This window comes from Lactuca serriola, chromosome 5 (assembly GCF_051521515.1).
Source record: "Lactuca serriola cultivar US96UC23 chromosome 5, Lser_US96UC23_V15, whole genome shotgun sequence".
Lineage (NCBI taxonomy): Eukaryota > Viridiplantae > Streptophyta > Magnoliopsida > Asterales > Asteraceae > Lactuca > Lactuca serriola.
In genome coordinates, this window is record NC_136412.1 from 88,192,268 (window position 1) to 88,264,356 (window position 72,089).

At 36.9% G+C, this 72,089-nt stretch overlaps 1 protein-coding gene and 1 pseudogene across 1 annotated transcript; one reads left to right on the forward strand and one right to left on the reverse strand.

Moving 5' to 3' along the window:
- The first annotated feature begins 33,291 nt into the window (after positions 1 to 33,291).
- Positions 33,292 to 39,806, forward strand: ABO6 (DEA(D/H)-box RNA helicase family protein). The gene is made up of 18 exons (XM_079000620.1): positions 33,292 to 33,623; positions 33,988 to 34,142; positions 34,262 to 34,349; positions 34,437 to 34,664; positions 34,782 to 35,066; positions 35,164 to 35,323; positions 35,419 to 35,549; positions 35,612 to 35,782; positions 35,890 to 36,162; positions 36,248 to 36,442; positions 36,517 to 36,720; positions 36,805 to 36,874; positions 36,951 to 37,099; positions 37,172 to 37,480; positions 37,622 to 37,681; positions 38,633 to 38,785; positions 38,858 to 38,968; positions 39,086 to 39,806. The coding sequence occupies exons 1-18, from the start codon at positions 33,354 to 33,356 to the stop codon at positions 39,554 to 39,556; spliced, it is 3,483 nt and encodes a 1,160-aa protein (XP_078856746.1). The 5' UTR covers positions 33,292 to 33,353; the 3' UTR covers positions 39,557 to 39,806.
- An 11,994-nt stretch (positions 39,807 to 51,800) lies between these two features.
- Positions 51,801 to 56,080, reverse strand: LOC145049658 (uncharacterized; annotated as a pseudogene).
- Positions 56,081 to 72,089: the final 16,009 nt, after the last annotated feature.

Sequence of the window (72,089 nt, forward strand, 5' to 3'; positions counted from 1 at the left end):
GATAAACATTAAAGCATAAATCAAAATGAAAGATGAGTCTTGAACAAGCTCCATCTTCCTTTCTCCTTGCATCGGTACCTGTCTATGATGACCAGAGGATACAAGTAATTTTGAAAGCGAGTATCAACTTTGAAGCTGGTGAGATCATAAGTATTTAGTGTCTTAATTTGTATGTAAGAATTTGTATGTAAGAATTTGTATATGAACTGTAAGTATAAAATGTAGATGAACTGTAAGTATGAAAATGTTTGTAAAACAACTGTAAACGTTTGAAAAACCCTAGAAATCCCTATGATTCCTACTATTATAACAGGGAGTCTTCTACCAAGACTTAACTGATCTCTATGTAGTCTTCTACCAAGACTTAAATGTTCTATATGTTCGTTTCTTGTAAAAGTGTGTAATTTTCCCAAGTGTAACTATTATTAACAAAATATAGTTTTTATATCTATAGTTTAAGTGAAAGGATCACTAAATATATGTACAGGGAAAATTAATGTAGTACTAAAACGTAGCGCTATAAGAACTACTGCTCTACTAATTACCTTAAACCGGATTTATATTAAGGCATCATGTGATTAATTGCACCATACTATCGACTGGTAACAACGACATACGAATGGTCGTAATAACAGAATGATGTTTGGCACCCGCAGACCTGCAGGTCCGGCTGTAGCTAGCAGCAAGGTGTAGGATAGTCAATCCAGTATAGATCTATACGCAAACTCATGCTCTCCCTCCAAGAGAATTCTGGCTACAACTCGGGCCATGACATTTAAGGCATGCTCCGATACAGTGGATCACAATTTTTAACGTATTCATGTAAGTGTAATGTAATGAACTGTTCTAGCTGTAATGTATGTGCTCTCTACCTAACAAGTATAATTATGTAATCATTCTAGTATAGTTGTATATGTTCTCTTTCTAGTATAGTTGTATATGTAATGTACTGTAAATTTCTAGAAAGTATTGACTCATTGTATGATATCGCGTTCTAGTAATTGTTCTAGTATCTTCCTAAACTACCCATATGGTAGTTTACTAGTAATCTAACTGGTACCTATGGACATGAATGTATACCCTTGCTACCCAAGGGCATGGGATGAAGTGGAAGGACCTTTTATGACTATATATGTACATATGTTATATAACTAATATTTAAACGACATTCGGACGAGTACCCGATATCCCACCAGACCACATCTCAAGCGCGAAAAGGAAATAGGGTGGATAGCCTTCCTAAGTCTTTTAAACATTTCTTATATAACTATACATATAGAGGCATGCAATTTATAATTTAAAAACATAAAATAAGATTTGTAAAACCTTTGAACATAAATATTTTCTAAGAAAAGACCGACTTGCTGTCAATCTATAAAACAATTTGAAGGCATGGGTTTGATAAAACAGTTTAGTATAAAGAAACATTTGTTTGAAACACAATTGTAAATAAGTTTGAAATGTAGTATATAGAGTAAAATGTACAGTGTAATAAGGAGTTTAAAACATATAAAATGTTTATAAAAATCATTTGAAGGAAACTGTTTGGTAAAACGGCTAATGTGTAGTAAATCATTTGAATGCTGCATATTAATCACATGTGATTGATATAATAACTAGCGTAATTCTACTTCTTAGTCACATGTGATTGATATAATAACTAGCATAATTCTACTTGTATCCCCCCTATAAAACATTTAAAAATAGTTTAAAACATTATTTAAGGGGTATGAACTCACCTGCAGTAAGTGATTGGAATTGAACGGACTGTTATTGTAAGGAAGGATCGGGCAAGTGCTTGGTGTCAAGTGAAGACTTTAGACACACACAATGATCCTAATTACATATGAAGACATATGTATATAAATAATTAGTGATTAAAACACTAATTATACAAGTATAAACATTTAAACGCGAGGAAAACACTTTTGGTCAAGTGCTAGGAGGCTAATGGGTTGCAACAAAGGAGTGAAATGCCTCTAATGGAAGTTTTTGGTCAAATGACCGTATGTCTTGGAGTTTACGGCCCAGGGGAGTAAACTCCTGGCCGTAAACTCTCAACAAAGCCCTTAAATGAAGTCTAACAATTATACAACTCATGTGGTGAATTATTTCAAGGCTAAATCAAGTGTTTGGGTGTCATATTAACTCCTTTAAGGAGTTTACGGCCCTGGGACCATATTCCCTTGGAGTTTACGGTCGTAAACTCCCTTGGGAGGGTGTTTATGATGCTTTCAAGTCTCTAAATTAACTAGGAACTAAACTAGGTTTTTGTACTTGGCTTTAGAAGAGTTTATGGCACCATTTGGCACCATTTAATGGAGTTCACGGCCCTAGAACATTTTGGGCCGTAAACTCCCTTACTCTTGGTGTTCTAAGTGTGTTAGCTAGTCCAAAACTCATTTAGGTACATGCCCAAATTAGTCTCTTGGCTTAAGGAAGATTTTAAGGGCATTTTGGCACTTAAACATGGAGTTCACGGGCCAAGAACACCCTTGGCCGTGAACTCACTTTTCATCATTGATTTTAATTGTTTTTGGTGTCCTAAACATGCAATGGTGGGTTCTAGTTCGAGTTCTACAGCTTTGAGGGTCATTGGAACCCTTTAGGACCTTAAAATGGAGTTTACTCCCCAAGTGTTCTTGGGCGGTAAACTCCCAAATCTTAGGGTTTTAATCTTATTTTGATGTTTTCTAGTCATATACACACTAGCATAGAAGTCTAAGGTAGTTACAATTCACGGGGAAAGGACTAAGTAGCATTTAAGCCACTTATTGGAGTTTACTCCCCAAGAACGTTCTTGGGCGGTAAACTCCTGAATCTAATTGTTTTGTTATGAAATTGATGTTTCTAAACACAATCTAAGCTATATAACATAACTAGATTGAAGTACTCACAATTTGGGATAAAAACCCGAAGATCCGTGAGAGAGAATTTTGACTTTTCTCTAAATGGAATTCAACAAATGAACCAATTTGGTTCAGAATTCTATTTATAGTCCTGAGATATTTTTGGCAGAAAATATTTTTATTCCTAGAACGAACTCTAATGTCCTAGAGTATTGGAATAACAGTGTTGCACAAAACCCTAGTGCATCCACTCTCCTAATATCTCCTTAAGTGTAAAATCCTGAAAACTGCCAAACTTATACTCGAAATCTGAGTTTTCACTGTAACTGTTCTACTTCTATTGGCTTCAATTGGTTTGTTCAGAATGGAAATTTCGGGTTGTCACATCATCCCCCTGTTGAAGGGAATTTCGTCCTGAAATTAGAATTTAGGCAAGGAAGTATGTACGAATGATCGAGTCGTGAGGAGGAAACTTCCTAATCGATTGGTTCTAGCGCACCTAAGTGAAATCGGGTTCTCGGTTGGCATTCCAACGAACCTTCACTAACTGGCGACGGCTTTGCTTTGTCCGCTTGACCTCTCGGTCGAGGTTCACTACGGTTCTAATACGAAGGCGAGGATCTCGACGAGTGGACTTACAAGAGTCCTAACGGAAAGGTATGGTTTCACGATCGAGACGCGAAGAGTAGAAAGTACGTTACTGAGTTCGCATAGTAGGTCTAGTTTGTGCGAGGCACAGGACTGATTCTGATAAGAATCTCGGAGGTCCTGTCTATCTTAGATTTAGCTTTCCACACTTACGAAGCGTATTAATCCGTTCCCGAGTGAGACTTCCTAAAGAATTTGGTCACTCACTTGGAATCTCCAAGGTTTCTTTTTCTTGTTTAACTTCCCAGACAAAGGCCACCCCTTGCTGGGTCAAAGTTGTACGGGTTTCTGTAGTTTGCGAGGAGTTCTGAATGAACTATGATAGTAGGTCGGTAAGACCTAGAATTTGGTGAAAGACTGTCGGCGTCTCTGGTGTCGATAAATGCTCAACGGTTTTGACAAATTGAAAGAGTACTCATAATTTCCCACATTACTAATAGTGTGTCATAGAAATTTGACTTTTCAATTTCAAAACTCGTGCCTAGAGGACTTCGCTAAAAGTTCCTCTGTAGGAAATGTTTCAATGGGTTTTCTTCTTACTACGAGGGTAGATAGGTGAGTCATTACATGGAGAAATGACGAACTGATCCAAGTAAGAAAGACGTACCCTACTCGTTTAGCTCATGAAAGCTATGGGCGTATTGGTCCTATCTGAAGGGTATCACTACGGACTCGAAGTGTCCGCATCGAATTCGGAAGATAGTCTTCCGGACATCCTCCCCTAACACTCAAACTGGTGATATTCGGATCTCAGATCCATTTCTGAAAGTAATTCTTTCCTTGTGTTTGCTCAACCATTTCATCTATGTGTGGCAGAGATAACGATTTCTAATGAAAAATCTTGACGGAGTCCTCGAAATCTGAGGCACATACGATGTAATCCCTCGATCTCTGGGAGAATAAGACTGGGGTTTCTCCAGGGTGAGAAGCCTAGTCTTCTTATTCTATCGTTGTGCAGTTCGTTAAGTTGTTTGTACCGTTCCGGTATCTCCGTGGGTGTTTAGACTATAGGGTGATCTGTTTACGAGAGTCGTACTGGGTTCTAAGTTTGTTCACATGACGATGCGATTACTCGTAGGCTTAGGCAGTTCTCCGTCCTGAAGTTCATATTAGAATTCATACCTGGTTTCATCATCACAATTTCGTGTATACGAGTCGTATATAACTAAGATTGAAAAGGTAGTCGAATAACTGATTCTTCTTTAAGCTCACATCCCATCGGGGAAAAAGAAGTTAAAGTGGAATCATCAATTCTAAACCTGTAGAACCTTGATTATATATCACTCTTATGCATACATTCCTCAGTGATAGATCAATCGTATAAATCCTTGGATTGAACTTGACGTATTGCACGAGTGGTACTTCGGGGATTTCTTCGAAAAGAAAATAACTAAGAGGTACTCCTGGCATGAGTACTTCGGTGTTATGATATGACGGCTTCGCTGGAAAGGTGATCTAGAAGAAAGAGATGTACGTATGAAGCTGTTTTTGTGAGGATCAAATTGAATCGAGTCGTATGATAATGTAGAAATCATACTGAAACTTAAAGACATTAGATTTGAACATAATATGTTTATAGACAAATCACAACCGTGCAACCATGAACAGAGTTGCAGTACTTTAGATTTACCACAAGACTATTGTTGCGAATAAGATATACTACAAAAGACAAGTATACGCAGCACGAGAATCCCTATACAGATAGGATCTCGCAAAAGGTAAGACTCTAGTTGCACTAGTTCTGGATAGTTTATAAGTCTGTTACAACAACACACCTAAGTTACATTAACGAGGGTTCCAGAGTAGGCTCTCCTACAGCTGTGATCCTGAGAATCTTCCCATCTGCGCCAAAGTTCTTTGCTATAGGGCAATCCTTCTTGACGTGCCCTATCTCACCGCATTGGTGGCATGACTGGCTAGTACTAGCTTTGGTGACGGGATTGCGGTGTTTAGCCAATGTTATGTGGACACGAGTGCCTTCCTCGTTAATCCACTTTGAAAATTTCTTCCTAAAGTGTTCGGCGTTATAACTACTCCCATGTGTAGGATTAGTCCCGATGAAAGGGACTTGAGTGATGGGTCATGCCGGTGCTCCACAGCTACTAGCATGGTGCCCTATTTTTAGGCAATTGCAACATTGCATATCATGACAAGCCCATGATGATGGAAACTACACTTATCACACTTCAGGAGTTTTCCCTCGTATGGCCTGCTCGGTACTGGGATGGCAGGGGTTTCCACTTGTTGATGTTGCATAGCAAGTTTTTGGGATTTCTTGCGTTCTTTCTGGGCTTGACGCTTTCGTTTCTTGTTCTCTGTCTTTCGGCTTTGCGAGCCAATGACTGTTACTGTTTGTTGGTTTCCCGGTTTGGTACTACCATCTAAACTCTCAACTCCGTTTTCAGTCTTGTTTGTGTTGCCTGAGTTGATGTGTGTAAGGAAAGTTGTCACAACAGCTGCTACTGCAGCTTGTAATGTAGCGGTGTCGATATGGAGGATGGGGGTTTCGTTGCTCGGTTGATTGTTTCCTGATGACGACATGATTCTGTAACACGAAAGATAAGGATTTGTGAGCGTTTCAGGTTGACCCTAGATGTACTTAGATTGCTCAAGAAAAGAGTAAGAGTATGTTCTCGAAAGTTTGACCTACATCCCTATGATGCAGTCCTAGTACGGATTGGAGGTATGATTGCGAAGGTTTGACCTACATCCCTATGATGCAGTCCTAGTAATGAGTACAAGTAAGTTCGTAGGATGGTCTCAAGACGTTTGTCATTCAAGCCGGGGTATCGTGGGTTGGTGAATAACAGGATCCAACCACTGAAAAAGACTTGGAAATGTCTCCGGAGCTAAATTACTATAGTCCAATGACTTGACTAAAGCATGATTCAGATAGACTCCAATGAAAGTATGATAAAAGTACTTGAATGAAGAATGACACAGAAGTTAGCCGGCTATCAATATCTTGGATATTCACGATGTAAAGATTCGGGAAAATGACCTTGTAAAGGTCTTACATCATATCCACAGAAGATAGTTCCTGACAGCATAAGGACCTAACTAAAAGTACTTACAGTACAAGATAATTTCATAGAAAATGCCACATCAGGCAAAGACAGAAAACGATTACTTTCTAACAAGGGAAGCAAAGTAAAGAGTCTACTACTGACGACGGTCAACCCTCTGGTGAACTCTCAGTTCAGCCAGTTGATGTTACATGTCAAGTAGGTGTCTTTCGTACAGCCTTTGGCGTACTCGGAGCTCTATTACTTCCGCTCGAGTTTCAGCTAGTGTTTGCAGCAGGGTTTCATGGTTTCTCTTTGATCTCTCGTGAGCATCTTCTAGACGAACGGTGCGGAGGGTATGCATTCTCGCATCGGAGACAACTTCGTTAATCTGATGTAGGGCTGTCCTGCCTTGAATCTCATTTCGGCCACTCTGCGGACCAAGATTGGCAAGACTCTATCTGTTGAGCCCCCATTGTTCAAGTCGTAAAAGCTTCGGTCGCCATTAAATGGCATGGGCTGATCTTGTCCTTGGCTCCATGTTTCCAAGCATTCCACTCACTCAGGGCCGGGCCATGAAAAGCCGGACGAGGGTTAGGAATTGGAAAGGGATCTGCTTAGGGTAGGTTCTCAACCTCTGGTTCGGAGTTAGCATCATACGAAAGGTCTTCATCATGGTTATCATTCAAGGGGATAGGATGATCTTTCTCTGGTTCTTCTCCAAACCAACCAGCTATGACTTCGTTCGGAAGATACTGGTTGTCGTGGGGATGGAGTCCAGCTATATTTTCTATGCGAGAATTTAGGGTAAGAGAATTATTAGACGAACTATCTAGATAATTATTTAGAAAACCTTCATTAGTTACATCACTATTTGTGAAGTGCATACCAACTATGTGTAATCTAAACAGGATAGACCTTCGAATAAGTGACCTTAACTCCATATTCACAGAGAATAGGGGTGAAGTAAAATTTTCACAGATTCTAAGTCTATAACATCCTAATTACATATAGCTTCAATGTATCCACTTAGCAACTATCAACTTAGTAATGAAGATCCCGTTTTAGTTCTCACGTATAAAGTACTTATAGTAACACCAAATACTCCTATAGTATTTTAAATTTTTTATGTTATGTTCTATTGTTCTCATTGTGGTAGGGTTGGTAAGATTTTAGCATTGTTGCAACCACACAATTAAACTTAGGCACATGCTAGTCAACCCTCGGATAATATAGGTGATCAAGCTATATCTTCCCAGTTTTGACCATATGCCTCTAAGCCCACTTGTGTTGCCCAACAATCGTAATTCTTTTGTACTGTCCTAGTGACACTGATTTTAGTATGAATACAGGCACGTATACTTACTTAAATATTTTATTATTTAAAGTATAAACTCTTAGTAAGAGTATTTTTAATCCCTTATGTATTTATAGTTAGTATATCTTTTATGGGTTGATATACTTAATTCACTATAAACAATGCTCTGATACCAATCTGTCACACCCCAAAACCAAGAATGGCGGAAACGTTCTGGGGCGGAGGACGTCATGTACAGTATCACAACAATGAAAAGTAGTAAACAAGCAACAACATCATCCATTGCATTAATAATAGAATTATTATACAAGTATGTTCTATCAAATTTTGATAAACACTAAAGCATAAATCAAAATGAAAGATGAGTCTTGAACAAGCTCCATCTTCCTTTCTCCTTGCATCGGTACCTGTCTATGATGACCTGAGGATACAAGTAATTTTGAAAGCGAGTATCAGCTTTGAAGCTGGTGAGATCATAAGTACTTAGTGTCTTAATTTGTATGTAAGAATTTGTATATGAACTGTAAGTATAAAATGTAGATGAACTGTAAGTATGAAAATGTTTGTAAAACAACTGTAAACGTTTGAAAAACCCTAGAAATCCCTATGATTCCGACTATTATAACAGGGAGTCTTCTACCAAGACTTAACTGATCTCTATGTAGTCTTCTACCAAGACTTAACTGTTCTATATCTTCGTTTCTTGTAAAAGTGTGTAATTTTCCCAAGTGTAACTATTATTAACAAAATATAGTTTTTACATCTATAGTTTAAGTGAAAGGATCACTAAATATATGTACAGGGAAAATTAATGTAGTACTAAAACGTAGCGCTATAAGAACTACTGCTCTACTAATTACCTTAAACCAGATTTATATTAAGGCATCATGTGATTAATTGCACCATACTATCGACTGGTAACAACGACATACGAATGGTCGTAATAACAGAATGACGTTTGGCACCCGCAGACCTGCAGGTCCGGCTGTAGCTAGCAGCAAGGTGTAGGATAGTCAATCCAGTATAGATCTATACGCAAACTCATGCTCTCCCTCCAAGAGAATTCTGGCTACAACTTGGGCCATGACATTTAAGGCATGCTCCGATACAGTGGATCACAATTTTTAACGTATTCATGTAAGTGTAATGTAATGAACTGTTCTAGCTGTAATGTACGTCCTCTCTACCTAGCAAGTATAATTATGTAATCATTCTAGTATAGTTGTATATGTTCTCTTTCTAGTATAGTTGTATATGTAATGTACTGTAAAGTTCTAGAAAGTATTGACTCATGAAGGAACTGACTCATTGTATGATATCGCGTTCTAGTAATTGTTCTAGTATCTTCCTAAACTACCCATATGGTAGTTTACTAGTAATCTAACTGGTACGTATGCACATGAATGTATACCCTTGCTACCCAAGGGCATGGGATGAACTGGAAGGACCTTTTATGACTATATATGTACATATGTTATATAACTAATATTTAAACGACATTCGGACGAGTACCCGATATCCCACCAGACCACATCTCAAGTGCGAAAAGGAAATAGGGTGGATAGCCTTCCTAAGTCTTTTAAACATTTCTTATATAACTATACATATAGAGGCATGCAATTTATAATTTAAAAGCATAAAATAAGATTTGTAAAACCTTTGAACATAAATATTTTCTAAGAAAAGACCGACTTGCTGTCAATCTATAAAACAATTTGAAGGCATGGGTTTGATAAAACAATTTAGTATAAAGAAACATTTGTTTGAAACACAATTGTAAATAAGTTTGAAATGTAATATACAGAGTAAAATGTACAGTGTAATAAAGAGTTTAAAACATATAAAATGTTTATAAAAATTATTTGAAGGAAACTGTTTGGTAAAACGGCAAATGTGTAGTAAATCATTTGAATGCTGCATATTAATCACATGTGATTGATATAATAACTAGCGTAATTCTACTTATTAGTCACATGTGATTGATATAATAACTAGCATAATTCTACTTGTATCCCCCCTATAAAACATTTAAAAATAGTTTAAAACATTATTTAAGGGGTATGAACTCACCTGCAGTAAGTGACTGGAATTGAACGGACTGTTATCGTAAGGAAGGATCAGGCAAGTGCTTGGTGTCAAGTGAAGACTTTAGACACACACAATGATCCTAATTACATATGAAGACATATGTATATAAATAATTAGTGATTAAAACACTAATTATACAAGTATAAACATTTAAACGCGAGGAAAACACTTTTGGTCAAATGCTAGGAGGCTAATGGGTTGCAACAAAGGAGTGCAATGCCTCTAATGGAAGTTTATGGTCAAATGACCATATGTCTTGGAGTTTACGGCCCAGGGGAGTAAACTCCTCGCCGTAAACTCTCAACAAAGCCCCTAAATGAAGTCTAACAATTATACAACTCATGTGGTGAATTGTTTCAAGGCTAAATCAAGTGTTTGCGTGTCATATTAACTCCTTTAAGGAGTTTACGGCCCTGGGACCATATTCCCTTGGAGTTTACGGCCGTAAACTCCCTTGGGAGGGTGTTTATGATGCTTTCAAGTCTCTAAATTAACTAGGAACTAAACTAGGCTTTTGTACTTGGCTTTAGAAGAGTTTATGGCACCATTTAATGGAGTTCACGGCCCTAGAACCTTTTGGGCCATAAACTCCCTTACTCTTGGTGTTCTAAGTGTGTTAGCTAGTCCAAAACTCATTTAGGTACATGCCCAAATTAGTCTCTTGGCTTAAGGAAGGTTTTAAGGGAATTTTGGCACTTAAACATGGAGTTCACGGCCCAAGAACACCCTTGGCCGTGAACTCACTTTTCATCATTGATTTTAATTGTTTTTGGTGTCCTAAACATGCAATGGTGGGTTCTAGTTCGAGTTCTACAGCTTTGAGGGTCATTGGAACCCTTTAGGACCTTAAAATGGAGTTTACTCCCCAAGTATTCTTGGGCGGTAAACTCCCAAATCTTGGGGTTTTAATCCTATTTTGATGTTTTCTAGTCATATACACACTAGCATACAAGTCTAAGGTAGTTACAATTCACGGGGAAAGGACTAAGTAGCATTTAAGCCACTTATTGGAGTTTACTCCCCAAGAACGTTCTTGGGCGGTAAACTCCTGAATCTAATTGTTTTGTTATGAAATTGATGTTTCTAAACACAATCTAAGCTATATAACATAACTAGATCGAAGTACTCACAATTTGGGATAAAAACCCAAAGATCCGTGAGAGAGAATTTTGACTTTTCTCTAAATGGAATTCAACAAATGAACCAATTTGGTTCAGAATTCTATTTATAGTCCTGAGATATTTTTGGCAGAAAATATTTTTATTCCTGGAACGAACTCTAATGTCCTAGAGTATTGGAATAACAGTGCTTCACAAAACCCTAGTGCATCCACTCTCCTAATATCTCGTTAAGTGTAAAATCCTGAAAACTGCCAAACTTATACTCGAAATCTGAGTTTTCACTGTAACTGTTCTACTTCTATTGGCTTCAACTGGTTTGTTCAGAATGGAAATTTCGGGTTGTCACACTGCGAGGGACGTCGATGCAATTTGGATTATTGTAGACAGATTGACAAAGAGCGCTCATTTCCTTGCTATCAGTGAGAGCTCTTCCGCAGAGAAGTTGGCAGAGATATACATGAGGGAGGTGGTATCGCGGCATGGACTGCCGATCTCGATTGTCTCAGATCGAGATGTGCGTTTCACTTCCAGATTCTGGAAGAAATTTCATGAGGAGTTGGGTACGGGGCTGCATTTTAGTACCGCATACCACCCACAGACTGACAAGCAGAGCGAGCGGACGATTCAGACGCTCAAGGACATGCTCCGAGCATGTGTGTTGGATTTCGGCGAGAGTTGGGACACGTATTTGCCCTTGGCAGAGTTTTCCTACAACAACATCCATCATTCAAGAATTGGTATGCCACCCTTTAAGTTGTTGTATGGGAGGAGGTGTCAGACCCCCATTTGCTGGGGAGAGGTGGGGCAACGTGTAATGGGTAGTACAAAGATCGTGCTTCAGACGTTAGAGCAGATACAGCAGGTCAGGCAAAGGTTGTTGACCGCTCAAAGTCGCCAGAAGAGTTACGCGGACAGGCGCCAGTCCGAGCTCGAGTTTCAGGTCGACGACTTCGTGCTCCTGAAGTTCTCTCCTTGGAAAGGAGTGATTCGATTCAGGAAGAGGGGCAAGCTGGGGCCCCGATATATTGGTCCTTTCAGGGTGATCGCACGGGTAGGCAAGGTAGCCTACTGCTTAGAGCTGCCTGCAGAGTTGAGTCAGATTCAAGATACCTTCCACGTGTCCCAGTTGAGGAAGTGTATCGCTGATGAGTCGGCAGTGGTTCCGTTAGAAGATATCCAGGTGGATACGGGTCTGAATTATATTGAGAAGCCGATTGCGGTTCGAGATCGAAGGGTAAATATTTTGAGGAACAAGGAAGTGCCTCTGGTGCAGGTCCAGTGGCAGCATCGGAAAGGGTCAGAGCTGACTTTGGAGCCGGAGCGTGAGATGCGTGAGCAGCACCCAGATTTGTTTGTCGAGTAAGACTTCGAGGACGAAGTATGATTCTAGTAGGGGAGAATTGTAACATCCGGATTCCCAGGTATATTATTCTAATATTTTATTTTTGGACTTTGTGAAGGAAGTCAGCGAGTTGGTGCTTAGACTCGCTGAGTAGGGTCGCGGATTATCATCCGTGTTCGCGACTGGACTCAGCAAGTCCTTTAGTGGACTCGGCGAGTCCACATTGTTTAATGAAACCCTAATCCCCCGGGTTTGGAGTCTATTTAAGGGCACTTATAGCCTCCCATTGCGGCTACCAGTCCCTTGAGAGAACCCTAAGTGAGCTAAATCGTTTGTGAGGAAGGAGAAGTGATATTTGATCTCTCTATCTTTGGTTTAGCAAGAAGAAGGTGATCAAGAGCAAGAGGAGACTGAAGGAGGTGCGATTCTAGTGGTTTTAGAGTTCAAAGATTTCATCTTGAGGTATTTATTCGGACCTTCTTCAGTTTTGGTGTTGATTCTTAGAGTTAGGGTTTTCTAGCCCCTTTTGAGGATGGTTATGTGGAGAAATTGGTCCCTTCTTGAGTTTATGTTTTGGATCTGGACTCAAAGAGGTCCAGAGACCTTAACCCTTAGAGCTTTATGAGTTATTTTGTGAATCATGAACCTAGAATGTCATTTTTGGGGCTAAATCACCAAATGATACCATCTAGATGATAAATGAATGTAAAGGTTTGGACTTTACATGATTATTATGCTTGGGAAGGTCAGATCTATGGATTAGAGGAACATATCTGACCTCAAGAGGTCAATGGAGTTTGTGCATGGCATGTACTCGCCGAGTTGTTCTCGAGACTCGGCGAGTTGAGTCGGGGTGGCTCCGCGATTCATGCCTGGGGACTCGTCGAGTAAAGGCGGGGACTCGACGCGCCAAACGGGACTAAAGAGTTAGTGGACACGTGTAGACTCGCCGATTCGCCAATGTGCACTCGACGAGTCGGGTCAAAGTTGACCGTTGACTTTCATTGACTTTTAGGGTTTGGTCAACAATTGTACTTTTGGATCAGAAAGGGGTAAAATGGTCTTTTACCCTTCTGTGGATTTTAGGAAGGAGTGTAGTCTATCCTTGAGAGTCGTTAATGACTAAAATAATTACCTTATATGATTAGGCGGGGCTAGGTAGTTGTTTCGAGGTTCAGAGATACCGAGTTGTGACTTTCTAAGACATTCCCGAGGTGAGTCTTCTCACTATACATTACCTAGTGTGGAAACCCTGAGCAGACTAGAGGGTCTTATATGTTATGTGTTATGTGCTATTTGTGTATATGTGTTTGTGATATATGTATACTATGTGATATAGACCGGACCGGAGGGTCCAATGATATAGACCGGGCCGGAGGGTCCAACGAGATAGACCGGGTCGGAGGACCCAACGATACGGAACTCGAGGGTTCCGCTGAGACACACCGACCAGAGGGTCATATTGTAGCCTTGAGTGGCGTATGTGCTGTATGTGATATTTTGGGGAACTCACTAAGCATTTATGCTTACCGTGTTGTGTGAAATGTGTTTCAGGTACCAACGAGGATCGCGGGAAGGCGCCAGCTTGATTGTACACATTGTTGGAGTATTTTGATGAGATTCTGGGGAGATGTTTTTGATTACTTATATTTTGAGATGGATGTTTATGATTTGATATACATTTTGATTTTTGTTAGAACAAAGTTCTTTTAGGATCGTATGATTCTAAGCAGGATATTAAATAAGAACGTAACAAAGAACACAAGTATGGCACTGAATATGTCGTATGATTAATGTGATAACACCTCAGAAGAGCTCGATAAAGAACTTCAATCTGTAGAGGTGTTTAGGGTTACAAGAATCAACGTAATTAACAACTCCTAGTATACGCATACATGCATGCATATATATACTATAACCCTAACAGCTAATCTAGATAACAATGAAACTAATCTAGATAGACACGGATGGACAGGCCCAATCCGGATACAAAATATATGGCCCAATACGCAACACAAATGGACTCAACAATCTCCCCCTTTGCGTCTTTGGAGCCGAAACCTCATTCCTTTTTAACAGTTGAAGACTTCTTCACAGTTTTGAACACCTTTGGTATAATGGCTACCATATGATGGCGAAAAGTAATATACCACCGAAGCATGTCAGTAAAGTTCTTCTTATCAGCCGTTGAGTTCTACTTACATCGGTGTATGATACTAATGATATGCTCCAAACAGTCTGTTGAAAACAGATGCTTATCAACCAGAGCAAACAGAAACTTGTGTCCTCCACCTTTCGTGAACATGACAGTTAGATTTGCTAAATCTATCTGTCCCAATTTCATCTTGTTTACATCACCAGGTTTAGGCATTGTCTTCACAGTTGGCTTTTTATTCATTACCTTTGCTATCTCCTGATCCATAGTTGCAAGCTCATGGATATAGGAGGCCAACATTCTCTTAAGATGTTCTAAAATCGGCTCATACTCCTTAGGATCAGAGAGCAGAATGTTGTATAGCAGAATCTAGTCATGAGGATTGAGGTTAGGAAGATCTGGTAGAGAAATTATAGACACCGTGTTTGCTGAACCACGGGTGATTTTGAAATTGACATTTACGAATCTCCCAGCAGGTGAAGGTTCCAGTACCTTGACTTTCATAATCTTCTGTGCACTCCAAGTCAAGTACTGTGGTTGACCATACTTCAAGTAAAAATCGATCAATTCCCTGTCAACCTTCGGGTGTGGATGCGGAACCTCAACAGTCGCCTCAAAGCAGTGAAATGTAAAAGCTTTTATGGTAATAGGCATATCAAACTGCGAGTCTTTAGAGTTATCACAATCAAACGAAGCAACTGGTTCCAACCAATAAACAGAAGGAAACTCAATCGCCTGATTGATAAGTGTGTCTCTGTTCCACTCAGGAAACAAAGCCTTCTTGCATTGCAAGGCATCCTCTTCTTCCTTATTTTTCTTTTCCTGCTCCTCTGCTTCCCTAGCCACTTTCATCGTTTCATCAAGCTCTCTGTCTCTTTTCTTTCGTTTTAGAGCATCGGCTATAGTTTCTTCAACATCACTCTCACTGTCATCATTAATCTCTTTTTGCTTTGATTGAGAACCAGAACCCGAAGCTAAATTAACCTTCGGTCCTGTTGTGACTTTGGGTGTGCACCTTCTGTCTTCACAATCGGTCTCGTTTGAACAAAATGACGAGCACTACTCTCTCCCCCTTGTTTGGAGGTACAACTCCCTCCGAAACACCTTTCATTTCACTTAAAATAGCAATAGCAGGAAGGAGTTTGGATTGAAGATGATTCCGAATAGTCAGAGTTAAGATCGGATCATGCGCTTCAAGCAAATTTGTCAGCAAATCTTTCACATCTCCTGCACAACTTTTATAAACAGTCCTCTGAGTTTTCAACAAGGAAATTTCTTTCTCCGCTTGGGCCAGCTGCACTTTCTGAACATCAATTGTTGCTTGTTGTTTAGCCAAATCCTCCTTCAAGTCACTCTATGTTGCAAGATTAGCAGCAAGAGCATCAAAACGAGAATCCACTGATTTTAAGAAAGAAGTGGTTTCTGTTTTGAGCTCAGAGCGTACAGCCTCAAACTTAGTGGTTTCATCGTGAAGGGACTTAGAAAAGGAGTCCACAGAGGATTGATAGTTTGCTGCATGGGTGTCAGCATGAGACTTCAACGACTCAAGAAAAATCTGAGTTGTATGAACAACCTTAGAAACTTCTTTGGTAGCCTGCTTACAGGTGGAGGTACACTCATTAACTGTCATCGTAGATTTGTCAATTGCTTGAGTATACTGCTCAATGGCTGTCTCCAGAAATTCTTTAAGAACAACACCACCATAGGCTTTGTTGTCGTCAAGAAATCGATCCAACTTCTCATGAATGCCCTGTATTTGTTGACCTGTGACAGGAGCATCAGCCTCATCATCGGTTGGAAGTCTGTAAGGACTGTAGTAGATCGAGTCAAATTCCTCATCGTCTCCCCCAAGAGTAGCACCAGAATCAGATGATGGGGTTGGTGAAGGTGGTTTGGTAATGATTGGAGTTTCAGTCACAGTAGTAGCCCCTGTATCAAATACATTGACTTCCACTGTGGATTTAGGAATGGTAGTGGTTGTTGATTCGGTTATAAGTGGAGAAGATAAGGGTATAGTAGAAATAGGAACTGAAGTAATTGGTGGTGGGGTTGGCAAAGTTGCTAGAGTGGTAAGGGGTGTAGTAACAGTGGGAACAGAAAGTGGAACAGTCTGTTTCGACGATTGGGATGGAGTTGGAACTCTGTTGTGATTTGGAGATTTTGGTGGAGTAGGAGAACGTGGAGGAGTGGGCTCTCGGGGTGAGACATGATGAACCTCTTCTTCCTCACTTTGCTCATCTGCATGATCTGTGCTTGGAGGAGTGTTCTCTCTAGGTCTGCGAGCCATCTTCTTTATTTTCTTCTGTTTCGGTTGAGAAGTATCTCCTTCACCAGACTTGCGTTTAGAGGACTTGGACTTACGTTCCTCAGGATCCTCTTTCTTTGAAACCCTCTTTCCTCTGTTGGTAGGCTTCTCCAGTGCATCCAAAGCTGCTTGCTACTCAGGAGACAGAACTCTCGGTCCAATAGGAGGAAGTTTCCTATAGTCAGCCAAGACATTGCTCTTTTCCGTAACACCACGATACATGGTTTCAGGAATCGTTCCATAATGAGGAAACTTGAGCGGATCAGAGAGAATTATCTTCTTTGTATGGAATGTGGCAATAGAAGCAAGTAGAGCATCCTACATGATCGGAATCTCTAAAGAATTAATTGCCTTCCTTGTAATCAGGGTCCAAAAATGCCCACATGAAACTTCAGAATGTCGTGTCGATGTATTGAGACTCTGCACCACCTGAGACCAGATTATAGAGCCATAATCAAGATTGATCCTGTTGTAGAGGCCATAAATAATAGCGAGAAAACCCTTGCTAGTTGTATCGGCACCACCACTTCGTTCTGCTAAACCCTTAATCAGTAGAGTGAGCAAGCCATTCCACTGAGAGGGTAAACAAGATTTCTTCACTTTAGTAATAGTCGTTAGCACATCGGTATACCCCATCTCATACATCATTGAAAATAACTGAGATGTGGTGATAAAGTCTGGCGAGATGATAGAAGAATCTACTACAAGATTCAAAATCGAACAGAACGTCACCTTTGAAATCGAAGTCTTCTTGTCGTGGATGGTAAAATAGATACGATCTTTGTTTTTGTCATAAGTCGCCGTGGAATAAACCTGTGATAACAGCGACATTGGGAATGCTTCAACCTGGGTTAGGGCTAAAACCAGGGGGAATATTTTAAACATTCCACAACCTGCAGCATATATGAGTCATACAAGAACGGATTAAGTTCGATGATCATATTTTGGTTAGGTTTAATGGTGAGCAAGGATGATGATGCCGTCTGATCATGTACTGAAGAGGAAGTCGCCATTGATGAATGAAGAAGAAGATTAACAGTGTTTACTTGTCTTTTAAGTTTGAGAGAATTGAGTGCTGGTAAAAGACAAATAAAACATTCAACCCTTTATATACCATTGCCTGGAGAGAGAAAACCGTGATGATAATGATGAGATCACTAAAACGCCGCCTGAAAAAGTGCGATGTGACAGTGTGGTTACTCCCAGGTATACGTCAGCACGCATGGGTTTAGAAACCGTTCAAATTCACGCGCCTAAATCTTATCTTCAATCGACATTTGAAATTCCACTATAGCCCCTTTTTTGGTTGCAATAGATAACCCAAAACTAAAACCAAAAAGTAACCAGAATGTTGGAAAATAAAAATTTTCGTGCATAAGTGTGACAAAGATAAAGAAACAAATCAAATGTGTATGGGATGTGAGTGATATCTTATTATTAGACAGAAAGCAGAGGATTCCGGGCAAGAATTACTTCCTTCAAAGTCAAGAGAGACTTAAAGTGCTTGTGTGGTTTCCCGAAAAATACGATCAACTGTTTGTTAATAAACATTGAAAGGCTTCTTTTAATCATAGGCTTAGGTAACTTATCTTCAACCGAACTACGAGTTTTAACATAAAACCGAACGTTGGAAGAAGTACCTGTGAGACCGATGTGGTCTGTAGAACAGGTAGGTGGGATATATTGTTTTAGTGACTATAGAGAAATCAGAAATCTCAAAAAAATAAAAAAATAAACTGGATCTCTTTGGGAAGAAATGCCTTGGTAGTAGACAATTTCATAAAAGATCACACAAAAATAAAAAGAGAGATTTCCTTAGGTAACCAGTAAGTTCTTGAATATATAATTCACCGTCAATTCATTTTTGGTGTTGGATATTGGGTTTCACTCAGCACGTGGTAAACGTATCTAAGATCACAAACACAGATGTTGTGTAACCATAAACCTCAGTGGTAAAGACCGAGAGTCTCAAGGGTTACATTGGTGAACCGAAAGTAGATGGAGAATATAAGGAGGTGGCTAAAGAACCAAATGTACCTTCTGCTAGATAATCCAGACAGAGCAGAGAAACTCTTAACTCATATGAGAAGAGTAAGGTAGCTCTAGACCGAGTAGTATAAATTAGCCTGATTTGGAAGAGACGATAGGTGTAGATCAAATCATTAAGGCCTGCTCAAGATCGTAGAGGCTTAAGACAACATGCAGCAGCATGCTTCTAGGGACCCTTAACTAGTTCATTTTGATATTGAATCATACCTTCCTTAGATCCACAGTCGGTTATACAGGTATTCATATCACCTAAGAAGAACAAAGAAACACACCAAACAAACCAAACAGACAAACAAACGAGACAAATAAAACTTAGTGAAAGTTTTGAATTTTTCTGAAAAAAATAATAAAAACAGAAACATAAAATATTTTTGGAGTTTTGAAATTTTCTGAAAAAGAATAAAAACAGATAGATAAAATATTTTTAGATTTTTGAAATTTTTTGAAAAAGAATAAAAACAGATAGATAAAATATTTTTGGATTTTTGAATTTTTCTGAAAAAGAATAAAAACAGAAAGATAGAATAATTAAGTTCAAATCAAAAGAAAGATATGCACAAAATATACAACTGAAACCTTATCTTTAAATGAGTGAAGCGAAATAGACCGAGCATTCGGTTCATTTCGGTTCCAGAAATTTACGGAGCCGAGATAGACTGAGTGCTCTGTCCATTTCGGTTCCCTAAAAGTCTAGAGCCGAAATAGACCGAGCGGTCTGTCCATTTCGGTTGTCTAATTTTTAATGAGAGATTTGAGGATTCGGTACCGACTCTCCTTCCATCATGGCCAAGCCTTGTAAGATTTTGTTAAAGGTTGCTTCTGGTAAGGCTTTAGTAAAGATGTCAGCTAGTTGATCAGCAGATCGAACAAAGTGTACTTCCACGTTCCCATCTTCTACATGATCCTTGATGAAATGATACCTAAGTGTAATGTGCTTGTTTTTTGAGTGTTGCACTGGATTATGACAAATCCTAATTGCACTTTCAGAGTCGCAATAGAGAGGAATCTTCTTCATACTTAGCCCATAATCTCTTAGTTGACTTTGAATCCAAACCTCTTGAGAGGTGCAAGATGCTGCAGCAATATATTCAGCTTCGGCTGTGGATAACGAAACACAGGTTTGTTTCTTGGACTGCCAACTAACAAGTTTCCCGTCAAGAAATTGGCATCCACCTGTAGTAATCTTTCTGTCCAGTCCAAATCCTCCTAGATCAGCATCAGAAAAGGCTTGGATGAAGAATCCAGATCTTGCAGGATACCAGAGACCGAGAGATGAAGTTTTCTTCAGATATCGAAAAATGTTCTTCACAACAAGCATGTGAGGTTCTCTTGGATTGGCTTGAAACCTGGCACAGTAACAAACAGAAAACATAATATCTGGTCTACTAGCTGTTAGATACATAAGGGACCCTATCATTTGACGATAAAGTGTTATATCCACAGCAGGTTTCTCCAGAGATGGGGTTAGCTTAGTGCCAAATACCATAGGGACCTTCACTTTTGAATCACCCTTCATTCCAAATTTTGTCAGTAAGTTCTTGGTGTATGCCTCCTGGTTTATAAAGATACCTTCTGGTCCCTGTCTAATATCCAAATCAAGGAAAAAGTTAATTGGACCCATTGTGCTCATTTCAAATTTAGTATCCATCAACTTCTTGAATTCAACTGTTAAGCTAGGATTCATGGAGCCGAAGATGATATCATCAACATAAATCTGAACAATCATCAAATGTTCGCCTTCCTTCTTACGAAAGAAGGTTGGGTCAACCGAACCTTGTTTAAATTTTGACATTTTCAAGAAGCGAGTTAACGTTTCATACCGGGCTCTCGATGCTTGTTTTAGCCCATTTTCAAGAAGCGAGTTAGGTTGAAATTTTGACATTAGGGTATTTTTCATTCACAAAACCAGGCGGTTGCTCAACATAGACGGTTTCTTCTAATTCTCCATTCAAGAAAGCGCATTTAACATCCATTTGGAAAACTTCGAAGTTCTTGTGAGCAGCATATGCAAGGAAGATTCTGACAGATTCTAACCTTGCTACTGGAGCAAAGGTTTCTTCATAATCTATCCCTTCTTCTTGACAATAACCTTTTACCACCAACCGAGCCTTGTTACGAATGACATTCCCCTCTTTGTCCAGCTTATTTCTAAACACCCATTTCAGGCCGACAACAGAAGCATCTTTCGGTGTAGGAATCAACCTCCAAACTTTGTTGCGTTCGAACTCATGGAGCTCATTCTGCATTGCTTGAACCCAATCTGAATGATCAAGTGCAACATTTACAATTTTCAGCTTAATTTTGGAAATAAACGAATTAAACATACAAAATTCCACTTTAGAGAATAATGCAGTTTGTTTCGCCTCAGTTGAGATCGAGTAAGAACACTTTCTGAAGTTTCACCAATAATTTGCTCTTTGGGATGGTCCTTTGTCCATTTCACTAATGGAGGATAGCTTGGATCATATTCTGGATTCAATTCAGCTTCTACTTCTATTTCAACATCTGGCAGATCACCCTCACCTTCGTCAGTAGAACTATCACTTTCTTTCTCCTTCTCCCCCTCGACTTGCGAAGTGAAATCTCTGTCAGCATCAAAGTCTGCATTTCTTGTGGAAGTTGGTTTCTCCCCCTCACTTTGACTATCACTTGTTTGTTTTGGATCAGTGTTTTCCTTATCATCTGAACTTTTAGATGTTGGGGATGAACTTGGATTCTCCCCCTCAACAGAAACTTCGGTTGTCTTTGAAGTTGTAGAGCTCTCCCCCTGGAACGTTGAATCTTTGTTTGGAGAGCCTGTTGATGAATTAGTACTTGGTGGTTCGCTTTCCATCTCTTTAGTAGATTTTTCTATTACCTTCTTGAGATTATCGATTTTGTTATCTGCTGCTGTTGCCTCTGAATGAATTGCTTTTTCTGGTTCATCGAATAGCCGAATGTGTTCCTCAAACAGGTTGGATATTGGAACCGAGACCTGTCCAGATTCTGGGAATATGTCTCCTAAGGCACTTTCAGTCCTTTGAACCTTCTTCATATAATTGTCATCAAAGGTGACATAATAAGTCTCTTCAATCTTTTTGGAACGCTTATTCAACACCCTGTATGCTTTTGATGACAGAGAGTAACCCAGAAATATGCCCTCATCGGCTTTAACATCAAACTTATTTCGGTTCTCTTTAGAATTAAAAATAAAGCACCTTGAACCGAAGATATGGAAAAATTTGACATTCGGTTTCCTATTGTTTAAGATCTCATAAGGAGTTATGGAGAATCTCTTGTTGAGCAAGGACCGATTCTGAGTATAGCATGCAGCGGCAATTGCATTAGCCCAGAAGTATAAAGGTAGGGAAGCGAAACTGAGCATGGTTCTGGCTGCTTCACATAACGAGCGGTTTCATCTTTCAACAATCCCATTCTGCTGTGGTGTATAAGGGGACGAAAAATTGTGAGTTATCCCCTTATCAGCCAGAAAGTCCTCAAAATCCTTGTTCTTGAATTCCAGACCATTGTCACTAATGATGTTTCTGACCGCTTTCTTTAGTTGTACTTCCACTTGCTTGATGAATGCCTTCAGCTTGGGAGTAGCATCTGATTTCTGCTTAAGAAAGAAAACCCAAGTGAAGCGTGAAAAATCATCTACAATGACAAGAATGTACTTACTTCCACCGATACTCTCTATAACAGAAGGTCCACACAAATCAATGTGTAACAGTTCAAGTGCTTCCACTATCTTAGTATTGATGCATGTAGGGTGGCTTCTTCTGCTCTGTTTACCCATCTCACATGCTGCACATAAATGCTCCTTATTGAACTTGAGAAGAGGAAGACCTCGAACGTGATCACCAATCACTAATTTGTTGATGTCTTTGAAATTTAGGTGTGATAGACGTCGATTCCATAACCAGCTTTCATCGGTGTTTGCCTTTGACAACAGACAGATAGCTGGTGTCCCTCGAATTCGGTTAAGATTTAGAGGGTACATATCTCCCTTTCATGCAGATTTCAGCAGAACCTTCTTGGATTGTTTTTCCATTATCTCATACCCCTCATCATCGATTGATACCTTCAAACCTGTGCCCACAACTAATTGCGTCATGCTGATGAGATTGTGCTGCAATCCCTCTACATAAGCCACCTTTCTGATCGAGAAGTCTCCATTAGTTATCATGCTGTATCCTTTGATTGTTCCATAGGAATTGTTTCCAAACTTCACAGACCCACCATCTTTCAGGGACCGAAACTCCCTTAGCTCCTCCTTCCTCCCTGTCATGTGACGCGAGCAGCCACTATCTATATACCATTCATCGTCAAACTGCTCATCACTGATTACCTGCAAATTCAAGCAGATTTAGGAACCCAAAGTTTCTTGGGTCCTGGTGAGTTTTTCACAGAGAAAGGAATAACTACAGAAACATCAACTAAATAAGTCCGTTTAATAAGAGTGGTTTGATCTTTTCTTTTAATGGTATACACCTTGATTTTTGTTTTATCTTCTTTAAATTTTGGTGTATCAGTTGGGGTTGCTTTTGATGGTTTAGGATTTTTCGTTTGATTCCTAGGTTTAGTGGAGGATTTCTTATTTTCCTTCTCAGAGTCTGATAACAACTTTCCTTTTCCTTTGATGTCCTTTAAAGAATTTGTTTCAACTTGGGATTTGGAGGATCCATAACTAGGATTGGGCCGAATCTGGGTTTAGGACTGAATCTGGGTCGGGGACCGAATCTAGGTCGAGGACCGAATCTGGGTTTAGGACCGAAACTAGGTCTAGGACCGAATCTGGGTTTAGGACTGAAACTAGGTCTAGGACCGAAACTGGGTCGAGGACCGAAAGGGGGTTCAAGACCGAGACATGACTTTCGGTTCTGGGATTTGGAATAGTAGGAATTTGGACTGAAATTTTCCTTCAACTTTTCCTTTCCCTTGTCCATGGATCCTTTCCTGGGAGGCTCATAGTTGGGATTTTGAGAATTCCAATGCCTTTTCCGTTCATTCAGATTCGTGGCATATCTCTGATTTCTCAAGCGTTTCTGTTCAGCTAGCTCCTTCTGAGATTTGTGGACATTGAAGATGGCCTTTGGTTTCTCCTTCTGAGTTACAGTTGTCTTACCTTCCATTTTAGATTCTGTACTCTTCTTAGGTTGAACTTTCGGTTCTTCCCTCTTGATTGGAACATCAGGTTCAACCATTGGTTCCTCAGGAACATCTTTGGTTCCACTTGTTCTTGGAATGTCGAAACTGGAGGGTTTGTTGATGGGTTCTAGTATGTATCTACCTTTGACTCTCCATGTGGTTTTCTCAAATAGTCCCACAGTCTCGTCTGCGTTGTCAATAGGAGCAGACCAGAAATAGTCTTCGCATCCTTCAGCGTTATCTTCGTCAACTATGATTCTTAATTCTGCCGTTTGCCTTTGAGTGACCCCAGTCACAGCATAAACCTGATTTGGCACGGTCTGAACTTTTTGATAGACCAAGGCCTTTTCCTTGAGTTTTGGTTTCTGTTCTTTTGACAGACGAGCAAACTCAACCGAGTTTTCTGATATAAGAGGTTTTTCATTCTCGGTTTCATTTTTCATAAACTTAGAGCAATCAACTTCATCCTCTACTGAGATTTCACTTATCTCGCATTCCGCATCAAATTCAGACGAATTATCTAAGTTTATCTTATTATCTTTAACAATTTTGGCATTTGACAGATCGAATGTTTGTATAGTTTCAGTTTTAATCTTTTGCCTATCATTTTCATCTAAGATATCTTTTAACATACTTTTATGTTCCTTAGAATCGATGAAGGTTTCTATCTTATCCAAACCTAGCCTATACAACATTGATGTCTCTTCAGAGGACACTTCTGATTCACATTCTGCTATAACTTCATCTTCCTTAAATTCAAGAAAGGGCAAAATCATTTTATGAATTTTCTTTCCAATTTCACAGCTTAAATGTAATTGAGCAATATTAGTATAAAGACGCTTAGCAATTAAACAAAAACATTTCTTTGTTTTAATAACTTTAAATTGTTTCTTTGCAAATAAATACTTTCATCCCTAGCTCTAACTAACTCCGCTTCCTTCAACTCAATCCACATTCTCCTTTCCTCACTTTTTGAAGACACCCTGCCGAGTTGGTCAGTTAGGTTAGAATTTGCTAAGCGGGTTTGCATGAGGATACTACTTAGGTTAGAAAATTTAAAGTTTAATTCATTTAATTCTTCTTGATAATCAGTTTTTGAAATTTTAAGAGACTCAAGAATAGAATGTACCTTTTTGATCAATCGATCGCAGTCGTTGATCTTCTCACTCACCGGCTTGGCCGCAAAACACTTGTTTTCTGTCAGGTTCGGTTCCGTATCTGCACTTTCGGTTGATGGACCAGCAGTGACGATAAAGCACTTTCCACCCAAACCTTCATTCTTTGCCACATACGCCTTTCCATGAGTAGGCCTTCTAACCTCTTCGTCTTCAGAGTCGGTTGACCAGACTTCTACGCCACCGAACTCATCTTCCCCAGCATTCTCCTATACGATTAAGGCATTCATCGAGCTGTTGGACGCCTTTTTCTTCTTGACTTCTTCTAATTTGCGCATATAATACGCCTCATCATCTTCACCCTCTCTTTTCTCAGCCATCTTTCTCAACGTGCAATCTTTGGCAAAATGGTTCTTGTCATGACAATAGTTGAAGTCGTATCCAGAGTCTCCTGCAAGCTTGCTCTCCTTTTTCTCTTCATCCTTTTGAGAGGAGACTTTCGGTTCATCCTTCATCTTCTCAGAACTATAACTTCCCTGCCATTTTCGGTTCTTGCTGACGGGAACTTTTCTCCTTGCAAATTTCTTTGGATTTGTGACCATCAAGGCATACTCCTCACTTGTAAGATCGCACTCTGACATGTCTGAATCTTCTTCTTCTTCTGCAATACTTTTTTCCTTTAGAAACAAGAGCCAACGATCCCACACCAGAGACCACTTTCGCTTCCTTGGTTACAACACTTTCATGGGACTTTAGTATCCCTACTAGTTTCGCCAGCGAGTACGATTTGAACTGTTCATGCGCCTTTACAGTGGAAACCACAGCCATCCATTCTGGTCTCAGCCCGTTCATGAACGTTACATTCTGCTCGATCAGCTTCCTCTTTATCCCATGCTTGATCATCTTACTTAGGAGATGATTGAACCGATCAAAGGTCTGTACAAGCTTCTCTTCAGGTTTCTGTTCGAAAACTCCAAATTCTGACAGTAATAGAGTTTGAATGGAGTGTTCCAGATCTTCATCAGTTGAGTAAAGTTCCTTCAACCTATCCCAGATCTCTTTAGCAGTTGTGCATGAACCTACTAGCCGAAAGGTGTCAGATTTCAGGGCGAATCTTATCATTCGCATGGCTTTAACGTTACACAAGAGCTTGTCCTTCTCATCTTGTGGTATCTTCTCAACATCTGTCACCAACTTGTTGTAATCCGTTTGCGACTTAACAATCGTGTTTGTTCCCGAATGTAAAAACGGTCCAAGAGTGATAGCTTCCCAGATGAGATAGCCATTGTCTTCAGATCCAACCACGTAATCTTCAAAGTGATGAGCCCATACTTCGTAGTCTTGAGTATAGAGTATGGGTACTCTGGTTGTTGATCCGATGCTGTTTGAGATGTTAATGGGGTTTGTATGCGAATCATCGTGAGACATGGTGAGCTGCTAGAATCAAACCTGTAAACTTGAGATTAGGGTTTTATCAAAAACAGAGTTGTCGTCGATATGAAGACGACGACTTCTATTTATACGATAAAAGCGGAAACCCTAAAGTATTATGAATACAGGAGGAATGTGTATTGATCACACAGTCTCCTGCTCTGATACGAATTGTTAGAACAAAGTTCTTTTAGGATCGTATGATTCTAAGCAGGATATTAAATAAGAACGTAACAAAGAACACAAGTATGGCACTGAATATGTCGTATGATTAATGCGATAACACCTCAGAAGAGCTCGATAAAGAACTTCAATCTGTAGAGGTGTTTAGGGTTACAAGAATCAACGTAATTAACAACTCCTAATATACGCATACATGCATGCATATATATACTATAACCCAAACAGCTAATCTAGATAACAATGAAACTAATCTAGATAGACACGGATGGACATGCCCAATCCAGATACAAAATATATGGCCCAAGACGCAACACAAATGGACTCAACAATTTTATTATGAATTATGAAATTTGAAAAATTTGTTTCGAAAATTCGGTGTTATAGTGTTATGTCGAATGGAGAGCGTGAAGAACCACCATGGTTGCCGACCATGGTGGCTGCCGCAGACAACGAAGTTGTTATTGCCCATGGCCGCCGCTACTGCCGTTTTCTTGTACTGCCGCCTTCGCCACCCATCTCAGTGGGTGTTGGGTTTACTTTCCGGGCAATAGGGGTGTGTGTGCGTGTAATGGGTGTGTGTTTTAACATGTCTCACAAGCTTGGATGTCTCGGGTTGTTGCTGCCAGATAAAAGTCAAGGAAAAACCACCATGGTCGCTGGCCATGGTGGCTGCCGCCTCAAGACCGCCATGAAGGGTGTGTATGTTGCAGGTGGGTGTTTATTTAGTATAGTGTGTGTGTTTATTTCGTGATTTCATTGCAAATTGTAAAAATTGGAATAATGAAAGGAAAATCAAACCACCACCGTAAGGTGGTGGCTGCCGCCTCATGTCGCCACTGGCCGCCGCGTCGGGTGGCGATGTGCCGTGTTTGCGTTTAGACCTCGTTTGGGGGATGTTTGCAGAATGTGGGCCCAATGGAACCCTAATGGTCCAATAAGTCCCAAAGTGACCTAAAAGCCCAACCAATTGATTAATTGGCCAAGATTGGGTAGGAAACCTTAATTAGGGTTTGGAAAACCTTAATGGCATAAAACCCTAATTTTGAGAATTAATCGGGACACACACAAGATTATTTAATAACTTGAAATATTAAATAATAATAATTGGCAAAATTAACCTAAAAGAAATATTGGACTTAATGGATTATGTCCTTAGTAGATTAAGTCCTTAATGGGTTAAGTAGGAACACTTAACCCTAATCATCATTTCATGTGAAAAACCCTAATTTTGGGATTATCGGTTTGGACTTATCGGGACCCACATTTGGGCCAATGGAATGGAATTAGGTATTAAGCCCAATTACATCATAAGACTTATTTAGTAAAGTGAGGGACTTAATGGATTAAGTCCTTAATGGGTTAAGTGAGAAACATTTAACACTAATTGTCATTTTATGTGAAACCCTAATTTCGCTTGGGTTTTGTGTTGGGCCTTTCCTTTGGGCTTTGGTAATTAGATTATTAATGGGCCATCCAAGAATAATCATATGGACCAGAATATGTTGACGGGCTTAGGGTAAGGCCCATATGAGGGTGTGGGCCCAATTTGGAAAATTAGGCCATATGTTGGGCTTTAGCCCATTACTTGACTATTGAGCCTTTAGTGTGTGAGTTGGACTTTGGGCTTGGAACCCAATTATTAATTGGTGTTGTTTGATGTTGACAGTTCGGGAATCTATCAACCAGCAGCTGAGGTTTTATCGGCGGGACTTCAGCAGTGCCAGGTAAGTTATCCTCACTATACCAACATGGTCTAAGGCACCAAGATCGGCCCTTTATGGATTGTATTCGGATTATTGCATGTTATGCTTACTGATTTACATCCTGGTAGTTAGGGTGGTGATATGCTATGCTTTAGTGACCCGGTTGGGTTGGTATCCTGGTATATAGGATGATGCTATGTTAGTGACCTGTTAGGTCGATATCCTAGTTATGGATTGTTGTTATGCTTTGTGATCTGTTAGATCGGTTTGACTGTTATATACATGTTAGTGTTATATGATATATATATATATATATATATATATATATATATATGTATATATGTGCACATGATTGTCCTGGTTATAGGATAATGCTATGTAGTGACCGGTTAGGTCTGTATCCCAGTTATTGAGATGTTGCAATGATTAGTGATCTGTTAGATCGGTTTAACTGTTGTATGATATGTGCTAGCATATGATATTTATGTGCACATGTTTGTTTGATTGTGGATTGGGTTGAGGCGGTCCTGCTTCGTGTTGTAGGCCAATATACCCGACGAGCGGTCCGGATAGGCTATAGGCCATGCGAGGCGGTCCAGACGTGCCGAAGGCTCGGAGAACAATCCATATAGACTGAAGGCCTGTGTGGCGGTCCAGTCAAGCTGACGACTCATTATGCATGTTGTTCTGTATTGGTTATATGATATGGTTATGTTTGTATGGCGTTGGTATTTTGGGGAAACTCACTAAGCTTCGGGCTTACAGTTGTTGATTTTATTTCAGGTATTTCTGATGATCGTGGGAAGGCGAAGGCATGATCGTGCACCTCCTCAAATTTTCATGATTGATTCTGGGGATACTCTAATGTCTGAACTATTTTGAAAACAAACTGTAATAACTTAATGGTTTTAAAATGTATTAAAAAGTTTAAATCTGGCTTGAATTTTATGGGTGTTACAGAAAAATTTGGACCGTATTTTCGGATGTTTCATAGGCTCTGATACAAATGTTGGGTTATGAGCATATCTACATTCCTATGTGTACATGCAAGCCTGATTGCTTTGGATCTAGTTTTTTCTCAAGTTAAACATGCAAATAAATTTTCCAAAGCAATGACCCTAGATCTAGTATATATAAATTCGAAATCTATATATTATTAAGGTTAGAAGAATGCCTTTCTTGTTATCTAGTAATAACAAGTATTCCTTGCTTGATCTTGACTTCTAAGAGCTTAGTGCCCCAAGCGTTACACCTCTAATGGAGTCACAAACACTAATAAAAAAGGATGAAGGAGAGAGGTGATGAAGGCTCTTCAATTTTCAGCTAGGGTTCTCTTAGAATGCATAGGGCCATAAATTGTATACCAAGGGGTTCCTTATATAGCTGAGGCAGCTAGGGTTTTCAGGTGGAAACCCTAATCTGATTGCTTAGGCCTTAAGCAATCCATAGAACTCCTTCCTATAAGCCTTGGACGAAATCTCTATGGGCTTCCCATAGATTTCGTCGACTCCTTCCTTAAGGAGTCCATCAGCCCAACATTGCAACTATCAGTGCTTTGTAATATCAGTTCCCGTTCTTTTTAATCCGTTCCTTTAATCCCAAAATGAATTCCAAATTAATTTCTAATTAATACTAATTAAATAATATGATTTCTCAATTAATATATTATTGTTATAATATATCAATAAATCATTTATCAACATCTTTCTCCAAAAGTCATTTTGTCAAGTTGCTATGATGAAGGCAACCTAAAAGGACCATGCTACTATCAGATAAGTACATACCAATTATAGTTATGAGCTTAGACACCTAATCTAACAAAAATTGCCTTTACCATATGACTTGTCTTCACTTTAACCGATTCTATCAACCCCTTCATAATTAACTAATGCCGGTAAATATATACCGAAGCCTGTAACAAATGGTCTAACATATGTTTTTCTTTATCATTTTTTTTGCTAGGATCCTCTCATATAAAAAAAAGATTGTTCATATTTCTATAAACGATAAATGTCTGATTTTTTTTCTAAAATGAATTTTTTTTTTATATAAATTCCACCGTTTTATATGAGAAAAAGGCATAATTACTGCAAATATGAATTCCAATTTCTCATTAATTTTTTGTACTGTGTTTGCAGTACAAATATTGATTTCGTGGACTCGTTCTTCATTTTTGCTTCTGTGGACTTATAAGATCGCATAGAAGCTTTTGCAGACTCAATCTTCATATGAGGACTGAAAAATGCAAATATGGAATTTAGACTTTTAAACATAGGGGAAATTTTGTACATACTCCCGCAATTAAACAAAAAATATCATATTTTCTCAACCTAAAATCTAAATATCATATTTACCCTTAATAAGTTTTCATAATATCATATTTACCCAAATTCTTATTATTAATATTTTAAAAATATTTTATAACCTTTTTAATTCATTATTTTTATAAATTTACCATTACACCCCGTTTTCAACCTTACAACCAATACATTTCAATAAAATAGACTTTAAAGTGTTCGTCTTCTTCCATCTCCTTCCTATGGTTGCCCTTCCATTCATGCTCACATTAACTTTCTTCTGTATTTCTCAATTAAAATGCATACATCCATGGAAACACTAATCTCCTCACGTAATACTTTCTAAATTGATCTTCATTACCTTAAGCATTTAATTGATTAAGTAAACACCAATCAATTGTTTGCTGCCTTCTTGGTAGAACTCCAAGTAATTGTTGCCATCACCTTCTTTATTATTGATGCCTTCTTGTTTTTCACCTACGTCGGTGTCGCCGATCGCCATTGCTTGATGACCCACCTTATGTTTTTCCCTACTGCTATTCCCGACAAATGCAAGGCCATTTATCTTCTTTTCAGTTTTATCTCGCCACTCTTGATTGCAACCATGATTCGGTAATTAAGTTCTCTTGTCCTTTGTAAGGGTAATTTATAATGAAAGCTCTCACGCCTTACTAATACTAATTTACTTATTATCCATCTCATTAAGGTTGTCAAAATCGCAATCTTGATCGTAGGATCGTATGATCCTATGATCCTAGGTTTGAAAAACAAGCCATATCATATACATATCGTATTTGGGGTATGATGGCAGGTAGGATCGTATGATTGTAGAATCGAGATCCGATCCGATCCTACATTCCCTTGATTTTTTTTGAAGACAACGAGTTACCACTTTGTGTCTTTTTATCCTTTTGTGTTGTGAGTTGTGATTATTGTATAAAGTTTTTATATCTTTTAAACGGAAAATTGAATGTTTGGGATATTTTTTATGTTTTAAAATTATAAGCTAAAATTATGTTTTATTTTGTAGGATCTTAGGATGTCGATTCCGATCTTGCAAACCCAAAATTTATCCTCCGTGAGATCTTAATCTTGACAACCTTGTATCTCATAGAGTAATTGCTATTTGTTTGACATGTAGTTGTGCTATCTTCGAAGATGGATGCCAACTCTCCTTACATCATCTAAGGTATAAGTTGATCAAGTGAGGGTACAACATCTTTATGTAAGATTTTATATATTAAAATAATGTGAGATTCTAAATATACAACAATATAAAAGTGTATAATAGTGAATTTTATAAAAATAAAGAGTTAAATAATTTTAAAATGTTTAAAAATGTGAAAAATAAGATTTTGGATAAATATAATATTTTGAATGTTAAAAAATTAAATATGATATTGTAACTTAAACCAATTAAATATGATATTATGATATTCATATACCAAATTACTAAGGTAGTGTTTGTTTTTTGTCTGCAGATCTGCATGACCTCTTCTGTCTGCGCCGCGCAAACCACGCGCAAACATTAGCCTTCGCAGACGGTTTGTTTTTTTGAAGACTGTAGAGCTAAAAATGTCCGCGCGCCCTCTTCTTTGCACAAATATGGACCATAGTCTTCTAACATCTTCAAACATCTTTTAGCCTAAAAAAACATATATATCTTTATTTTTGTTAAGTTTTTTTTTTATTTATATTTTTTCCAACTTTATTAATAATAAACAATTTGAAAAAAAAATTACAAAACTTAAAAAAAACGTTCGACGATACAAACATGATATTTTTGACAAATTTATAAATAAAGATTTATTACAATAATAATCGTTGAATTTTTTTATATAAATATGAAAAAAAACTCATAATATATTCATATATCTTTTTGCTAAATTTTGTAAAACATTATTTAATACAGCATCGTCAATTTCTCGAGAAAATATGTATGGTACGTTTTTAATGGATTTAATTGAAAAAATTGAAGTTTATTTCCATCTATTTATGTATCAAATTATTTGATTACTAATTATAATTTTTAGTTATAACTTTGCAACAAAAGTTGGTTTTTATCAAATATATACATTAATTCATACCATTTTTATTTTTATTTTTTATACAATAATACATAAAAGTTGATATAGATTCGTTAATTATTTATAACAAAGTCATAAAAATATTAAAAAATCACTTTGAAGTTTAAAAAAATCAGTTTATTTAGATTTCAGTTTATTTTAGTAGCCCGCAGATGTTAAAAAAACAAACAGTCTTCTCTTTTCCGACTGCAGACGTTTGGTCCAACTCTTCTACTGCAGAGGTCTACAGATGTGGTCTGCAGACTGCATACATTTTGCCCCAGAAAAAACAATCAGCACCTAACAAAACATATCCTGGTATAAGCCCCTTTTAAGACTCCATGATTATTTTAATTTTCTTTTTATTTACTTTTTTGACACAAATGCTAGTAAAATGGTTATACTTGGAAAATTCTCATAAAAAAATCAATTTAAAGTTCTAAGTATTTAAATAAAAAGAAAAGAAATACACTTTATAGGGCTGTTGCTTTTCCTCCCGCCACGGCTCGAAGTTAACACTGAGCCATGCCCCAATCTTGGTCGGCAATATGCATTCCAGGTTAGGGTTTCTGTTGACATCCAGTTTCAGAAGGAAATCTCCACTTTCTACTTTCTTCATACACGATACTTCCTCAAAAAGCATCCTGCTTGATTCTTCTCGGGTATTGTATCGGCGTTCTTCTAACATTAACAATGGAGCTCCCTTTTCCCGGGTCCTTTCATCGATTTTGCACTATGGAGGGGCACGTTATCTTAGCAGCTACGCAGTTGATCAGTTCTCGGACGATGAGTACGAATGCGATTACGAGAATAACCCGGTACTTTTTCGACTCTTTCGTGGTGAATCATATGATTGTATACACAGTATTCATTACATTTCATAAAAGGCTGCACTTCTGTTTTTTATTTGGATTTTGTTGCATACAAATACAAGTATCAACATCAAAATCTCCCTATTTGCAAATTGTTATCAACCAATTTGATGTCATTTTCTAATTAACTTATTGCATTTAAATCAATTTCAAAGTTGCATATAATCCCAGTGACTATGAAGACCAGATGCAGCTCATTTGGTTGTTTTTCCCTGGATTGTTATTTAGCATCCTTCCATCCGTGTTCTAGCATCAATTCAGCAACGTAATTTGAAGTTTGAAATTGGAATTCACAAACTTGTTCTTGTAGGCATCATCATCAGTGGCAAATATTGACGAATGGAAATGGAAACTTAGCATGCTTTTACATAGCAAAACAGAGCAAGAGATCATAACCAGAGACAAAAGAGACAAGAGAGACTATGAACAAATATCTAATCTCGCCAAGAAAATGGGCCTTTACTGGTAGTTGACTTGATATCTACATCCTTTTGTCTCTTTCCCATTCAAATTATGTTCATGAATCTTGATTATGCACATATTTTTTGTTTTCCCTCCTCTCACACTAATCATCACATGCTCAGTGAAATATATGGAAAAGTAGTGGTTGCAAGCAAGGTCCCTCTTCCCAACTATCGCCCAGACCTTGATGATAAACGCCCCCAAAGAGAGGTTAGACTTTTTCCAGTTTCTTTCAGGAAATTCTCTTACATGAAACCGGTGATGGGTATTTTAGTCTTTATGGTCCACTGAATGTAGGTAGTTATCCCATTAAGCTTGCAAAGAAGAGTAGAAGGTTTACTCCAAGAACATCTTGACCGAATGCAATTGAATTCTGAAGATGTAGCGAGTGAATCTAGTCATCATGCTGAGCTGGCTAACAGGGGTAGTAATGGTAATCCAGACTCATTAGTAGATGGATCTCTTATGGAAAAGGTTCTTCAAAGACGTAGTTTACAGATGAGAAACATGCAAAGATCTTGGGAGGTATATATTGAAAATAACTTCATAACTTCATAACAAGTCTTGAATTATCAATACATTTTCAAGTTTTCGAACAAAAAAAAACACAATTTGAATCTTAAATTGTTATTGTATCTTCAGGAGTCACCAGAAGGAAAGAAAATGCTTCAAGCTCGTATGTCTCTTCCTGCATTTCAAGAGAAAGAAAGACTCCTTCAAGCAATTGCACAGAATCAAGTTATTATCATATCTGGAGAGACTGGATGTGGGAAAACCACTCAACTTCCACAATACATTTTGGAATCTGAGATAGAATCTGGCCGTGGGGCATTCTGTAACATACTGTGTACCCAACCACGGAGAATCTCTGCCATGGCTGTTGCAGAAAGAGTTTCTTCTGAAAGGGGAGAGCCTCTTGGTGAATCAGTAAGGCTTTTCTTTAATCTTTAATCTTTACTCTTCACTTACTTTTTATTGCTTAAAGAAAGGCTTTATAAGCAATAAATTTTTGTCTTTTTGACAGGTTGGCTATAAAGTTCGATTAGAGGGTATGAAAGGAAAAAACACTCATCTTCTTTTTTGTACAAGTGGTATTTTGCTAAGAAGGTTGCTAAGTGACCACAACTTGCATGGTGTAACACATGTTTTTGTTGATGAAATACATGAAAGAGGCATGAATGAAGGTCAGTTTTATAATATGTTAACTTTATTTCAGCTTTTATGATTGATTTCATATTTTCATTTCATTATATTTTAATCATTTGTTCTTAATTTTCAGACTTCTTATTGATTGTATTGAAGGACCTTCTCCCACGTCGTAGGGATTTGAGATTGATACTCATGAGTGCTACATTGAATGCTGAGCTTTTTTCCAATTATTTTCAAGAAGCACCAATGATTCATATACCTGTAAGTGCTTTTATTATCTTGTTATCTTCTGCAATAATCTAATTTCATGTTTTTGAATACAGGGTTTCACTCACCCAGTGAGGGCACATTTCTTAGAAGATATACTGGAGATAACTGGTTATAAATTAACTTCTTTCAACCAAATTGATGATTATGGTCAAGAAAAGTTATGGAAAACACAAAGACAATTAGTCCCACGCAAAAGGAAAAACCAAATTACATCACTTGTTGAGGTAATCTTTATCTGGATTCCGGTCAAATTAAGTCAACTCTACTCTAATATAACTTTTGATTCTGAAAGAGACTAAAACAAGTTTGAATTTGGATGTGAATATGTTAGGATGCATTGACTCAATCAAACTTTGAGAATTATAGCTCAAAAGCTCGGGATTCTCTATCTTGTTGGAATCCAGATAACATTGGATTCAATCTTATTGAAGCAGTTTTATGTCATATTTCACGTAAAGAAAGACAAGGTGCTGTTTTAGTATTTATGACAGGGTGGGATGATATTAGTTGTTTGAAAAGTCAACTCAAAGCTCATCCTTTACTTGGAGATCCCAATAGAGTTCAACTGCTGACATGTCATGGTTCCATGGCCACATCTGAACAGGTACTGCTGACATGTCATGGTTCCATGGCAACTTAAATTAATGTATTTGATAACTTTTGATTTTTATATTTTTTTGCTTATGCAGAAACTTATATTTGAAAAACCACCTCCAAATGTGCGTAAAATAGTACTTGCTACAAATATGGCAGAAGCAAGTATTACAATTAATGATGTGGTTTTTGTGGTTGATTGTGGAAAAGCTAAAGAGACTACATATGATGCTCTTAACAACACTCCTTGTTTGTTGCCTTCATGGATATCACAAGCATCTGCTCGCCAAGTAAGTTACCTTTTTACCCTTTGACTTTGTTGGTCAAGGTAATTGACTAATTTCTATGTTTTTGGTTGGTTTAGAGAAGGGGTAGGGCAGGGCGTGTACAACCAGGGGAATGTTTCCATCTTTACCCTCGATGTGTTTATGATGCTTTTTCTGAATATCAACTACCCGAGCTTTTAAGAACTCCTTTAAATTCTCTTTGTTTGCAAATAAAAAGTTTGGAAGTTGGAAGTATTGGAGAGTTTTTATCAGCTGCTTTGCAGCCTCCAGAGCCATTAGCTGTAAGTGTTGTTAATGTTCTTGATGAATTGAATCTTAATGAATGATTTTGAATTGCTAAATGATAAAACTGTAATTTATTCTAGGTCCAAAATGCTGTGGATTTTTTGAAGATGATTGGAGCATTAGATGAAAATGAAAATCTTACACATCTTGGTTAGTTTATAAACTTTATATTAATATATATATGAAAATTTATTTCCTAAGATTATCTTTTCTCATTTTTTTATAGGTAAATATCTGGCAATGCTTCCATTGGATCCGAAATTAGGGAAAATGCTGATAATGGGTGCTTTTTTTCGTTGCTTTGATCCTATTCTTACAATTGTTGCTGGACTTAGTGTCAGGGATCCTTTTCTTTTGCCTCAAGAGAAGAAAGACGTGAGTAATCCAACTACTTTCACACAAGGGCATTTTGGTCTTTTCCTGATATCTTTTACATGTCTATTACAGCAAGCTAGTACAGCAAAATCAAGATTTTCTGCAAAGGATTACAGTGATCATATGGCGCTTGTTCGTGCATATGAAGGATGGAAAGAAGCTGAAAGAGAAGGATCTGCTTATGAATATTGTTGGAGGAATTTCCTTTCTGCTCAAACTCTTCAAGCTATACATTCTTTAAGGAATCAGTTTATCCATATTTTGAAAGATGCTCAAATACTTGAGACTGAATCAGGGATTAACAATAGATTGAGTCATAATCAATCATTGGTTAGAGCCATTATATGCTCAGGCCTCTTTCCTGGCATTGCATCTGTAGTGGTATGTATGCTTAATGCTTATGCTTATTTATTTAATTTACAAATTACAAATTACAAATTACAAATTACAATAGAATTGATAGATAGATGAATCCATATGTTACTCAGTTTTATTCTTTTTTATTTTTATTATGTGCATCAGCATAGGGAGACATCAATGTCCTTCAAAACTATGGATGATGGCCAAGTCTTACTCTATGCAGTAAGTATTAAAGAAATAGCAATGCACTTTCATTTATTTGTTTCATATTTCATTTCTTTTTATTACAACAGTAAAAGTATAATTTTATTTTTCTTAAAGTAAGTTTCATTTTTGGTCACTGAATATATCATATGATTTTACAGTTTTGGTCCCAAAAAGTTTTCACTTGCATGTTTGGTTCTTATCTATGGTTTTTGTAATTTTTTTTGGCCTCTCTTCAAAGTAAAATGACTTTTTTGGGTAAAATTTGCAAAAATCAGCTATACTTTGGGACCTAAAATAGTCATATTACTTAGAACAAGGATGAAAAACGTAATAAGAACCTTAAATAAGGACCAATATTGTAAAACAATATGTTTAGGTACCAAAATTGCAAAATTCAGCTATACTTTGGGACCAAAAATAGTCATACTACTTGGAACAAGGACGAAAAACGTAATAAAAACCTCAAATAAGGACCAATATTGTAAAACAATACGTTTAGGGACCAAAATTGAAAAATTCAGCTATACTTTGGAAACCAAAAATAGTCATATTACTTAGAACAAGGACGGAAAACGTTATAAGAACCTCAAATAAAGATCAATATCGTAAAACAATACGTTTAGGGACCAAAATTGCAAAATTCAGCTGTACTTTGGAACCAAAAATAGTCATATTACTTAGAACAAGGACCGAAAACGTTATAAGAATCTCAAATAAGGACCAATAGTGCAAAATAATACATATAGGGACCAAAATTGCAAAAATCAACTATACTCTAGGACTTAAAGTAAGCCATATTACTTAGAACAAGGACGAAAAACGTTATCAAATAAGGACCAATAGTGTAAAATAATACGTTTAGGGACCAAAATTGCAAAAAATCAGCTATACTTGTGGACAAAAATGTAACTTGCTATTTTTCTTATCATATATTTATAGTATATAATTTGTATGATATCTGTTCAGAATTCTGTGAACACACGATACCAGACAATTCCATATCCATGGCTAGTCTTTGGGGAAAAAGTCAAAGTCAACACTGTATTTATCCGGGATTCTACTGGCGTCTCTGATTCCATTTTGATCCTCTTCGGTGGTGGTGTAGTCAATGGCGTTTCGGTAATTTTGATCCTCTTTGGTGTTATTAAATGTGTCTTGCTTTTAGCTTATGCCTTTTTTTTTAATTAATAGCCTGGACACTTGAAAATGCTTGGTGGGTATATTGATTTCTTCATGGATCCTAATTTGGCTGATACCTATGTCATCCTAAAGAAGGAATTCGATCAGCTCCTACAAAACAAGGTCAGTTATTAAAGTATTAACCATTACAATCTTTACAATAAATACATTAATCATTGGAGTTATATAAAATTGGTTTATATATAATATAATATAATATAATATAATCATGTTATGTAGCTTAAAGATCCGGATCTTGACATCCACAAAGAAGGAAAATATCTCATGCTTGCAGTCCAAGAGCTGGTGTCAGGAGACCAATGCGAAGGGCGATTCGTATTCGGGCGTGAAACCAAAAGGGTAAAAGAGTCAAATGACAACGATAGCTTCACAAGAGATGGAGCAAACCCTAAAAGCTTACTCCAAACCTTGTTAATGAGAGCGGGCCACTCGCCTCCGAAATACAAAACAAAGCATTTGAAAACAAACGAATTTAGGGCGTTGGTGGAGTTTAAAGGAATGCAATTTGTAGGAAAACCAAAGAAAAACAAACAACTTGCGGAAAGAGATGCGGCTGTTGAGGCGTTAGGGTGGTTGACTCACACTTCCGGTTTAAAAAAAGATGAAGATGGTGAGGGTGATTCGCCTCTTGATTTGACTGATAGCATGTTGAAGCTTTTGAGTAAACCGAGGAAACCGAAGTCGCGTTAAAGTGAGTCTTGTGATTGGATACAAAATGTATAAAGTTTAGAAGAAGGACCACATGGTTTTGCTTTTTTTTTGTGATGCGTTTGGGACCCGTTGGGATACATTGGAACCAGAGGTTGGTGATATGGTGAGTAGTTAGATTTTGTGAAAGCAATTATTTTTAAAGTTTGGAGGGGATATTGATATCTTTTATTTAATCTTTTTATAAAGATGGCTTGGCCTCTTCTTTAGAGTGTAAGTGGCCTTTGACAAATGTAGTTGTTTTAAATATGTTAACATGGAGTATAAGTGTTGTAATTATCTTGATAAAAATATATAGATATTCACTAAAATGACAATTTACGAATCTTTTTTCATTTTCACAAGGCATATTTTCCAAAATCCTCTATTTTAATTCATAACCTAATCCATGTATTCTTCATTAGTAAAGATGATACTGCAAATTGACTGCGAATAGGTGTTAGATAAAATGAATGACATCACAAGTGTTGTATTGTAGACAAAAAATGTTTGTATCGTGTTTTGATCAAAAGAAAAAGAAAGCCATTGTTGGTGAATATATTATAGCAAATGGTTGAAGTTGTCATATTGTGTGTTTTGATTTAAACCAACCATTTGTTGGTATTGTATTTTTGTTCTAAACAATGCTTGTGAATGATTAAAATGTTTATATTTGGTCTTAGAAATCAACTATTTCATTTCCATCTCAAGGATCAGATGGGTGATCAGACGAACCAATATTGTTGAGAGCATTGGCTCAAACATGCATTTTTTATTTAACCATTTTTGAGAGGGGTATCATTCATTAGAGTTAATCTTGAAGGACATGGAATCACAACAATCTATTCCGTTATCTTTGTCGCAACTGTCATTGGAAACTAAAGTGAAATGCTTGGAGGTCAGACAACACAATATGGTTCATGTAATTGTGCCTTGGACTCCATGTCAGGCTTTAAACATTTGCAAGTCAACATGCACTCCGTACATATCCTTACACAACCTTAGAAGCCAAAGACCTTAAACAATCAGTCATGTATGTTGGTTACAAGTATGGATTACCATTTCTAATGATTTAAGAGACTTTATGAATTTAGTCGATAGAATTTAAGTTGCCCGTTTACTGCCTCCACTACTAGAAGTATGAATCACATTGATTGAAAAGTACCTATGAACTTAAATGTAAGCTTCATCAAGGTGTTTAATCTTCACTAGGATGCCAATATGATGGAAGCTCGACAAGTACTTCAACAATCGCATGCCTTAAAATTGTATCTTTCCCGTTCAGTTTAATCATGTTTGGTTTATTTATGGTAAACATGTCCTGTTTATTATTATATTGAAGTCAAACTACAAATCAATACTGCAAACAACATTTTATTCATTTAAATCAAATGTGGTAAAATAACCCCATGTTTGGATACATGTATCCTTACTTGAATAAACATGCTTCGACATATCAACTGATAATAGAGGTCGACAACTTAGATGAGGATGCCCTTTTTAATGGGCACCAACTGCATGTTTTCACTTTTCGCTCCTCTCCTTGTGATGGTATATATAAGCGTTATTATGTGACCAGTCGGCTTGACATTTGTCTAATAATGGTGGTCTGATGTCATCTCTTCCTCAGGTACCTCCCATTTGAAGGAATATGGAAAAAGATTCACTACCCCTATCCCTATGTAGATTTGGCAAACGTGTTGAGTCGTTTCAGGGTGGTGTTGTGTCAAGACATTAAACATATTAAGAGGGTTTGATCCTAACCTGACCCGTTTAATTATCTTATCATGTTGTTTCAATCCATTTATTCTCATGTTGGGTTTTGGGTTGATAATGGTTGGAGGAGTGGGGTTTGAGAATACAAAGTGACGAGTGTGAGGAGATGGGTTGGCACTATTGTCCAAAAATGTATACGTGGAGGAGAGGATGGTCTCATGGGAGCAAATAGAATAACGTTTTCATTGAAAATGAAATAGAGTAAACTAAGAATATTTTTAGTGGAGAGGTCTAAAAATTGGTAGCCTCCATGGTGACATGAGAAACTGAGGAAGATACAAGGGGCTAATTTGTGAGGAGTATTCATGTGGGGATAACATAGCACCAAGAGACACGAAGATGTGTGTATGATGAAATTTGGCAAAAAAAAACGTTTAGTGTATGGGGAATTGTTTTAAAAGGTGGTGAAAGGAATGATACTTATGAGATGGGCAACCATGTGAAGAGCCTCAACAAAATGTGGGTGGAAGATAAGCTTGGAATAGAACGGATGGTGTTGTATGATGCATATCATTCTCTTGGATTTCCATTTTGTTGGGATGTATATGGCATGAGAAATAGATATGAATTTCATTGGTGTTACAAATATTGTGAAAGGAGGTGTTATTAACTCCCCCCAATTATCACTATGAAACGATTTGATATCCCATTTGAATTGATTTTTAACATATGCACAAAAAAGAAGAAACTTTGAATAGACATTAGATTTTAAGCGTAAAGGGTACATACTCACGAAATATGAAAATCGGTCTAAAAAGAGAACATCATATTTTATGCCACTATGACCTTGAATTGATGAAGTCCAAACATAGAATGAACAATTTGGAAAGGAAAGTTTGCAAGTGACTAAGAAAAGGAAAATAAAAGTCTAACATGTTTGCCTAACCGACAACGCTTGACATAGAATGCTAGACACTATATTTTTTTTTAATAAATTAAGTTAGTTTATAACAAATGATGAAAAACTTGATTTCCAAGATGACCGAGATTTTTAGAAGCGATGGACCAATGGACATAAGTGCTTGAGGAGTAGAAAGATTGATGAGGTAAAGACCTCCAGTGTTGTCACATTGAAGGAGGAATTGGCGTGTTCGATAATATTTCACAGAAAAACCAAACTTATCAAATTCTATAATTCATTGGTTATCACAAGTAAAAATGATGTACTAAAATAAGATTTTTGACAATTTCAAGAGTGATGAGAACATGATTTAAATGGAGAGGACGGTAGGAATCAAAAGTAAGATTGGAGTGTCCCGTTTGAGTAACAGGTTTTTGGATCCATCACCGAAAAATACAGATAATGAGTTACAAATAGGACTACTAGTAGTCTAGTCTTAAGAACACTTGAAATGGAATGGAGATGAGAGGTGGTTCCAGAATCCATGTACCAACCACTGTTAATCAAGTCATTTAACGAAATTGTATGGAACAATTGTAGGAGAATGGTGGTGTCATTTTCATTTAGGTCGGTATTAAAAACTTGCTTGCTATGTTCTTTATTATTTAGGCCAATATTAAAAAAATTTGTGCATGCTGTCCAATAGTTTGGGTTGGGTTGGCATATTGGATTGGCGAGGATCATGTGCAATTGTTCTTTGGACTACCAAAGTTGGCTAGGACAGAAGCAGTAAGCTGATAAAAGAGGGGGAAATATGTAATGAATGTTGTTGGGTTGACTTAAGAGGATTCGATAAGAGACCAAACCCAATAGGGGTAAGTTCGGAGTTGCTTGGGAAACGAGACAACCTGATGTGGGTAAGGCCCACAATATCTAACTATATCCCCACCCTTAAGGAGATGAGAAAGATGGTAGGCGGTCGGAAATGGATGTTGGTCTATCTCATGTGTTAAACGGACGTCTTACACCACAGTTGTTACAACCACCACCTTAACGATTATTGTTTCCCCATGAAATTACCATTTGAATAGTTATCCACAATTAGAACCGTATTTGATGAAGAGTGATCAACATGAGATGAATGAAAAGAGAGATCATATACCTGTCTCATGCATAATTCCTATAAGTAGAAGCATGGAGCGTGTTTCAAGAAAAGATGAAATTGAGTTTCCATGGCGTATTAAGCTTTCAATGTAATCGAATTTCGGTGAAATCCCGTTGATGGTTTATGTCACTAGGTTCTTTTCAAGTATAGTAGTTGATGTGTAATTTTATATACTAAAAATATAAGGTTTTAAATTTATAAATCCTAATTTATCAAAACTGAACCAATACACACATGCAGTGAACGTGATCGTGTAATAAAATACTTGTCGTAAATAAGGTTGTCAAACTCTCAGGAAATAGGTATGACTAGAATCAGATTAAATTAACTAAAGTAGAAAAATTAAAAATAAAGGGTGGGGGTGGGGTTTGTTTAAACTATCACTTCGAAAAATAAAGGTAGTAATATTGAAGCACTTCCACATATATTTCTAATCCCCTTTTTCAGCACAATGAATAAAATAAAAAGATTACAGATTGATAGGACAACTAGAAATTATGATCCCATTTCCTAATTCAAATGATTAAAAAGTAACCAATTCAATGTTCATGAAACTAGCAACCTAATAACCAATTAATTAATCAAATTACTAATGAATTAACCTAATGTATAATCTTAATGATCATAAAATTAAACCTTGCATATTTTGTTAAACTAATGCTCCTTAAATGCTAAAATCACTAATTAGTATTGCCTAACCCTAAGATTTGTGCCATTGCTAATCCTAATAGTTTATCGTAAAAAAACTATTAAGATGCAAGTTACTATAATCATATTGATAGCCTATATTACATAACTTAGTTGTAAGTAATAAAATTCTAAACTTTAACCATTAAGAAAGATTGATTAATACAAAACTAATAAATAATCAACTTTATAAACTCAAATCAATAAATTACACCATAGTACTTTGGTACATCTACATCTAAGAAGAAGAGAAGGTTTTTAGTGTCCCATATTTACAAAAAAGCCTAGAAACACACATATAGACAATGATAAACATTGCATTAGAACATGCTAGAATAGGATTATATCAAATTAGAACATGAAAGAAGGTATCTTTCGTGTTAGAATCTAACTCAAAGAGACCTGAGTCTAGCCATCGGTCTATTATGATAGTCAACGTAAAGACCTTATCTGAGGTTAAGTCAATTCTAGAAGGAGCAGGAACCTCCAATGGATATCGAATTTAGAAGGAAGAGCAGGTGCAAGATTTAGCGTCGTCAACAATTAAGAAGTCTAAGAGTTAGAAAGTCAATAGAAAAGATATAAGAGTCGCAGTTATTACCTAGGATAGGAAGGTAATGTGTGGAGTCGTTATAGAAGTCCCGTTTTGTTGACGATTCCGGGACGTAATCATCCTAAGGCGGAGATAATTGTAATAAGGATAAAAATGAATTTTTGAATGAAGATTATTAAGGAAAAATAATCTTAACAAAATTTATATTATATGTGACATGGATTCTGCACATATAAAGAACGCTGAAATTCGACTTCGTATGAAGAATTTATGATTTTACGAAGTTTCGTGATTAAAGCAACACGGCTCTACGTCTTATAAAAATTGAACTTTTGATAAATTACTTTTTAGCATAAGAAATCTAAATGAAATTCATAGTAGTCGTTAAATCGAGAGAGTGCATATAAAGGACGTCCAACCCTGTCTTCATATGAGGAAGTTATGATTTTTTGAAGTTTCAGCATAGCAGTGAGGACACAGAAATCGAGATTCTAATTGGTTAATTCTTAGCCAAAATAATCTAATCGACATTTGAAGATCTCATAAATATGAACCTATTGATATAAAGATAGTCGATAATGGAGTTTGTATGAGGAAGTTATGAGTTTCGCACGGACTTTCACAACCTAAACCAGTCTAAATATGAATTTTTGTTAGAGAAATAATTAGATGTTGAGACCTTAATGAAAGTTGTAGAGCTCATCGATAGGATTCTAAGGATATAAAGAATATCGAAAATGGAGCTCGTATGCGAACGTTATGACCATCCGAAGATTTAAGGAAAATACATGATGCGGTGACGTGGCGACACTTGAGTGCGCCACATGGTAGAAGAGGCACCGACTCTCCATCGACGAGAAGGCGACGTGGCCTAAAGAAAATGCAACACTTGGCACCATGATACGGTGACATGTGACACCTTCTAGGGAGTGGGAAGAGCTAGCAAGGCACTTGGGTGCGACAAGCCTCCTTGCTGTGCATGGTGCGCACCCTTTTTCCCTATATATACCCACGTTTTTGAGCTAATTTCCCACAACTTCCTTATACATATTCCTCTTTCTCTCAAACTTTCCACCATTCTTGAGAGCTCAGTTTAGGAGTTTTTAGAAACTAGTGGAGAGACTCTAAAGCACCATAAGGCCCGATAAAATAGAGCTTTTGGGTTGGGATTTTGTCCGTGTATTTTTCTTGATTTTTGCTAAAACCTCTGTAGGTTAAGCTACACATTTTTGATTTCAGTGTAACTTATAATTATAGTAGTAAGTCGTTATTATGAATTTATAAATAAGATTTATCAGTAATTCCATGTTATCATACTTATTGATCTACTTACTGGAGATGCTTCTAGAATGGTCACATTGGCTTGGTTGTTGGATTTAAGAAAATATATTATGCCGAAATGATCCTACCTCCCAACTGTCTTGCCTGGCTGATCCTTACTTGATAGATTTTGATGTAGACATTATGATTAGTGAGGAATCTAGATTACTATTAGTCACCAGGATCTTTAGACTAAGACTTTGTATTAATCATACTTAGGTTACGTTAAGGGAGTATCTAAGGTGTTAGGCGAAACTCTACCTAGATCATCGGTTACCCATCTAAGTCAGGTGAGCACATAGTTACTTTCGGCTTACACATAGATATGAAGTATTCTTAAATTCTATATGTGCTTATATCCGTGTTTTTGACATGTGTGTTATATGCAATAAAGTAATATGATTTTACTTGTATAAATTAATTTATCATATTTAAATTTCATTAGGGGTAGTAAAGGTTTTAGGGAATAAAATAATGGTGGGAGGCCATGTATTGTCTATCCGTATTACCGGGACCAGTCATCTAAATCCATATAAATAACGACCACTGACTATTATAGGTAGTCCGGTGATAGATCAAAAGATTCAAAAAGAATGAAATCATGTTAACCAAAATGACATAATCAAGAAGAACATGAGAATGTAAATAAGATCTTATTTTCATTAGATAGTAAAGGAGTGCTATTACATGAAGTAAGACTGTAACATCGAGATTAGGTATGTATTATCTTTAATAGTGCAAAGTTATAAGTTTCAGTAATTGACCTGCTCACGACGTGAAGATTGCCTTTTCACGTCGTGAGAATTGATCTGGATGCATGCATTATTTAAAAGTCCACGACATGAGTAGTATAGTGCTCATGACATGAAGGAGGCTAATGACCAAAAACCCTCAGTTTTCAATATTTAAGGGAATGAGAGGGATAGGGTTTCTCACCGTCAGCCTCTATCACCCTCTAAGCCTCCAGAAACCCTAATCTTACCTCTCCTTAAGATCCTTTGCCATTTAGGTTCATTTCTAGCTTGTAGGATAAAGAAAAGAAGAAGAAGGAAGTACTCTAGTGTTGGTGTAGGCAAAGAATCATCATCATCATCATCATGTTTTCTTGCTTTTGGACCCTTGTAAGTATCAAAGGCTCCAATTTTATTGCTTAACATGGGTAGATCTTGAGTTATGTCGATTTTATTGATGTCATTGCTTGATTGAGTGGAGTAGATCCATAAAGTTGGCAACTTTATGGATTATAAGAGTCCCAAGAACCTCATAGTGTTAAGATTTGGAAGTTGGTATAGATTTGAGGCATGCATGCAAGTTTGAATCCCATTTCATCCCTTTTTGACCTAGAAAACGGATGATCATGTTTGGTTCATGAATAACCTTAAAGGAAACATTTTTATGGACCTTAGGGGTACCATTTAGCTTCTGGAAGAAGTGGAATTGAAGACTTAATGGAATAAGGACTTAAAATGATGATTTTTAGCCTCAGAAAGCACTCATGACGTGGGGTGTGAGATCCCACGATGTGAGAAGCGGAGCAAACCTGTTTCTATTAGGACCGTTGGAGGTCACAACGTAGGAATGGGTTCTCACGTTGTGATGCCAGTTCAAGTGGTTTCTTTGACAAAGTTGATCAGTTTGTGTTCGCTGTCATGACGTGCACTACAAGAAAAACATGATTTTGCTAGGGAATGTCGCTGTGGAACGTATCTTCGTTGTTAATCTGCAATAGATCGTGCTATGGAATGTCGTTCCATAGCAATGTTGCTACCACATTGTCTACGAATTTTATTTCTGGTAGCGAGAATGTGACTTGCTAGGGAAAATGCTTTCGACTCCATATCCGTTGGTATTATTCTACCGATAGTTCTATGGAACAAAAATTCGTAGCAATTTTCCAATGCCATTTGTTACAAAATGACTTTCCGTTGTACTGTTGCTATGGAATTCATTATCGTGGTTACTATGCAACGAAGTTTGTGACGGAAACCAATTCCATAGTTTAATTGCTAGGGAAGTACCATTCATAGGTATTTGATATAATTGCTAGGGAAGTACCATTCATAGGTATTTGATATGAAATTCTGCTATGGAATATGATTTCGTTTGCTTGTTTTGCTATGGAACAAAACACAGCTAATTTGTGATGATATTTGTTGGGATGTTGCATGCTTAATTAATCTTCTTATACTATGGATGAATAATTATTATGATCAATGGAATTTGTAAGATATGGTTTGAATGAAATGTTTTTGAATTGATAATATGTGTCATAAACTAATGGCTAAAAAATGAAAAAAATGAATTATAAAGTTGATATTGCTGGCAAGTGGACTCGAACTTAAGCTTATGCTAGAAAAGGGCGCAGTTAAGCCAGTTGTGCTAATCAAGTTGTGTATAGTTTCTTGAAAACATAGTATATAATGAATAATTAACAACAAATTCATTACAAACTTATTTTTAATTACATTTACCGGGTATGTTAAGGTATATAATCTATGTAGATTATTTTCCTTAATAATGAATTCATTACAAACTTATTTTTAATTACGTTAACTATACTTCATCACAAAAATAACATGGGTTTTACGTATACTTCATCCTACTCAAGCAACATAGCAAGCAAAAATGACTAAAATGCCTTTTAAGAGAATGATTTAAACAAAAAACAAAAATAAAATTATAGTAGTACTATACAACTTCATATACAATACAATAAGAACACTAATATTCAATGTCCAATCTAGCTATTATCAACCATTACTATTTTTAAGAAATATACAAAACCTACCATACTCTACATACCAATGACAAACCGTGCAATATCTTTGTCGATCCTCATCCTCTTCATGGCCTATTACAAATGCACCTTTAACAGAATGACGTGGGTCTTCACATTGGAATGTGATGTTATTCATTGTAAGTCTATGAACAACATCAATAGCCCGCAACAACACTTTGGCACTATCAACAACACCCGTGTACTCCCCATCATCTGGAACTGCCCAACCAAAATCGGCATCAAGTAATTGTAAACCTACACAATAACATATTCATCAATTAATCCAATGTATCCTTTTCAATACAACAATAAATAATATACAACACAACACAACTAAACACTAACCACAAACTACAACCATGCCTTAATTAACTATATACATAATTTAATTTACATATATACCATATATACATAGCTTCATCACATTGAAGAGGCCCTCTTGAAATGTAGATTATTCCAAGCAAATAAATTGCCTCAAGATGATCTTCATTTACTACTTGTCTCAACAAACACAATCCTAAATCAAAATTGCCATAATAAAAGCACTCATCCTGTTAACAGAATAACAATATCAATATATAATATCAATGATACAAAACATTAATAAATGGTATAAACTACATATAGTTAATGAAAATACACATACAATTCTTGTCTGAACATGGCTTCAATGTTATTATGCAATGCACATGTGCGTATAAATGAATTAGCATTCTGATTTTTGGGAGCCATTCCTTCAATCATGTCAATGCATGCTGTTCTGAACACTTGAGGATCACCCCTGCTTCATACATCTTTTTTGAACTTCAAAAAATTTAAATACACAGTAAATAACAAATAAATAAAGTTGTATTTCATCAAATATACATTCATTAGTTGATGTTTATTGAGAATTACCAAAGTCTTGCAGAGACGATGTCTTTCGCAGATTCTGACCCTAATACTACAAATATCCGACTCAAAATCTCTAATGGGAGATCATTTAATGAACGGTGACTTGTAGTATTCAACATTCTACTTACAAAATAGACATTGGAGTAGTTGATTTCAATTTCTTTTTAAAAAATAAGCCTAAATATGAAAAACAGTGTAACAGGGTATGGGAAAAAAACTTACTTTATGATGATCTGGTCACGAGGAGTACAAGAGTGTCTATTATCGGAGAAAATCGATTTTAAGTACGATTACCCCTCGACGATTTGGGGGGTTTTAGTGTTTGTATGGATATTTATCGTCCGGAAAAGTTGAGACGTTTTGAATGGTTGAAGAACTGATAACGCCAGTGTGATGTTAGAGGTATGATGGAGCCTTAATGCTTTAGAGTGCAAAAAGACCAAAGTGCCCTTGAAATCATTCCAAATATATGAATACTAAGGATATTTGTGTCAAAGCATATTATTCAAATATTATAACCTTTTATAGGTAACAGTGGAATTTTGATTGTTTAAATGGAATGATAATTTTGATTGTTGAAATGGAAAAGACAAATAGTGTGTGTGTATATATATATATATATATATATATATATATATATATATATATATATATATATATATATATTAAAGCATAACAGAGTTAGCAATAGGAACTTTTTGGGCATTAAGATTTTTGCCACATGTTTTGGTAACTTTGACACTTTGGCCCTTGGAAACAATACTTTTACATTTTGGTAAAAAAAAACACAAAAAAACTTTAGATTTTTGACACAATTTTTTAGCCACTTTGACAATTGTAGTCCTTATTGTAAAAAATTATACATTTGACACAATATACACGAAAAACATTTAGGTTATTTCAACATTTCTTTAGCCACTTTGATACTATTGGTCTTTACAGTCAATAGTTTCAGATTTTGACATAAAAAACACAAAAAAACATTCCGGGGCGAAGCCCGAGCTTTCTTCCTAGTTTACATTTATGTATTGATATTAGACCAAATTACAAATTAACTTCATCTGAAAAAAAACATTAAACCCAAAAATATCTAGTCATTATCTTCTTCCTCATCTTCTTCTTCATCCTCTTCTTCTTCATTGCTCGATGTACTATACTGATAACTACCCTCGCTGTTAGGAATACCATCATCATCGTCCTCATGAATTTCACCTTCTTCACCAATATTAGTTTCATTATTTGAACCGTTGCTTGACATTTCGTGATCACCAGAATTGTCTGTATCGGCTTCACTTGGTATAATGATTTCATTTGATTTAACTTCATCTTCTTGGAAAGCAACGTCTTTCCGAGGATGATTTTCATCGGTCCAACCATGAGGTTTCACTTTAAATACAGCCCACCAGTCCGAGTTGTTTGTTTTCGAACTTGGGTAAGGAATGTAACACACTTGAGTGGCTTGAATGGCTAAAACAAATGGCCCGAACTTGTTGTATTTTCTTTTGACATTTATCTCGACCAAGTTATATTGTTTGTGAACCTTAAATCCTATGTTAGGTGTTGGATCGTACCAATGACATTTAAACAGAACCGTGGGTTTAATTGGGTAATCAGGGTACTCGACTTCTAAAATTTCCTCTACCTTACCATAATAATCACCTCCTTGGCTACTAACATAGATTCCGTTATTGGTTGTTGATTTGTTCAGACTATGAGCTTCTGTGTGAAACTTGTAACCATTGACAAAGTATACACTATATAATTTCACTTTTTTGAATGACATTTTGGAAAGGTTAGATATATATATTTGTTGTTTATCGGGATCTTACGTGCCTATATGAAAATGGTAAAAAACTTAATTATAGTTAATTATAACCATAACAAAAAATAATAAATTTTAAAAAATACAAAAATAATACCCACATAGTTTTGAAACCATACTGCAAAGTTCATCTCAACTTCAGTTGCAAGGACCTGTTCATCCATATCCCCCATAAGTTCATTCAAATTTTCTTCAAATATTCTATATCACCAGTTGAATAACATTTTGAAGTTACTATGAGTGTAATAATTAAAATCATGCATGTTAATGTTATTAATTCATAACAATTACACAATAAGTGATTATTATAATTAAAAGTGATGCATATGTTGTGTACCTGATGTAATGCTTGATCTTATCTTCGTTAAGGAGTATGTAAGTGTAGGCAACATGCACTTCCTTATCAGACATCATTCTATTCGTGAATCTTCCATAAGGCGCCCATGATATGAAAATATATCTAACATGTCATTGTTAGCATTCACTTGCTCATCTCCTCCTCCATCATCATTTCGAGGCAACTTTTTATTACGTGTGGGGACACCAGTCTCAAAATAATGAGAGCAAAATATAGATGCTTCATGTAGCAAGTACGCGTTAACAACGGACCCTTCCACTCAAGCTTTATTTTTCACATATTTTTTCAACTGATTTAGATACCTATAGTGAAGATTATTTAAATAAGTTTACAAAAATAGCAACATACATTATGATGTAGCATACAAACCTTTCAAATGGATACATCCACCGATATTGGACAGGACTGACTATCTTTGCTTCGTATGGCAAATGTACTGGTAAATGTTCCATGGAGTTAAAAATACTAGGGACAAAGATGGTCTCTAATTTACATAATATTATTGGGATCTCAGTTTCAATCCTTTCCATGTATTTTGTTGTGATAGATGTTGTTGTTAAGGTTTTGAAGAAAATACCCAACTCTGTTAATGCTTCCCACACTTGTTTTGGGAACATCTCACGAAATGCAGTTGGCATCAATCTTTGCATAAAAACATGACAATCGTGGCTTTTCATTCCGAACAGTCTACACCCTGTTAAATCAACACACCTCCCTAAATTAGAAACATAACCATCGGGGAAACGCAATTTCTCCACCCATTGGCATATGGATTTATTTTTATTCTTTTCCAGAGTGTAGTATGCTCTTTCATTATCTTCGACTCCTTTTCTCTTCCTACAATAGAGCTTCAGATCACTTCTGGCTGCTACATTGTCCTTCGTCTTCCCTTTGACATCCATTACAGTCTAAAAAAAGTTTCCAAATACATTTTCACAATATGCATAACATCAAAATTTAGTATGGTAAATCCCAAAATATGTTTTTATTTTTCCAACCATGATCGCCACATCTTTTGTTTACATCATCAACATTAAGTTCAGTCACTTTTACCAAACCTAATTGTTCAATCTCCCTTAAAGTTTGTTCACCATTCTTACTTGGAGGAGGACCTTCTATCACTTCACGATTCTTCTTGAACTTATTTTTATCCTTTCTTGATGGGTGACTTACCTGTAGAAATCTTCTATGGCAGTCAAACCATGACATCTTATTACCATTCTTTAGTCTGAAAGCTTGTGTATGTTTCCCACAATGAGGACATGCTAGCTTACCCGCTGTAGACCATCCGGACAACATGGCATATGCTGGAAATTAAATCACTTATTGTCCACATCAAAGCTGCTCTTAGATGAAAATTTTGTTTAAAAGATATATCATATGTTACTATGCCTTCTTCCCATAATTGCTCCAACTCTGCAACAACTGGTTGTAAAAATACATCTATTTTATGCTTAGGGTTTGACGGTCCTGGCACAAGTGCGGTAAAAAACATGTAAGGCTCTTTCATGCACATAGAAGGTGGCAAGTTATAAGGTGTTATAATAATAGGCCAAGATGAATATGTTTTCCAAATTCTCCATGTGGTGCAAACCCATCTGTACTTAGGCATAATCTTACATTACGTACTTCTGCTGCAAATGAAGGATGACTTTTGTCAAATTGCTTCCAAGCTTCTGAATTGGATGGATGACACATTAATCCAGCATCATGTCCACGATTCTCGGAGTACCATCGCATGGAAGCTGTTGTGGCTTGTGAAGCATACAGTCTCTTCAACCTTGGAGTCAAAGGAAAGTAATGCATTTTCTTGAATGATACGTGAGAACATCTGGCCAAATTTTTTGACCGTTTGTACCTATCTGCATTACAAAATTTGTACTGATAAAGATCTTTGTCTTGCCTGCAATATATCATACATACAGACTTGTAATAGCCAATCATCTCCTAGGCAAACCTAGTGCTTGTATTAACTTTTTGCTCTCGTATAAACTACCTACCATATTATTCTCCTCCGGTAACACATCATTTATCAGTTGGCAGATAGCATCATAACTTTGTTCAGGTATGGGATACTCTGATTTTATATTCAATAGTCTAGCTACAGCAGATAGTTTTGTCACTTTTTTACATCTAGGCCACAGTTCTTTATCGGTTGCATCTAGCATATCAAAGAATTTTTTATCTAGTGCATTTGGCTCCTCTTCAGGATCATTATTATTTAAATCAAGAGCCATTGCATCTATGACCATTTCTCTATAAGAACATGCACCTTCACTAAAATTTGTGTTTGAATCATCCACCCCTAATAACGTATTGTTATCATCAATTGATGTTTCGCCATGTTTATCCCAACACCAATATTCCTCAACAAAACCAAACTTGTACAAATGATGCATAACAGTATCAACTTCTGTATATGGTACGTTACGACATTTTATGCATGGGCATTTGATTTTATCTTTGTCCATGAACCTATGTTGGCTGGTAGCAAAATCTATAAATTTTTTCACTCCTTGTACGAAAACAAGCGATATACAACTACTACTATCTTTTCTTTCATACATCCATTTTCTACTTGGATTGTTCATTGTATTAAATCTGTAAAGTATAAATTTAAATAACACAATATTAATTGTATGTTCATTAATGTTGATTTGAATTCATATATGACATTTGAAGTGAATATATAGTTACCATACAAGCATTGCAAAGGTACCTTAACAACGACTCGTTTCATAAAGCTAATGACCAAATGTTGAACATATCTTCAAAGTTTTGTAATTTGAATGGTTGAATAGCTTTTATTATTGGATAAAGGCATAGAATATTAGTAGAATGGTTTAATTGAGATCGATACTTGCAGATCACATATTCAAACAAAGTGTATATCGATTAGGGTACCTTCCAAAACCCTTGATTTCAATGTGCTGGATGGATACTAGGTCGTATTATTGGGTCGATATTAGTCAATATCAAGTTAAAACCCATATAGTATACGGGTAATTATAAATTTAAATAACATTCATAATAAATATAGATATTGATCTACTTAAAATATAAATTCTATATATATATATATATATATATATATATATATATATATATATATATATATATATATATATATATATATAGTTTTTTCCTTAATAACGACTTGATTAAACATTTTTTTATTTCCATAACAAAAATGGCGCCTTCACTTTAGAGATTGCAAACAGACCAAAGTGCCCTTAAAATCTATCCAACTAGGTCACAATCAAATTTTGGTTAGTAAAATGGAAAAGACAAAATTAACATACATATCAAAACTAATATATATATATATATACACACACACACACACACATTTAATAAAGTTATAAGTATGTATTCCCATTACACCAAAATAAACATACAATATGCATCATTAATTGTGTGAATCAAACAACAATCATATATATAACTACTCGAAACTAATGTCAAACATCCTAGCAAACTTAACAAAACATGCGTCCCACAAACATATTTCACAATTCAACAATCATTTGTACTGATACATAAAAGCTGTTTCATAACTACTCACAGAATGATGCTTTGCACAACTTCTATGTAACCTATGGAATTTTATCTGCTTTGATCTCCTTACCAAGTGGTTTTGAACCATGTTAAAGGTATGCCTTAGATTCCAACTTCATCTAGTATTAACGCATGCATTATTTAACACAATCAGAGCTTCTTGCTTCTTTTCAATGCCTTCGGCCATCAACATCATTCCCATAACGAAGATCGCATCCAACTGCCCCTAATCGGCTACATCTTGAAGCAACTGTTTTCCTGCTATTTCTTCCCCTATCATAAAATACTTCGCCTGACCAACAATAAGTAATCATACAATTTTAAAAATACAAAATATAGTAAACTAATTGAATTCGCAATTATCCGATTGCTTAAAAAAAGAGTATCATTGCATCGTTGAAGGGTACGTGTGGGTTGTTCAACTTTCTGCATTTGCTTATGACTTCATACTGTTGAATACTAAATCGACGAAACCTTAATCGATTTGTGTCTATGATTTTATATAATGCGTCTGATGTTACGGAATCCCTAAATAATTTACAACTATAGTTCACAAATCAACAAAAGTAATCTATTAAATAGTAAATTAAATATGTATATAAGTATAATATAAGTAATGCACATCATACTTACACTAACTGGCTCTTAAAAGCATTGATTGGTGAAGTTCCTACAACCGTAGTTACTATTTTCGATCAAGTACGACGGCAAAACAATAATTTTTGTTCCTTGTTGTCTTGTTTGCATTCTTTCTGATGAACAACTCGCTGCCATTATGTTGAACTGCATCAAGTGTGATTCATGTTATATACCAACAAGGATTTTAGGGTTTATTGATCAAAGTGCTGAAATTTTCATTGTTGGGAATGGAATGTAGATGATCATTCGCCAATAAACTGAAACGATGAGATAAGTCTGACTACAAATTATGGCGCCTAAGTGTTTAGACTATGAATTGACATAATTACCCTTTAACGTACAAAGGTTACTACATAAATGGTTAGGGTATTTTTGTCAATACCTACAGTGATTTTTGTAAATAAATAGGGATTCTAAATTTAAAAAGATGAAGTTAAATAAAATTATTGATTAAATTCAGAGAGACGAATTTAATTAAATTTTTTGACATCAGTAGTATTCGAACCTGCGACTTCGGGTAGGAAAAAAGACGCCTTTGCGAGTCAAACTAAATTTACTTCCATTTCTTCTAATTGAAAAACCATAATATTATGTTCATTAATATTGCAGCCCATATGTCATCTATATAAACCATAAGCCATTACCATGTTGACCAATGGCCCATATGTCATCCATGGACACCATAAGCTAATACCATGTTGACAAATAATCCATATGACATTCACGGAAACCATAAGCCATTACCATGTTGACCACTGACCCATACGTCATCCATATGTCATCCATAGACACCATAAGCCAATACCATGTAGACCAATCATCCATATGTCATCCATGGACACCATAAGCCATTACCATGTTGACTAATGACCCATACGTCATCTATACGTCATCCATGGACACCATAAGCCAATACCATGTTGACTAATGACCCATACGTCATCCATATGTCATCCATGGACACCATAAGCCACTACTATGTTGACCGATAACCCATACGTCATCCATATGTCATCAATGGACACCATAAGCCACTACCATGTTGACCAATGACCCATACGTCATCCATATGTCATCCATGGACACCAAAAGCCACTACCATGTTGACCAAAGACCCATATGTCATCAATATGTCATCCATGGACATCATAAGCCACTACAATGTTGACCAATGACCCATACGTCATCCATATGTCATCCATGGACACCATAAGCCACTACCATGTTGACCAATGACCGATACGTCATCCATATGTCATCCATGGACACGATAAGCCACTACCATGTTGACCAATGAACGATACGTTATCCATATGTCATCCATGGACACCATAAGCCAATACCATGTTGACCAATGACCCATACGTCATCCATATGTCATCCTTGGACACCATAAGCCACTACCATGTTGACCAATGACCCATACGTCATCCATATGCCATCCATGGACACTATACGCCAATACCATGTTGACCAATAATCCATATGACATCCATGGACACCATAAGCCACTACTATGTTGACCAATGACCCATACGTCATCCATATGTCATCCATGGACACCATAAGCCACTACCATATTGATTAATGACCCAAACGTCATCCATATGTCATTTATGGACACCATAAGCCAATACCATGTTCACTAATAACCCATACGACAACCATATGTCATTCATGGACACTATAAGCCACTACCATGTTGACCAATGACCCATATGTCATCCATGGACACCATAAGCCGCTACCATATTGACCAATGACCCATACATCCTCCATATGTCATCCATGGAGACCATAAGCCAATACCATGTTGACCAATCATCCATATGTCATCCATAGACACCATAAGCCATTACCATGTTGACCAATGACCCATACATCATCCATATGTCATCCACGGACACCATAAGCCACTACTATGTTGACCAATGACCCGTACGTCATCCATATGTCATCCATGGACACTATAAGCGACTACCATGGTTACCAATGACCCATATTTCATCCATGGACACCATAAGCCACTACCATGTTGAACAATGACCCATACGTCATCCATATGTCATCCATGGACACCATAAGCCACTACCATATTGATTAATGACCCAGACGTCATCCATATGTCATTTATGGACACCATAAGCCAATACCATGTTCACTAATAACCCATACGACAACCGTATGTCATTCATGGACACCATAAGCCACTACCATGCTGACCAATGACCGATACGTCATCCATATGTCATCCATGGACACGATAAGCCACTACCATGTTGACCAATGAACGATACGTCATCCATATGTCATCCATGGACACCATAAGCCAATACCATGTTGACCAATGACCCATACGTCATCCATATGTCATCCTTGGACACCATAAGCCACTACCATGTTGACCAATGACCCATACGTCATCCATATGCCATCCATGGACACTATAAGCCAATACCATGTTGACCAATAATCCATATGTCATTCATGGACACCATAAGCCACTACTATGTTGACCAATGACCCATAAGTCATCCATATGTCATCCATGGACACCATAAGCCACTACCATATTGATTAATGACCCATACGTCATCCATATGTCATCTATGGACACCATAAGCCAATACCATGTTCACTAATAACCCATACGACAACCATATGTCATTCATGGACACCATAAGCCACTACCATGTTGACCAATGACCCATACATCCTCCATATGTCATCCATGGAGACCATAAGCCAATACCATGTTGACCAATCATCCATATGTCATCCATGGACACCATAAGCCATTACCATGTTGACCAATGACCCATACATCATCCATATGTCATTCGTGGACAACATAAGCCACTACTATGTTGACCAATGACCCGTACGTCATCCATATGTCATCCATGGACACTATAAGGCACTACCATGTTGACTAATGACCCATATCTCATCCATGGACACCATAAGCCACTACCATGTTGACCAATGACCCATACGTCATCCATATGTCATCCATGAACACCATAAGCCAATACAATGTTGACCAATCATCCATATGTTATCCATGGACACCATAAGCCATTACCATGTTGACCAATGGCCCATACGTCATCCATATGTCATCCGTGGACACCACATGCCACTACCATGTTGACCAATGATCCATACGTCATCGATATGTCATCCATAGACTCGATAAGCCACTACCATGTTGACCTATGGCCCATATGTCATCTATGGACACAATAAGCCACTACCATGTTGACCAATGACCCATACGTCATCCATATGTCATCCATGGCCACCATAAGCCATTATTATGTTGACCAATGACCCATACGTCATCCATATGTCATCCATGGACACCATAAGCCACTACCATGTTGACCAATAACCCATATATCATACATGGACACCATAAGCCACTACCATATTGACCAATGACCCATATGTCATCCATATGTCATCTATGGACACCATAAGTGAATACCATGTTGACCAATGACCCATACATCAATCATATGTCATCCATGGACACCATAAGCTACTACCATGATGACCAATGACCCATATGTCATCCATATGTTATCCATGGACACTATAATCCACTACCATGTTGATCAATGACCCACACATCATCCATATGTCATCCATGGAGACCATAAGCCACTCCCATGTTGACCAATGACCCATATGTCGTCCATGGACACCATAAGCCACTACCATGTTGACCAAAGACCCATTAGTCATCCATATGTCATCCATGGACACCATAAGCCAATAACATGTTGACCAATAATCCATATGGCATCTATGGACACCATAAGCCACTACCATGTTGACCAATAACCCATACGTCATCCATATATCATCCATGGACACCATAAGCCACTACCATATTGACTGATGACCCATACGTCATCCATATGTCATCCATGGACACCATAAGCCAATACCATGTTCACTAATGACCCATACAACAACCATATGTCATCCATGGACACCATAAGACACCACCATGTTGACCAATGACCCATATGTCATCCATGGACACCATAATCCACTACCATGTAGACCAATGACCCATATGTCATCCATATGTCATCCATGGACACCATAAGCGAATACCATGTTGACCAATCATCCATATGTCATATGTGGACACCATAAGCCACTACCATGTTGATCAATGACCCATATGTCATCCATGGACACCATAAGCCACTACCATGTTGACCAATGACCCATATGTCATCCATGGACACCATAAACCACTACCATGTTGACTAATGACCCATACGTCATCCATATGTCATCCATGGAGACCATAAGCCAATACCATGTTGACCAATCATCCATATGTCATCCATGGACACCATATGCCATTACCATGTTGACCAATCATCCATATGTCATCCGTGGACACCATAAGCCACTACTATGTTGACCAATGACCCATACGTCATCTATATGTCATCCATGGACACCATAAGCCACTACCATGTTGACCAATGGCCCATATGTCATCCATGGACTCCATAAGCCACTAACATGTTGACCAATGACCCATACGTCATCCATATGTCATCCATGGACACCGTAAACCACTACCATGTTGACTAATGACCCATATATCATCCATGGACACCATAAGCCACTACCATGTTGAACAATGACCCATACGTCATCCATATGTCGTCCATAGACACCATAATCCAATACCATGTTGACCAATGACCCATACGTCATCCATATTTCATCCATGGACACCATAAGCCACTACCATGTTGACCAATGACCCATATGTCATCCATGGACACCATAAGTCACTACCATGTTGACCAATGACCTATGTCATCCATATGTCATCCATGGACACCATAAGCCACTACCATGTTGACCAATGACCCATACGTCATCCATATGTCATCCATGGACACCATAAGCCACTACCATGTTGACCAATGACCCATATGTCATCCATGGACACCATAAGCCAATACCATGTTTACCAATGACCTATATGTCACCCATATTCATCCATGGGTATACTATGGACACCATAAGCCACTGCCATATATATTGACATGACCCGTACATCTTTTGTATATAAATTTCGGTTTAAACACAAAAGCATAAAGATGTATAGTTTATTAATGTTTAGTCCTTGTATATAATTTTAAATTAAAATTATACTATGAACAGATCGTTAGTCTATGTTCTTTCTTGAAGTTATTTATATGTATATACCCTATCTATCAATCTGTAACTACTTTAATAAATTTGAATTAGTAAATATTTAGCGGTAATTAGCACAGTTCGAATTTTTATTAGTCGATGTTCAAAATATTTCACAATTCCTTTCCCTCCAACCTACACACATTTATGGTGCATATTAGGGTAAGTTTACTGATTATAAATAGGGTTTACATTTTCTGTAATCATCATCTCTGGCGGCTAATTGATCGAAATCGTTGTTCATTATACGTTTGTGCACTGACTTTGGCGATATAGGTTGTCACTCATCTAAAATTTTGTTTTTATTTAATTTACTGTTATCGTGATGATCAAACGTTTTTTGTTCTCTAATCATCTTCATGTATATTATCGTCTTAAATTACAAGTAAATTGGTTTTGTTTGTATTCAATAGTTTGCATGCAAAATAATACCTTCATATATAATTTATTTTTATTGTTTGTGTCTCTCTTGTAATCAATAGTTTATCATCTTTAATATATTGGTACTATAATTTTTTGTTAATTTTTAAGCCAGAAAGATGTCGACCTCCAAAGCAAAAGGAGCATCCGGTGTGAAGCCAACTAAATTCATTGCACCACAAGTTATGAAATGCAATAGGATTCCAGCTGCAAAATTCGTAAACAGACAGTTACAAGATGAAGAAATCGACTTCCCAATACCAACAAGCACATCCAAAGCACCTATAACATCTACCAACAAAACCCCTAAACCTATATCATTAACATCACCCATGACTACCACTTCCTCGACATCACTTACAACATCCACACCCTCCTTAGAAAACATCTAAAACTTCAGAAACTGGAACAATACAATCCTCAACACTTACATCAATAACCAAAACGTCAGCACCTCTAACATCTAAACCATCCTCAACACCGACATCCACTACCATGTCATCAACACCTATATCTACTACCACAACCTCAAAACATACATCTACACTACCATCCTCCACAACTATAGTAACTACCACACCCTCCTTAAGTAAAGGAACTACCACATCCTCAACATATACATCTATCCAACACCTATCCCATAATCTACCCCATCACCAACACAACCAAACATGAATGGATCTGTAGTGGAAAGTGTATAATGTGAAAACAATTCCTCTGAAGATTGTGGACCAGATGGACATTTAACTGTTCATGTTTGGAAAAAACATGAGTTACCAATCAAATTTTAATTACAACTTTTTCTATGTATAAACTTTTGGTTTACACGTACATATCAATTCACAACTTAACACATCACATGATTACTTGTAGTCTAATGCCACCATGCCCTTATGCACACTTTATTAGTCAGTCCTTTAAACAAAGAGTAGATCCAAAAGGGTACGCTTGGGCAAAAGTAACCAAAGAAATGCGCGAATTATATTGGGAGGAGTTTCAGGTAATTAACTATATGTGATAAATTGTTGTTTGGTAAACATTTACACTTAAACTTATGTTTATATTGTTAATGTGTAGAAAAAATGTTGTTGGGATGAAACAATAGACTCTGTGGTGAGGCAAGCTTGGGCAAGGAAAGCGGCAGAAAGTTATGGTCAATATCTCTTCAACATGAGGAGCCCAAAAAGAAACAAACATGGCTTTAAACCAGCTCATATTCCACAGGAAATCTAGAACTCCTGGAAATTAAAATGGAATACAGAAGAATACAAGCTAAAATCTGAGCAGAACAAGAAAAATAGGCGTAACGGTGTGGCTGATGGAGTAGCAAAACCTACACATAACGCTGGATCCGCAAGCCATTTGAAGATAACTTTTGATTTGGTAATTTTTAAATGGTACATCGTATCAATGTTTGTATATGTTTATGTGTATATTTGACATTTTATATGGTATTTATGCAGAAGAGGAAATTAGGACATGAGCCACCCCATAGTGAATTGTTCCTGTATACACACACGAAGAATCATGATGGAGTCACTTTCAAAAATGAAAAAGATAGAGAAATACATGTAATATTCATTTCAGTTTAAACTTTTATATTGTAGCTACTCCATAATAGCATTCCTAAATTTGATATAATTTAACTTATAATATTTTTATTTTGTAGGTGGCCTATACAGAAAAACAGGAAGAGTTGGAAGCTGAAGGTGTTGAATTTGAAGAGGACAAGCTATTTTATGTTGTTGTTGGTGGCCATGATAAAAAAAGAAGACTTTATGGATTAGACTCTTTTGCAAAGGCAGTTCCCAATAGGAATGGTAAAACGGATGTATCTTATATTCCGGAAAAAATGATGAAATAGAAGAAATGAGGTAGCTTGTTGCTAAACAAAAACAGCAAAACGAAGAGCTTAAAGAAATGATGAACGCCCAACAAGAGGAAAACAAAGCAAGGGTCGGACATCTTGAAAAACAACTTCAAACGACATTGGATCTTATTATTGACTTTACAAAACAACAAGAGTAGTTGGTTTATATATGTTTATTGTAGATTATGTATTTTAGACTAGCAACTTTCTTTTTTCCATGTAATAAATAATTATTTTATTATTTTATGATATAATGGTTATGATTTTTGTTTTTGTTTTTTTTGTTTTCATATATTACTACAAAATTATTTGGATATAATTTATAAATCAAGTATCCATCGGTCCATATGGAATCTGGTATATAATATACACCACTAAAATTGCTAGGGATTCATGACCACAAAATTTGCTAAGAAGTTATCAAACGGAATTTGCTAGGGATTCATGACCACGTAATTTGCTAAGAAATCATCAAACGGAATATGCTAGGGATTTAGCAGGACGAAATTTGCTACGGAATCACCACCACAAAATTTACTAGGGAATGACCACCATGGAATTTACTAGGGAATGACCACCATGGAATTTACTAGGAAATCACCACCACAGAATTTGCTATGGATTCATCACCATGGAATATTCTAGGGAATGACCACCATAAAATTTGCTAGGGAATCATCCCCACATAATTTGCTAGGGAATCACCACCACGGAATTTGCTAGGGAATCACCACAACGGAATTTGTGATGGAATAACTACCACAGATTGTGCGATGGAATCCTACTACGGAATACATGACGGAATACCACCTACCACAGATTTCATTCCATTGTCACATTTGTGACGGAATTATCTTTTCCATTGCAAACCCTCACTACGGTGTTTTTAGGGACGGAAATAGGTCGTTGCAAATTCCGTCGCTATTCGTCTTTTGCAACGGAATTTTAGCTTTTCGCAACGGATTCCTTCCATAGTAAAATGTGGTTTTCTTGTAGTGGTGACCTGGCCACGACATGAGGATAGGTGACTTTGACTTTGACCAAGTTTGATCATGAGGGTATTTTGGGATTTTGATGGAATTGGTCAATTAGTGGGAATAGGTGTTACTTAGAGAGCTAAGATTCGGAGTCGAGACCTCATCAACTTTTATTTAATTTGCGAGGTGAGTTTTCCTCACTGTACTTTCGGGTCGAAGGCACCAAGGCCGGCTCATTGGATTGTTATCTTGGTTATTGCATCTTGGTATGCTATAGTGATCTGTTAGATCGGTATACTTGTATCTAGGATGTATGCTATGCTTAGTGATCTGTAAGATCTGTTTGATTGTCTGTTTACTGGTTATATATGTTTATCTACTATGTATATGTTGACATGTTATATGTGGTTGGGTTGAGGAAGAACAGTGGAAACTGAAGGCTAAGAGACCCAAAAAGGCCTGGATAGACTGAAGGCCTGTGAGGCGGACCAGTCAAACCGAAGGCCTGGAGAACGGTCCAGATAGGATGAAGGCTCGGTGAGCCGGTCCAGTCATGCTGAAGATTCTGTGAGCCATCCAGATAGTCTATAGGCCTACGAGGTGGTCCAGTTAGGCTGAAGGCTCTGTCAGCATGCTGTCTGTTATTGTATATGATATTTCCTTGTGTTGGTACTTTGGGGGATCTCACTAAGCGTTGGCTTATATTTTTGGGTTTTGTTTCAGGTACTACGGATGATCGCAGGAAGACGAAGGCGTGACCGTACACATCCTCATGTTTTGACTTATGATTTTGGGAGACTCTGATGTTGAACATGTTTTGAAAACTATGTTTGTAAATAATTTGTGAAATTGGTTGGTTTTAAAAAGTTTAAATTTTCATGATTTTTATGATTGTTACAACGACTCCTATCAAAAGCTATTCTCTACTTCTAACCAACCTTCTATTTATATGACATAAAAGAAAGCTAGAGAGGTATCCAACTAATCAAGTTTGGACATATTGGCTGCCTACAACTGTCAGAATACAAACAACTACGAACCTAAGAAACTCAATGCGCATATGAACAGACAAATCCCACTAAGTAACACAAAATAATGAATCGTACTAAACATCATTTCGTAATCAAACTCAATAGAATCTATTACAAAATATGAACCCAACAATCTCCCCTTTGTATTGAGTTGTGAAAAGATGATTATTAATCAACATAAACTTATCCAACAATTCCTTTTAGAACAAAATGAATCTTTATCCATGATTTGATTACTTCTGCAACCCACTTGATATCTTTTTTGGAGTTAGATTTTCACATTTTAGCTCTATACAAAATACTATTTAGAGTATCAGAACTAAAAATATGTTTTTCATCCAGGAACAACAACTTGTTCTTCACCATACTATCCTCATGCACTTTTGTAAACAATCCCCATGGGATTCTTTAGAGTAACACCTTCCTTCAATTCTTCATTCATCTTTGGCTTAACCCTAGCTTTCGTAGTTACATGTCTTTTTGTAACAATGGAAATTTCAACATCCATCTTACCTACTTCAAAACAATATTTCCTGATCATTCTTTTAAAATGAAGAAGTTGAGGACCAAAACTAGATGCATTCTTCTTTATAAGAAAATATAGTACAATCCATTCATGAGGATTCATGATTGGAAGATCAACAAGAAAAAAATATGATTGTTCCTTCAAATCACCTCTTAAGATTGTGAATCTGTAGTTTATAAATTCATCAATCATTGCTTTTTCCATCTTCTTAATCACAACAATACGCTTCAGAGGCAAAACTTCATACTGTGGTTTAGAGTGATTCAAACAAAATGGAAAGATCTTCTTGTTTTCTTCAGAGTTGCATAATGGAATACTGGCCATATAATTAAAACATCTGAATAAGAAAGCTCTCTCACACATACGAAAATCAAGTAAAGAGTTTGTCAAGTTCTTAATTAGATAAGAAGAATTTGGTTCAAGCCAATAAGGTTCAACTTTCTTAATTTCTACATCTTGAATTCTTTCCATAGTCCAATCAAGCCACATTAATTTCAAAAAGGCCTCAGTTTCTTCTCCATCTCTCTTCTCGGCTTCAATGAGATTCAATTCATATTGATACCATTTTAGTTTATCATTTTCATCTCCTTCAGCCTTATCATCATTCGAATCTATTTCTTTTGGAATTAAAATCTTTATTGAACCATATCCATAACCTTTTTCCATAAACTTTTGAGAATCATAACAAGATTTCTCAAGAGTTTTTTTTGAAATATCACCCATTTTGATTTGAGAAACATTGTGACGTTTTACCGGGTTTGTAACAACATAAGGACTTTTGATCTTGACTACCTGCTATTCTCCACCTTGTTTCGAATGAGCTGATGCGAGAACGTCGAAAACAGAGCTCGTATGCGAAAGTTACGGAATTTAGAAGTCAGGATGGGTTGATGTGAAGTGGGTGACATGGCGCGATCTGAGCCATTGCTTCCAACCCACGCCTTGTAACTAGATGGTGACACCTGGCACCCAACTCGACGAGTTGGAGGCTAAGAACTTGCCGAGTTGAGACATTTTCATCCTATGAATACCATGCGAGGCTCACTCATTTTCCTCACACCTCAACCCTTCTCTCTCTCTCTCTCTCTCTCTCTTTATCTCTCTCTCTCTCTCTCTAACTTTTCTCCAAACCCCCAAACTCTAGTAACTTCTAAGTTCTAGAGGAAAGTCCTTGGAGTGCTAGAAGACTTCGAGAAAAAGATCTTTTCGGCTCGGAAGTTTTTCCCCAGCAGAACCCGGTTCCTAGCCAAATCCCCGGTAAGTGAGATATGCTTACCCTACTTTAAGTATAGCTTAAGTTTAAGTTTATTATCGTTATTATAAACTTATAAAAATAAATAGATTATAAAATATAATATACAAAGTGTTATTCTAATATATTTTAACTACTCACGGTACGAGGAATCTGGTTTGAAGGGCCGCATAGGGTTGTTGGATTTCAGAAGTGCTATAATGCCAAAATGGTCATGCCCTATGGTGTTTCATGTCTGGCCCCTATCTATACATAGTAGCTGAAAAGTATTGTTTAAAAAATAATGCTCATAAATAGTCTCTATAAATATTAGACTAAAATCTAGCGGTAATGATACTAGGTTTCACCGAAGGAAAATAGAATTGTTAGAAGTGAAGCACTGCCCGAGTTTGGAATCATCACTTTAACAAGTCAGTGGATAGTTACTTTCATATTACACATAAACATGAAATATTTAATATAAGTTACATGCTATGTGCGCATATTATTTGTGTTCTTGATATCTATGCTGGATGAACAAAATATACATGTTTTATTTGATTTAAATTGTATATGTATTTTATACCTATAAAAATATTGGGTAAAGATGGGTAGATGAAATATGAAATAGATGAACATTGGTAGTAATGGACTGACAACTATGGACTTAGTGCCAAATAGATTAGTGCCTTAGAAATGAACGTTGGCAACTATGGATTTAGTGATCTACAAATGGATATTGGCAGCTATGGACTTAGTACCTGTTGGATGAACCCTGGCAGCGGTGGACTTCGTGCCTATTCCTTAGGATGAGCCTTAGGAATGAATGAATAATGAACAGATGATTCTTAGGGTAGATCCTTAAGAATAAAGAAGATAATGGGGATGAGAAGTTGGGTTAATGTTTAATGATTAAACATAATAATTATATTATTGTGGGTTGAAAACCCTATGTACTCAACAAGTTTCCCAACCTGACCCACTCAGTTTGTTTATATCACAGGTGTCGATACAAAACTACATTACACTGAGATATTAAAGGAGATGTAAATCACTAGTGGTAATGAATGTAAGGTCTGTTTATGCTTATGATTCTGTACTGACGATGACATCCCAAAGTTTTAATATAAACAAAATACATTTCTTCGGAAATGCTTTGATAACATATTTACCATGTTTTTCTGGGAACAAATTCCGCAATATTATTCTTTAAAAGTGAATACTTTGATTTTCAAATAAGCATAAATAAAATTTTTAAAATGACCGTGAATTTGGGGATGTCACAATAAAGCTGGTCTATCCTTTGGCCTTCAACATAAAGCTAGTATGCTCCTTTTTTCCTACAACATATAGTTAGACCGCACTTTGGCCTTTAGCATAAAGCTAGTCTGCCCAAGTCTATTGGCCTTCAACACAGAGCTGTGTTTCCCTCAACTCCCCACATAATATATTAACACATATAGAAAATTACATTCCATAATTACTGGCAACTAACTAATCTAGTCTAATTGCCTAAGTGTATACTACAAAGAAACTATATCCTAACATACATAAGATACATGCTGGAGTATACAATATAGTAAGATGAACTCGGTTGGACAATTACTCAGACGATTGACAGTGATCTGGGCAATCTGATTGGTGATCCAATATACGGGTAACGTGTCTAATGAGTATTAACCTATAATACTGTAACATATTAATTCCTACAACGATTTGGAAAAGAAAGCCAGATCTTTCACTAATCCCAATGAATACCGAGTGTTCCATAAAATAAGGATCAGCCAGGCAGGAAAGTTGGGAGGAATGACCATTTCAGCATATATCCTTTCTTAAATCCAACAACCAAGCCAACGTGACCATTCTAGACACCTCTCCCGTAAGTATATCAATTAGTATTATGACATGAAATTACTAGATTGATAGGTTCCTAATAATGATTATAACTATGAAAATAAGCTATCCTAAATGCTTAGTAGATATTGCTGCACTTACAAAGAGTTCTAGCGAAAAAGTCGAAAAGTCATGGGTAGGACCCCAATACCAAGCACTTCTTTCTGTCGGGTTCCTAGCTACTCTGAGGCTCGCTAATAAGCTTTAAAACCTATAAATAAAGGACTTAGGGTGAGAGAGGTCTCCATAGAGTTTTTGGGATGAAGAAGGGTGAGAAGCAAGTGAAACGAAAGGGATCTTTTGATAGTCGAAGTGTGCGCCACGCACGGACAGGATGCATGTTGCATACAAATTTGGTCGGCAAGGGTTCCTTTAGAGCATGCTGCGTGTCGACTTTTGGGTGGTGTTGCGTGGTCCATTCTAATAAGCGTGTGCGTTGCGCCTCTTGCACGCATTTGCGAATTTCCAAATATTCAAAATTTCGTATCATCCACATACAAACTTTGTTTGTGATGTTTTTTTATGTCCACGCGTAGCTATTGACGAAATTTATAATTTTTATTTAGACTCCATCAGCTAATTCTCAATTTATTTTTAAAGTTATATTTTTAACAGGCTTAGACTATTAAAGCCCGTATAAAAATCATAACTCTCTTATATGGATTCCGTTCTCGACTGTCTTTATGTGGACGAAATCATATGACGAGATCTACAACTCTCGTTTAGATTGTTTTTCCTAACAATCGACTGATTTCTGTTTTAGTTTCTATGTTGTACACTGCTGTGCTGAAAGTTTTAAAAATCATAACTTCCTCATACGAAGTCATTTTTAGGCGTCCTTTAGATGCATGAGTACGCTTCTACGACTACTATAGCTTTTATCAAGACTATATGTCCTAAATAGTCCTCTAACAAAAAGTCTATTTTACGTAATTAGTCATTTATACTACAAGGCGAAAATGGGGCATTACAACCCTCCCCCACTTATAAAGATTTCGTCCCCGAAATCATATTCCTAGAGCACCTTAAGATAGTACTATCTTACTGGGGTGCTCGAGGTCAACCTATGAATTATCTAACCTTTCTCTATTGATTTTGCTTTTCTATGAATATTAAGTCATTAAATTATGATTTTCTACCTCCAAACGTACTCCCATACTCCTTGTGAAGCTTTCCAACACCGGGAATTCATTGGTTTGGACTTCCAGAATTCATACTCTAGAAAATGGCAATCGCCTTTAGACGTAAAATGACAGTTTGTTCCTCTGACTTGGAACATTGTCGGCTCGTTTTAAAGAGAATAACTAGGAACTTTATCTATGGCATCCTATTGGAATCCACCTTCCAAAACATGCCCATAAAAAGGCTTACAACATACTATCTAACTCTATGTCCAAACAACACCTTTTTATGGTATACCCTTACAACATACACGATCCTAGTTTACGAGCATTCCATCTATCTAGTTCATGTGTTCTAATAACATAAATTTAACCAAGTTTACTACAATGGGTTTTTCTGGTTTGAAAACTTTGGAACCAACACTCTAATATTCGTGACAGACCCATCATGAGGCTTCCAACCTATATCACCAATAGCCTTTCCTCAAGGCTATAACTACCTTTCCTATACCTAGATATAACTATTTGTTGAGCATTTCGTTCATGTGCCTACTCACGATAAGTCAATACACTACCCAACTATATGGGACTTCGATGTTAAATCGTTATTGTCATCATCCCCATCGGTACTGAAGACCCACGGTCAACCATTTGGTGGTCTTGAAGACTCACCACTATTATTCAACTGTCCTGAAGAAACCTAGTCACTATCAATCCTTGGTATATATGGATCCTAATAGGTCTATACTCCTTAAACTTTGATGCTATAACCGGTCTGAGACCCTTAACCTATGTGGTATAGATGCTAAAATCTAATCGTCACCCTATCTTACAGGTGTTATAGATCTTACTATTAATTCACTTAACAATAAAAACTAAACGAGTAGTTTACCCCGAAACCTAGCTTAACAAAGACGTATTATTAGTCACATATGAAGTGACTCTCGACGATCTATCTATATGACCCTTAACTGACCAATTGCACCTTGGAACTTACACTAACTTTGTCCGATCTTATGTGTCTTTCATTGCCAATTGAACATTTGCTCCTAAGAAGACAAGTCTCGGACAATATTCTGCTGCCTTACCACCACTCTAACTTCCAGAGGAAATCCTTGGATCTTTTTTCTGCTTGCAGGTTGAACTTTTACTCGTACTCAAACTGGTGAGGCGTCCTCATAGCTAAATCTATAGCAACCAAAAATGATTACGAGGAGTCCTTTCCTAAAGCTTAACCTTACTAATTTACTCTAGGGATCCTTAGTTATTTTCAACTGCTACCAATAACCTTAAGATCAACTGGTGGCATAGGGATCAACAACTCGATAATCCTTGAATGTATGCTGCTGATACATTAGCAAACTCCGAAAGGTATTACTACCTCTTAATAGGCACAATCATTTTCAATGACCTCCTCCTAGGCATATCTTGTCCTACTTATACACACTTTAGTGGTGACTCATAAAGAAGACTTGCCTACCTTTATCGTCGCTTCTACTACGGTCTGTCCTCGACATAGGATTACTAAATCCTTACCGCTACTTAACCAAACTCTCTATGTCTGGTATATGTATTGAATATTTAGTGTTCTCAATGGAAAATTATGCCACCTATATAATTCCTTATCTAACAACCTCTATGGTGCAAGGATAAATTCTACATTCTTGAGGGTGTGAACCTATCTGGTTCTCTTGGCTATCTGAGCTGTACCCGAGAATTTGGCAAATTCCTAAATCCTATTAGTTGCTTAGGATAAATAACCTACCTTTCCTTTATAAACAAGGAACTCATATCCTGTTGGTATTCTAAAAGAAGAATCCTTTCTTCTTTTGCTCAC

What these genes read in the sequence shown, in the direction of transcription:
- ABO6 (XM_079000620.1), top strand. Translation starts at nt 33,354, where the DNA reads ATGCATTCCAGGTTAGGGTTTCTGTTGACATCCAGTTTCAGAAGGAAA. An exon ending in ATAAACGCCCCCAAAGAGAG is followed by an intron (nt 34,350 to 34,436) that starts GTTAGACTTTTT and finishes CACTGAATGTAG; the next exon opens with GTAGTTATCCCATTAAGCTT. An exon ending in TGAAAATCTTACACATCTTG is followed by an intron (nt 36,875 to 36,950) that starts GTTAGTTTATAA and finishes ATTTTTTTATAG; the next exon opens with GTAAATATCTGGCAATGCTT.